This window comes from Trichosurus vulpecula, chromosome 7 (genome assembly GCF_011100635.1).
Source record: "Trichosurus vulpecula isolate mTriVul1 chromosome 7, mTriVul1.pri, whole genome shotgun sequence".
Classification (NCBI taxonomy): domain Eukaryota; kingdom Metazoa; phylum Chordata; class Mammalia; order Diprotodontia; family Phalangeridae; genus Trichosurus; species Trichosurus vulpecula.
Window position 1 is genome coordinate 117924914 of NC_050579.1, and position 72089 is coordinate 117997002.

A 72089-nucleotide genomic window follows, 5' to 3' on the forward strand; every position below is an offset into this window, starting at 1 on the left:
GCTAGGACAAAGCAGGCAGTCAGGCTCTTTCTGGGCTGGGTTGAAATGCACTCTGGGCTTTTTTGGTCTCCTGTTGCTCTTAGCCACATTAATAGAAAAGTTCTCATTTGAGTCAGTTTGGTCTCCTGCTATCTGAGATTCCTCTTCTTCCTGTGGGGTAGGAGTGCCCCCATGTCTTTCACTTAATCTCAATCTTTCGTATACTAGCCGGTAGGCTGATAACACTATCCAGCTTTGCCTAGATAGTGATGCCCCTGACTGAATCCCAACTTCTCGTAAACACTTTTCCAAATCCCTAGGATCTCCTCTCCGTAGCCTTGGTTCCCAGTTTTCACAGGGTCCAGCTTTTTTAGCCAATTCTTTTGCTAGGGAGGAATAAAATGGATCCTCCCATCCTGGGATATTCATCTCTTCCTCTGGAATTGTTCTGCTTCTAAATAGAGATCTTATACCTAGCGATCCCATCCACTTCGTCGCCAAATGTATTAGGAGGGCAGAGTTTATAATCTCAAAGAGGATCATAAACATGTCTGAAACGTTCGGAACCGCCGGATATAAGAAACTCTCAAAGTAGAAGGCAGAAGAATCAAAACATTTATTTAGGCTCCACAGTAACCAACCCATGAACCAGCAACCCCATTTTGATATATTGATCAAAAGCTTCCAGGCCCAATAAGTACGCCTTGAAAGAGTAACCAGGAGGCTACAGAGAAGCATGATTGCGTAAAGCAAAATCATGTTTCCCCCTCTATGGTAATAAGATTACCCACTGGCCTGAAGTCTTTGTTCAGCTTTCTCCCGTAGGTCAGCTCTGCTACTGGCAGCTCCTGCTTCAGCTGTGTCTGTGGCTGTGGCTGTAACTGACGTAATTGTCGTAACTGCCTCTGTAACTGCCTCTGGCTCCAACTGTCGCTGTAACTGTCGCTGTAATGGCCTGAAGTCTTTGTTCAGCTTTCTCCCGTAGGTTAGCTCTGCTACTGGCAGCTCCTGCTTCAGCTGTGTCTGTGGCTGTGGCTGTAACTGACGTAACTGTCGTAACTGCCTCTGTAACTGTCGTTGTAACTGTCGCTGGCTCCAACTGGAAAAGGAAGAGAGAGGATCTTCAAGCTGTCCTCTCCCCTCTTATAGAGTTTTTGACATCATCAAGCACCGCCTGAACGACCAGGGCCGATTGGTTCTTGACTTGGCCCCTCCCCCTAGCATAGCCGTTAACACCTCCCCTCAGCCAGCCCCATGACTCATCACACAGGAAGTTGTCTGGTCCTGCCCCGGAAGAGCAAGCCCCAGCATCCAGGGAAGCTCAACGAAGCGAGCTGAGTCATTCAAAGAAAACAAAGGCCATTCTGGCTACAAGGCCTCACTTCTAAAATATACAGGGAACTGAGCCAAATATATAGGAATACAAGTCATTCCCCAATTGAGTAATGGTCAAAGGATATGACCAGGCAGTTTTCAGAGGAAGAAATTAAAGATATCTGTAGGCATATGAAAAAATGCTCGATATCACTACTGATTAGAGAAATGCAAATCAAAACAAGTCTTAGATACCACATCTCTCCTGTCAGATCAGCTAAAATAACAAAACAGGAAAATGATAAATGCTGGAGAGGATGTGGGAAAATTGGAACATTGTTGCATTGCTGGTGGAGTTGTGAACTGATCCAGCCATTTTGGAGAGCAATTTGGAACTATGCCCAAAGGGCTATAAAAATGTTCATACCCTTTGACCCAGCAACACCACTTCTAGGGTTGTATCCCAAAGAGATCACACAAGTGGGAAAAGGATCCATATGTACAAAAATATTTATAGAGGCTCTTTTTGTGGTAGCTAAGAATTGGAAATCAAAGGGATGCCCATCAATTGGGGAATGGCTGAACAAGCTGTGGTATATGAAGGTAATGGAATACTATTGTGCTATAAGAAATGGGGATTATACAGACCTCATAACAACCTGGAAAAACCTACACAACATAATGCTGAGTGAGCGGAGCAGAGCCAGGAGAACATTATAGGATTCTTTTTATTTAAATGACAATTGAGTGATCAGTTATAAATATGTGGATCGTCTCCAATGTATTAAAATAATCTTTCATCTGAGTTCTTTTCAATAATCTTTTACTGAGTAGTATTAAGGTTTGGTTGTCCAGACCTTTCAACTACTAATCAAACAGAGAATGAGATAGCAGACAGTATTGCCAAGGTGAGATATGCAGGAGCCAACTTATCCATCTTCTATATTTGCTAGTTCCAGCTGGCTACTATAAGAAATCATAGTGTGCTAGAAAAGTGAGGAAAATAGAGACTATGAATGTATTGGTGGCTGCTTGTGCACATAAAAATTAATTGAGCATGCTTTAGGGAGTTGAATCTCTCCTATACATTGGTGCTGCTGATTTTCATTTAATACCACCAATGTTGGGGAAAATACCTTGAAATATTTACCAATTATTTTGGATTGGAAATTCATGTTTATTTTCTTTATAATAGATTACTAACATTAAAATAAGTTGACAGTGCTTAGCACACTTAAGCTTGTTGATGTGACAAGAAAGCAGCCAGAAATTAGACATTTGCCATGGTACTCAAATATGTGTTATAAGCAAGTGGATAATTCAGTTACTGATGATGTGCTTTTTACCCCATATGCAAAAAAGAGGTCACCATCATTCTATTACTACCAGAAGTAAAGAGTCTTATGATGAACTTTGCCAGCATCTGCAGATTTGAGAATAGATGTAAAACATAAATATGATGATAATTTTATTTCCCTCTTTGTCCCCCATTTCTATTTGATCACTCTGTGTTAGTTTCTCAGAGATTTCCCTTTCCTTCATATATCTCATTTGTCTTCTCTTCTTTCTTGCTACTTCTTTCTGCCCTCTTTCTCTTTTTCCCTCAAACACGATAACAGCTGTCCTCTTCTATAAGCCATATGGAATCCCCTGGAGACTAAAGAGAAACTAAAGGACCATAAAGGACCAAGAAGAGGCCTATTTAAGTCTTTCTTTTCACCCCTGAACAACATTTGTCCACTCTGAACAAAAGAATAGTTGTCTTATTTAACAACCTCTCCTAGTAGCCCATCATAAATATTTAACTACACTCAGGAAGTCATTCCTAATAGCTAGTCAAAATCCTAATTTCTTATTTCCTCTTTCTCTGTGTCTGTGAAAAATCAGTCTTCTTTTATTTTTTCTTGCATTTTTAAGGGACTGCCTTTTTTTAATGTTTTGTTTGCCATTGAAGTGGATTTTCCTGTCACCTGTGGAGGCCAAAGAAGTAGTGGAGATTCATCTCAAAATTGTGTACAACTTGGCTGCGTCATAATGTCAACTATCAATAAGCTAGAATGGTATTCAAAACCAAAACCAAACACTAAATAAATATATTATATGAAAAATGAAGCCATATATGCATAAATGTATAATCAAACAATGATCTTTCTATTTTTGTTATAAATTATGCAGATGCATGTATATATTTTTCTTGCCATTCAGTAACCAACAAAGAGGAATTTGAATGCAAACACACACACACACACACACACACACACACACACACACACAGATATAATGGTGTTTTATTTCCTGAGTGGAACACATGTGTTTGAAGAGGTTGTCTTAAATTCATGAGGGATAAAAAGTTCAGTAATTTTCCTAAAGATAACCATTCTTTATATTTAGGGGAAAGCAGAAACCTTGAAGTTGAAAAAAAACATTACTTATAACAAAAAATGCCTCTATACCTAGTTTTACATGACTAATAGTATGAATAATACTTCTCAGGTGGATAAAACAGAACTTCAGTTCATATTACACTATATAAATAGAATTTTAGACATATACTTCTTTATCTCTATGTGCTTAACAACCTAAAGTGAAAAAGAAAAAGAAAAATCTGCCTTGGCCAAACAATGATATTTCAGATTCTTTCTACCACTGTATAAATGTGCTCTAAAGTCTTTAGAAGTTGAAAGATTTTATAGATAATGAAACAAGCAATACTGCATATATATGCATGAGATGAAATAGTATTTAAATAGTGAAAACAGGAAGTCTTAATTAGAGGTCCATGGATTGATTTTTAGGAGGTTTATGATCTTTAATAGGAAAAATACATCTTTATTGCCACTACCAGATAACCAAAATTTATCATTTAATTCAATTATGAATGTAGGCAACAGACAGTCTTAGGATTCCATGGGTTTCACTACATTGCCAAAGGGTTTCGTGAGGAAAATAAAGTCTGAGAACTGCTAATTTAGAAGAAAATCTCATCAAACTATAGCAAAGAATAGGCATATAATTCTGGGAGATTTCAATATACCGCTTTCTTACCTAACTAGATCTACCCAAAAGACAAGCAAGAAAGAAGTTAAGAATCCAAATAGTATTTTATAAGTTAAAAATAATAAATCTCCAATGATTGCTGAATTGGAATCATGAAGATTATACATATAACAGCTTTTCATATAACTTAAAAATTTATATGTTATGGTTTAAATACTCATTTATAATTTAGAAGAAGAGAATTGAATATACACTTCCTTGAGCACAAAATAATAACTATCATCAATATGGGGAATTTGATGAAATAATTAATAGACACTAAATAAGATCAAGCAATCGAGAAGCACAAATTAAATTCTCATTTTTTTGTATTGTTCTAAAGGTGGAAAAGTAAAGGAAAAGCAAAACAAATAAGCAAACCCTAATCTCTTTCCTCAAGGAACTTATAAACTAATAGCAGAGACAATATATACATGAATTGGTACATGTCCTGTACACATGTAGAAGATTGATGATAACTTTAGAGGTGAAGTAACAAACATTTTAGAGGCACTATGAATAAACTCCTTAGAGGATGGAGTTACATTTGAGTCTTGAAGGAAGCCAGGGAGTCTGAAATGTGGAGGTAAGGAAGAAAAGCACAAGGGACAGCCATTGAAAAAACACATATATGAGACATTCAAAGGTGTGTAAGGATGGGCAAGTAGGTTAATGTGGGTGAAGAGTAATTATGTGGAGAGAATAAATAATATGTAAAAAGAACAAAAAGATAAGAAGTCCAGTTGTGAATAGCTTTAAATGCAAAATACAGCAGTTTTTATTTGATCTACAGGTAATAGGGAGTCACTGAAGTTGTGTGTGTGTGTGTACATGTGTACCCATTGCCCACAGGATTTCCACTTCTCTCCTTCTTTTCAAACATGAAATCCACAGACCTCACTCTGCAAAAGATTCCCATATCCCTTCACAGAACACCTATCTTCACCCATAGAAGCATTCATCAGTGGAACCACTTCCCACCAACCAGTCAAAACCTCCTTTCTTTTCTCTCCGCATTTCAATGTATCCTCCACTTCACCTACCACATGAGTCACCTTCCCCTCCTTGCTAGTCTATAATTTGACCAGTGTACATCACACACTTCACATTATCCCCTTCCCTTTTCATGCACCCTCCCATTTTATAATGTATTCTCAGGAATAAATATTGATTCACCTATAGTCAGGGTATTACCAGGTTGAGAACATAATGCCCCAGACCAGCTTTTCAACATTACCTCCACCTGATTCTGACTTTAGAAAGAAGTCTTACTGATCTGTCTGTAGTCACTTGGTTGAGGTTCCTCTCTTTGGAGTTTTATTCATTTATTCCTCCTGTACTTCTATTGTGTGAGGTGTACAAGAAGTACATAATCTCTTCAGGTATGCTTTTCTTTCTAAGAATGTTCAAGTGCCACTTTATTATTTAACTTCCATATATTTGCATGTTTGGTTAAACTCAGATTTGCAGATTAGGTCACTCAGGACTCTATTGTGAGCTCCATCGTTTTTCTGAACACATTATTAAATTTTTCTTTCCATTTTTGTATGGGTAGTGAATAATCTTGTATTATTCAAATCTGCCTTCCTTTGTATTTGAAATCTTTCTCCCTATCACTTGCAGAACCTTTTTCTGAATTGAATTTTAAAATTTATTACTACGGCTCTTGTATTTTTCATCCTTGTTTCTTTCTGTTCTTATCTTTTTGTTTTACTTGTTTTTTCCACCAGAAGCGATCAATGAATTCTTCCAAACAGTATTTAATTTTTTGTGTTTAGAAGTTTGGGGTAGTTTCCTGTTATTATTTCTTGCATTATGTTGCTAAGGTTTTCTATATTATTGTGTTCTTTTGGGAGCCCTATGATCTTTAGTTTGTTTCTATGTATCCCATTTTCAATATCAGTTTGTTTTGCTTGAATAGAGGATATTTTCTTTTATTATTATTGTTTCTTCTTTTTCTTCCAGATTTTTCATTACTTCTGTGTATTTGTATTCCCAGTCTATTGTGTTCCCTTTTGTTTCTTTGGTGACACCATTAAGAAATTCATGTTTATTTGTTTTCTATTTTGTCCATTATTTTTTAAGGCAGGCCATAAGTTAAGCTGTCATAATTCTCATTTCTGTTTTGAAACACTCATAAAAAGCATGTTGTAGTCTCATGCTTTCTTCAAATTCCACAGGGTTCACTGTCTTATAACGTTAGACGATTTTCTTCTTTTTGTGTATTATTTATTCATATATGCCTGAACTCATTTATGAGATCTAGAGGCCACATTTCCTTTTGATATCAACATTTTCCATATAAATTTATCGACTTATATTCAAGGTTATTGAATTCATTCTTCCTGATATTTTTGGGAATGTTGGTCTCTCCCTACCCTCTTTATTTTCCCTATCACTCTTTTTCTGGCTTCTTTTCCTCTGGTTGTAGTTTCCCTGAGGGCTAGGTATCAAAATGTCTCACCTTCTTCCCATGCCAGGCAATTCACAGTTCATCAAGTAACATTTGGGAAGAAATAACTAGTAACGGCTCGATGTTGAACTCTTTCTCTCAGGCTTAATGGAGTACCTCACAGCCACTTCTACCTCCCTCCCCACCCCAGTGTCTAGTCCTGCTCCTTGTGTTTTTCATGTCCCTGGTTCTGTATTTGCAGTTCAGAGAGCTGCCAGGGTGGTGCTACAGGTTCAATTTCTGTAGTTTGAATCTCTGAGGCTCTGGAAAGAGGGAATGGGGTGGGATGGGAGTTTGAGCTCTATTTCAAGCCCAGACATCTGTCCTGTCCCTTTCCCTGTTACTCTGTCTTTCTTCAGATATATTCTGCAGCACTAAATGCTGCCTGTGTACTGCTAGTAGTGTGTTGAGGCCCCAGAAAGCTTTGCCTGCCTGGAGCTAGAATGTCCATAGCACTAGGAAGAGTGTGGAGATGTATTTTATTGTGAGTCTATGTATCAGGTCTCTGGATCTTGTTGCTTGGTGGGCAGTGGGGGAGTGATTCTGGGTGAGCTCAGGGTCAGTGCCAGTTATTTTTGTTTGTTTGCTTGTCTATTTCTCTCTCTCTCTCTCTCTCTCTCTCTCTCTCTCTCTCTCTCTCTCTCTCTCTCTCTCTCTCTTTCTCCCTCCCTTCCTCTCTCCCTCCATCTCTCTTAACCTTCATTTGGATTCTCAGTATCCTAGACCATGGAGACATCTGAAGTTGCATTAATGGTACAAAATTTCTATTTTGGAGAGGTTTGAGTTGTGAAGGTATGAGAAACTGTCTGTTCCTTCACCTTGTCAGTCAAAGTAACTCCTCTGTGATAACAAAGAAAAAATAAGATTTTAAATAAATCTAGGAGCTTTTTTTTGGAAATGACCTCAGATAGACAAAACGTTAGCTGATTTGACATTAAAGAAATGAGGCAATGAAATTTCTGATTTTGTTTAAAAAGAAAGAAAAAGAAAAATTTACTTGATTGTACTACTAGCTCTATACCCAAATGCATAACAAAGAAAGAGGAAAAGATGCTTTGTGTACAAATGTTTATAATTGCTTTTCATGCTTTCCAGGAAAAAAAAAGGAAACTAGGAGGATGGCTATCAATTGAGGAATGGCTGAATATTTTTATTATTATCAATAGGATAGCATATTATCATTATTATTATCATCATCAATATGATGGCATAGTATTGTGTTGTAAGAAATGAAGAAAAACATGATTTAAAGAAAGATAGAAAGACATGAACTGATGCAAAATGAAGAGAGTAAAAGTAAAAAAAATCAATTAATACTATAACATCAATATAAAATGAACAATTTTGTACTTTCAAAAAATGATGAAAAGCAAAATGAGAATAACCAAGAAAACAATTTGTACAATATCAACAACATTGAAAAACAAGCAGCTTTGAAAGCCATAAGAACTATGATCAATACAATGAACATTCATGATGCCAGAAGGATAATTATTAGATTTAGGTTGTAGAAAGAAACATATCTGCATATTTTGTATATGACCATTGAGAGATTTGTTTTGTTTGGCTATGCATATTCATCATAAGAAATCTGCTATTTTATTCTTTTCTTTTTTTCCCCCAATGGGATGGAGTTGGAAGGGAGTGGAAAAAAGTTTTCTGTCAATTTAAACAAAAACAGAGAGGAGGAGGTACTGTAGACATGAAATGTTGACTGCACTTTCAGATGATGTCACTATATTTTTAGTTTTACTTAATTGTTTTACTTTGTTACGAGATATCTCACAAAGTGGTAACCTGTAAATGTACTTAATATAAAAATGAAATATTAATAAAACTGAAAGTGAAAAAATAAATTATTAGAAATTAGTTTATCCATACACCAATATATGAAAAGATAACTCAAATAAAATTGATAAATGCTTAAATACCAAAAATTCCCAGATTTTCAGAGAAAATAAATTTATAAATATATATGTACATATATATCACACACACACACATATATGTATTTATAAAATCAGAGTATTATAAATCTTTTTGTTTATAATACTAACTTCTTATAGGATTATATTTGGGAATTAGAAAGCACCTTAAATACATTTTAGTCTTACCCCTTTATAAATGAGAAAAATGAGGCTCAGAAAGTAAATGACTTCCCTAAGTACACATAAGTAGCACATAAGAAAGCAAGGCATGAAATGCAAGTCTTCTGATTCCAAATCTAATGCTATCACCAACTACATTGCACGAAGTAAAATCCTTATATTCCTTCAGAACATTTCTTCTTCTTGAAATCTGAATATTATAGAGTCAGAGCATCATAGGCTTTTAGAGTAGGAAGGAATACCAGAGGCTACCCAAGCCAATTGCACTCTTTAAAATGGGGTAAGTTAATTCATGTCTTCATATTTGAGTATGCATGCTCTTTTCGTGTAAATTCAGTCTTTGTAACTTATTGTTCACATAGTTTTGTCAGTATTCATACTTAAAAAACAGGAGGAAACATTAATATAAACTACTTAATCTAAGAAACAAATGTGTGTTCATGGGAGAGGAGGACTCATTCCTGAATAAAATATGTGAATTCTACTAATGATGGCCTTCCAGAGGCAATGTTTTATTTTTCTTCATTTGAGCCCTTAGTTCCTTTAATAACGGTGATTTTAATTTGGCAAGAGAGTTAAATTTGGTCCTTTAAGTTGTTATAACTGAAGTTACATTTTTGGGCTTTATTTGCTCTGATAGTTCATATATTTACCTCTGAATATAATATCTCTTCAAAATGAGCAGAATAACCTAATAGATCCTTTTTGTTCACTTAGTTGGCTGTGCAACCCCCAAAGGGATGAAGCTGGAGTATGTCAAGGATAGTGCTGACAACTACTTGTAAGCAGGATTATTTCCTCTGGCTACTTCTTGTTAGGCCACTTGGCAAGAACTATTTTACAGGCTTTGGAAGCTGGGGTCCAAACTTATGGCCAGGAAGCCAGCCTCTTGGGAGTTAGCTCTAGCTGATGATTTTGCTTTGCCCAATGACAAGCAGAATGCCCTGGGGATTTCATAGGTGCCACTCAGTAATGATCTGATGAATAAGACATTAAGTTACATACACTGCTCTGTTTCACTCAGTGATGACAGAGAATGACTAAGAATGTCAGTGATACTAACATTAGGAACTAGAGTATTGCGAAGATCCGATGTTCAAAAGAAATTATATGCTTTCTTACTAATAGAATTAATATTCTTTTTCTCAAGACTTGGCTTCAATTTTTCTTTGGAATTAGGGTTAGAGAAAATTTGATATGCATATATAACTGTGTTCCTGATTTATAATGATTTCCTTACAAGACAAAAATAAATAAATAACTGGAAGCACCTTCCCAGCATTTGTTGGACAATCAAATTCTCATTGACCAGTAGCCTGAAAGCTCCAACAATTATAATATCATTAATTTATAAACATGAGCTGTTTTTAGAACTAGAGCCCATGGTTATTAGTGACTTTTCTTTTCCCACTACTGAAGTGGCCATTTGTTAAAAACAACACAACAAATATACTTAGTAAATATACTTAAATATAGTAAATATGCTTAAAACATTGCATTTGGAATGAAGGTGAAAAAGTAATTAAAATTATATTTGTTTTTGCTCCAGATACAAATTAAGTACAAGATTGATGTGTTTAACATTCAAATATCATCATTTTCTCATGTTGTTAGCATTAAATGTAGCTAGAGAAATGGAGAGTGGAAGCAAAACAATTGTGCTATACACTTGGAAAAGGGCTGGATTTTTATTTGAAGCACCTGAATCTAATTAAATTCTAATCAAATTCAATTTCAATTACAATTTTGAACCAAATTCTGTTCGATCAAATTTTAAATTCAGATCAAATCAAAATAAAATCCTTTCTCTGTCACTATGTGACCTTAGTAAGTCACTTCACATTTCTGGGACTCTGTTTCTTTACCTGTACAATGGCAGAGTGGAGGGTTGGACAAACATCACATCATGTCCCTTTTAGGTTTAAATGATCTATGATCCTATTAGAACTATGAAATATGTATTTAATAGAATAATTATATGATGATTTTCTATTAGAAAAATTATCTCTAAAAAAGTTTGACACTTAGGTATAAGGTGTATCATCTCTGCTGAAGCTTCATCATTATAGTACTGCCCTCAGGTTTTATTTGTGTAATGAGTTAGACTAATTAGACTTAGCTTCTTCTCATTACTATTGGTTATTAAAAAAAGCCAACAACCTCTTGATAGGGTAATAATGGCTCCAAATCTTATCCCAATTCTGTACAACGGTAGGTTCAGTTATAGTGAAACTCTGGCATCTGGATCATTCTGTCTGTATGTCTTAGAAAAAAAAGTAACTTACTTAAATACCTCTATAAGATTGACTCTAGAAGAATTCTATTCTGTTCTAATGTAGGTAGTACAATAGGGATAGGAACTAAATTTGTGATTTCATTGCTATAGGGAGGTTGTTAAGGTAATTAGGGTGGGATTTTTTTTTTACTGTTTTTTTTTTTAAATGCAATTTATTTATTTAACATATTTGGTTTGGCCTAGGTTGAATTGCTCAACTTCTTAGGGAGGGTGGGTGGGAAGGGAAGAGGGAAGAGAATTTGGAACTCAAAGTTTTAAAATCAGATGTTCAAAAACAAAAAAAGTTTTTGTATGCAACTAAAAAATAAGATACACAGGCAATGGGGCGTAGAAATTTATCTTGCCCTACAAGAAAGGAAGGGAAAAGGGGATGAGAGGAGAGGTGGGTGATAGAGGGGAGGGCTGACTGGGGAACAGGGCAACCAGAATATAAGCCATCTTGGAGTGGGGGGGAGGGTAGAAATGGGGAGAAAATTTGTAATTCAAAATGTTGTGAAAATCAATGCTGAAAACCAAATATGTTTTTTACTGTTTTTTCTTTTAGAATGCTAAAGTAATCAAGTGCCTTTGATTAAGTCTGGCTAGGTGCTAAGCCCCAGGCCCACACCCTTTTGCTCACTAGGTGTGAAGCCTTTGGGCAGTAAGAAGAGTATATAAACTCAGAGGTTAGCATTTTGTTTGGAAGGGTGTTGATGTGGAGATGCTGGGTAGCAGCTGGAGCATTCTGGCTTTGAAAAAACCCAGATGTTGGTGCTTCTTTGGTAACTATGTATTGTGATTTGGTCTGTTTATATTGTCTCTGTTTGTATGTGCTCTGAAGTTCAGGCTTTTCCCTCTGAACTAAATGAATAATATATGTATGTTTGATTAAAGTGAGATTGTTAACCCCTTAAAGTTGCTTTCCTTAGAAAAGCAGATCAAAGAACCTGTGCTAGCAGCCCTTCTGTGTGCTCTTGTTGCTGGTCTGGTTGGGTCTTACACCCCTACAGCAGCTGCTAGCAACATTGTTGTTACAGAGGTCCAGTGCAAATGACCTTGTGTTTTACAATTGAAATCACCTTGATAGTATATTCTCTCTTAGATGTCATGGAAATTGCAACTATCTGTTCAATATATGATGAGATCTCAAAAATATGTAAACAGGATTTATAGATTCATTTAGGTTGGACATTTGTTATGAGGTAGTATCACATGGACTCTATGCTGACCTGATTTCAGGGTATTAATAGAACAGGAATTTATTAATCATCTACTCCCTGTATAACACCATGCTAGAATTGGAGGGAGATTTGCTTGGAAGGACTTGGATAAGGTCCAGTTCTTGTCCTTGAGAAGCTTACGCTTTAGTAGGGTGATAGGATATACACTGTTGCATGATAAGAGTATTTTAAGTTGCAAAACAAAGTACAACATATGGTTTGTGGAAGAAAATTATTAGTAATTATGGTGAGTAGGATCAGGGAAGCCTCCCTGGAAGAATTGGCATCTTAATTGGTTTTAAGGAATTAAGGGGAATTCTATAGGTGAAGAGATGGTATGCATTCCTGTCACAGGGAAGAGGCTGAACAAAATAATAAAGGCATGAAACATAGTGCAGAGAAATGAAAGCGCAGAGCATAATGATACCAATAGCAATTTGAATAGTAATTTTATTGACAATGTGAAGTCCCAGGTAAGGAAACTCCTTCCACCAATTCAGATCAACACCTTCTACACAACTTACAGAATTCTGCCTAGAACACCGAGAGATTAAGAGATAAGCACTAAACAACATTTATACATTTCTGAGCTAGGGCATCACCCTAGTTGTTATTGGTTCTGATTCTAGTCCTCAACTGATCCCATACCTCAACTTCTCCAAGACTAACAACAGAAGCAGAAGCAAAAGACAATAATAATGTGTAGAACATGCTTTAAAATTAACAAAGTGCTTTTTACACATTATCTTATTCGTTCTCATGAATACCCCAGAAAGTAGGTGGTAATTTATCCATATTTTACGCCTGAGAGAATTTAAGAGTTTCCAGGGGTCACACAGCTGCTAAGTGTCTGAGGCAGTATTAAAGCTCAAGTATTCCTGACTCAAATTCTTTATCCATTACACAACCCACCTCTAGAAATATTGACTCACAAATGTTGGAGTATACATAGAGCACTCTTAGAACTAATAACTTCCTGAAGAGAAGAATTTGGGGGTGGGGTTTACTGGAGGGGGAAGGCAGGGAAATTGGGGTTAAGTGACTTGCCCAAAGTCACACAGCTAGTAAGTGTGTCAAGTGTCTGAGACTGGATTTGAACTCTGGTCCTCCTGATTCCTGGCCTGGTGCTCTACTCACTGTGCCACCTACCTGCCCCCAAGAACAATTTTTTTTAAAATAGATAATGTTATTGTCTTTATATTCAATTACATTTTTGATTTGATCAAGAGAAAGTAGAAAGTAATGTCAAGATCCCATACCTTTGACCACTGACACAAACTAATTTAAAATTAAAAAAGAATTGCTTATAGTCCTATAAATTTGAAAAAGTTCCTTAAATAACTTAGAAATGATGTCTTCTCAGAGAAATTTGCTTCAAAGATCACCTGCCCCCCATTAACTGTTTTCCATCTAATCTTACATAAATTGGCTTTATTTGTGGAAAAAAAAACCTTTAATTTTGTATAATCAAAATTGTCTGTTTCACCTTCTGTGAACTGCTCTACTTCTTGATTGGTCAACGATTCTTCCTCATCCATATATCCAAAAGGTATTTTTTTTCCTTAATCCTCTCATATTTATGATGTGACTTTTTATATACGCCATACATCCATTTGGAGATTATTATGCTATATGGGTCAATTGATATGAATGGTAGTTCTCAAGGGAAAAATTCAAGCAACCAATAGCAATATAAAAAATAGTGCTCTAAAACCGTAATAATAAGAGAAATGTAAATTGAAGCCAGTCTGAAGTTCTGCCTCATATTCATTAGAGTGGCAAGGTTGACAAAGAGCAAAACTACAAATGTTGGAGGGGCAATGGGCAAACAAATGCACTAATATGCTTTTGTGAAGTTGTGAACTGCTTCAGCCTCTCTGGAATGTAATTTGGAACTGTGCCCCCAAAGTCACTAAACTGTGCATACACTTTGATCCAATGATATCACTATTAGGGCTATAACCACAAATAGTTCATAGAAAATGGAAAAGGACCCACTTGTACAAAAATATTTAGAGTCATTCTTTTTGTAGAGACAGAAACCTAGAAGCTAAGAAAAAAAAAAAAAACAATGAAGACTTGTATGAACTGAACTAGAATGAAATGAGTAAAATCAGGAGGAAAAAAAAGAAAAATGCAATAACAGGATCATAAAGGTAAACAACATCAAAAGAATTGAATTTTCTAATGAACGTTATGAACAACCATATCTTCAGGGAACTAGTGATAATGAATCTATCTAAAATCAAACCAAAATCAATAAACATTTAACAAGTGTCTATTATGTGTAAGGCATTCTCAAGTACTGGGGACTTGAAAAGAGGTAAATTATAGTGTCTGCCTTCAAGGAACTAACAATTTAATGGCAAAGACAGCATGCAAACAAATACATCCATACATCCATACCTACATGCATACATGCATACATACAGACACACAAGGTATATAGGTATATATAGGATAAATAGGAAATTAGTGAGAGACAACACTCAGAAGGGTTTGGAAAAGGCTTCCTATAGAAGGTGGGATTTTATTTAAGACTTAAAAGAATCCAGAGATGCCAGTAAATGGAGTTGAGAAGGGAGAATATTGCAGGAATTGATAGGGTGAGCCAGAGAAAATGCCCAAAGCCAGAAGATAAAGGGTGTCTTGTTTGTGGAACACCACAGAGGCCAGTGGCACTGGATCAAAGGGTATGTGGTAAGGAGTAAGGAATAAGAAGACTAGAAAGAAAGGAGGGAACTAGGTCACGAAGCACTTTGAATGCCAAACAAAAGATTTGTTTGAAAGGAGACAATAGGAAGCCACTGAAGTATATTGAGTTATCAAGTTAAGTTTATTTATTCAATTATTCACCATAGTGCCTAAATATATTGGGAATTGGAGATGATGGATTGGAGTGGAGAGAGACTTGAGGCAAGCAAACCCACCAACAGGCTATTGCCATAGTCTAGGTGTGAGATGATAAGAATTACACCTGAGAGATGACAATGTCAGAGGAAAGAAAGAAATGTATTTGAGAGATGTTATAAAGGTAAAATTGATAGGGCTTAGCAACAGATTGGATATGGTGTATGGGTGGAGGAGATAGTGAGGAGGTGAGGATACTTCCTAGGTTCTGAGCCTACGGGACCTGGAAGATAGTGTTGTCTTCTGTAGTAATAGGAAAGCGATGGGGTGGTGGGTAAAGGGGGCTTAGGGGAAAAGATAATGAGTTCCACTTTAAACATTTTGAGATTAAGATGTCTACTAGGCATCCAGTTAGAGGGGTCTGAAAGGCAGTTTGAGATGTGAGATTTTAAATTAGCAGAGAGATTGGGGCAGGAAAGGTAAATGTGAGAATTATCCACTTAGAGACAGTAATTAAATCCATGAGAACTTATGAAAACATGGAGTAAAATTACTACTTGTATTACTAGAGGGAGAAGAAAAGGTGGTCCAGAACAGAACCCTATAGAACCTCTATAGTTAGAGAGAATCTAGGTGAGAATCCAGCAAAGGAGACTAAGCAGGAACTGTCAGATAGGTAAGAGGAGAACCAGGAGAGAATTGTATCCCAAAAACCTAGAGAGGAGAGGGGTTCAAGGAGGAGAGTGTGATCAAGAGTATCAAAGTCAGCAGAAGGGTTGAAGAGAATGAGGACTGAATAAAGGTCATTGGATTTGACATCTAAGAGATATCCATTGATACCTTTGGAGAGAGCAGTTTTAGTAGAATGATAAAGTCAAAAGGGAGATTATAAGGAGAAAGTAAAGACACCTACTGTAGACAACCTTTTCACGGAGTTTTGCTACAGAGGGCAGAAGGATATAAGATGATGTTGTGGTTAGAAAGATAAAGGTTTTTCAGGATGAGAGTGGCATGGGTATATTTATAGGCAGTAGAGAACAAGTCACTAGACAAGGAGAGATTGAAAATAAGTCATAGAGTGGGGATGATAAAGGGTGCAATCTGTTGGAGGTAACAAGAAGAAATGAGACCACTTTAGGTAGAGGGTTTAGACTTAGTAAAGAGTAAAACCACCTCATCAGGTGAGACAGGGGGTTAAAGGAGGAGATTATGGCAGAAGGCATATGAGTGATATGAGACAAGGAAGAGGGAAGGAGGCACTCACATCCAATGTCCTGAATTTTTTCTGTATAATATGAGACAAGTCTCTCAGTTGAGAGAGTCAGGGGAGGGGAATCCATGAGTGGTTTGAAGAAAGATGAAATGGTTTGCAATAGCCACTGTAGAGAGTAGAATAGCAAATCAATCAGGCAAATAAAGAAAGATTCCCTAGGAGTAGTAAAGGGTCAGTTGAAGTTGTTTATCTTAAATTTTTAGTGGATGCAGTCAGAATGGTTACATGATTTTCTCCACCTCTGTTCAGTAGCATGTCTGTAACAGTGAAGGCAGAAAATGGTGGGAGTGATCAAATCCTGAGGCTTGGCGATGACAAGGGGCCTAGGGTTTCAAGAAAGGACAGTATATAGTTTAATCAGTTCACCAGGAGGTCAAGATGAGGAAAAGAGGAGATGGTGGCTAATGAAGGCAAGATAACCTAGGAGAGAATTGAGAGGGCAAGGGGGTAGAGGTCATGGTGCTAATGAAGCATAGGGTTTTGTAAGGGAAGGCAGAAGAAGAGATGAACAACCATTAGATAATGGACAGATAAGGGGATTTCATGTTCAAGAACATGAAGATGATATATGTTTGTGATTTATAGCAAGCTCAGATATATGACCATTTTTTATGTGGCTGAGGTAGGGTGGAGGGGGAGCACATGTGTAACAATAATCTGGCAAGCAACATATATATATATACTCACTTAGTTCAGGAGGAAAAGCCAGCAACCTGAACTTCAGAGCAAATACAAATTAAAAACATCAACAGACAGACATTGTCTGATTCAAATCTCAATTCTTGGTTACCAGGAAAGCATCAACATCTGGGTTTAGAAGCCAGGGGGCTCTTTGCAGTGAGTGAGAGCCCCAAAAGTCAAAAGCCAATCTTGGATCTTATGTACCCCTCTCAGGGCCCTGGAGCACTTGATTACCTCAGTGCTGAGGAGCACTCAAACAAAGAACAGTAAAAAATCCCATTTTTCTGGCCATTACATTGGAAAGGCAAGACTCATCAAAGGTACTTAATTACCTCAGCATTGTCTTCTCCTTTGGAATGCTGAGGACAAAAAGTCCTGCCCTGATTACCATTACATTGTCTTAGGAAAGGTCCCACTTTACCTGCCCCATTCAAACAAAGGCCATAATCATTAAAGGCACTTAAGAGAAGAATAGCAAGAAGTCCCACCTTAATTACTGATAGAACATGGGAAGTAGATAGGCTGAGGAACTAAGTGGTTAAGGTGTTTGAGGAAGAATCACTATGTATATTGAAGTCCTGAATTAAGAGGGTAGGAGGTGAAAAGGAGATAAAAATTGTGAATCACTTAGCAAACTCATTGAGGAAGATGGTGAATTGAAGGCCCTGCTTCATTACTCCTTAGCAACAACTGTGTGTCTAACACTGTACTAGGTCCTGAGGGTATGAAGACAAAACAAAATAGTCACTGTTTTCAAAGAGATCATGTTTCACTAGGTAGAGGGGCAATGAGAGCAATCCCTAACCATTTCAATGTATTTTGTGCCTAAGGCCTTAAGGATTATTACAGTAGAGCCCAATCAATGTCCTTCACTGTGGTCATGCATAACACAAGGGATCATAAATGCAACCTCTAAAAAAAGCAGCCATTCAAGTAGCTTCCTGAATACACAACATTCTGATATAAAGAAGAGGTCCAATCTTATTCACTTTTCAATACTTTACCTGAACTCTACCTCAGCCATGGTATTAGAGTTTGTTTGTGAATAATAGCCTCCCATAGTAGACTCTGTCTTTATTAGCCTCAGAAAATGAGGAAAAATAAGTTCTCTTATGAAAGCTATTGAAAGTGGTTGCTATCTTCCTGTGCCTACAGCTCAATAGTCTTACCTCCCTGAATGTGATAAGAAAGGCTCAAGAAGAGAAAATATCTCTTATCCTGGGAGTTACTGATACTGATAATTATTGATAGTGGGATGTACTGTGCATTCAGGAGGACTAGTACCTCTGGTGATAACTTGCTGAGCTTTTTTCAGAGCTGCTCATCCACCTTTGGTGTCCACCTGATTTACGCAGTTCTCACCTATGACTCCAGGAAGCTGTAGCACTTGAAGCTACCACACCCTGGTAAACCATCTCCACAGACAGAAGGATTAAACAAGGTTGATGGTAACTGACAGGCCTCAAACCTTTTCATGAGTTAGGGGATGTCTACTCCAAGCATGTGAAGACTTCTCCCTGTTAAAGGGGCTGATGTGAACAATTTGTTCCAACAGCCATGAAGGTGGCTCAAATAGAGCTTGGCTTGGTTAGGCATCAAAGAGGCCAAGGTCAACCACTGCATCATGGATTGTTGTCAGTTGTCTTGACTTACTTTGCTTCTGGACTTCTATGACTCAGCAAGAGAGTGAGGCTGATGTGTCTCACATTAATCCAATTCATATACAAGTCAAGATATCACCCATTATGTTATTTGTCTTCTTTGAAAATGAAGGATATAATACAACTTCTAGGGCTATAATCCAAAGAGATCATACAAGTGGGAAATGGACCCATGTGTACAAAAATATTTATAGCAGCTCTCTTTGTGGTGGCAAAGATTTAGAAATCAAAGGTATGCCCATCAATTGTGGAGTGGCTGAACAAATTGTGGTATATGAATGTAATGGGATACTATTGTGCAATAAGAAATGAGGAACAGACAGACTTTATGACAACCTGTAAAGACATATATGAATTGATGCTGACTGAGGGGAGCAGAACCAGGAAAACATTATACATGGTTACAGACACATGGTCTCTGTAAGGACTAACTTTGATAGACTTGACTCCTCTCATCAAAACAAGGTTTAAAGACAGCTCAAAGACTAATGATGGAAAAAGCTATGCACATCCCGAAAGAATTATGGAGTCTGAATGCAGATTGAGGCAAACTGCTTGCTCCGTCTTTTTTTCTTCTTCTTTTTTGGTTTCCTTTCTCCTCTCTCATGACTCATTCCATTGGTTATAATTCTTCTTTACAACTGGACTATTATGCAAATAACTTCAATGTGAAGGTAAATGTAGAACCTACATTGGATTACATGCCATCTTGAGGGTAAGTGGGAAGGGGAGGGAGAGAGAGAAAATTTGGAACCCCAAAACTTGTGGAACTGAATGTTGTAAACTAAAAATTAAAAAAATAAATAAAAAAAAACAATAAAAAAGAAAATGAAGGATAAACAACAAACTGATAGCAAGCAATGATTCTACCTTTCCTTATATTGTAGGTGAAATTTTTCTAATGCTTTCAGAAAACTAGGAAATATTTGTACTGTTGAATTAATATTTGTCATTATTTTAAAAGGTATCTATTTCTTTAATTGAACTTACACTAAAAAATGTCACAACCCATTTGATAGCCTTAAGAATTACCAGAAAATTAAGAAGGAAGATAATGGTGTGACCATCAATATTCTCTTTTTGTATGGTGTATTTCCTAGAAAACAAGAAGTGATTTTACTTTCCTTATCTTTTGACACAAGCATTCCCTTTCCTAGTTGGCTAACAATGGAACATAATGTTTCTGGAATTTCTTATCTGAATCTACAGACTTAGATAATCAAATGTCTATACTTTTGTTATGCTTTCAATTACATAATGTCAAAAATAAATGAGATGAGTGGATCGTCTATGTACTTCCACTCTATCGCACTTATTCTGCCAAGCAAAGGCATATAACATGGTACGATCTGAAGGTAGCACTTTTTGAACAAAGTATACTTCAACCCATGTGTCTTGCATTATAAGGTGATAGTTCCATTTCCCTAATGACCACTAGTACTTAACTCATGTTGAAAGCATATTCTTTGATGATAGAATCTACTGTGAATAAGTTAATCAACATTCTACTAAACTAGACATCTTAATTCTCAGGAAAAAATGTCAGATCTACTTACCACTTTAGGTATATAAATGAGCAAGGATCATTGTCTCACATCTCTGATTAGATTTCAATATTCCCACTTGGCTACAATATCTAAATTCCAAGCTTGTTTTATTAACACAGTGTTATAGGAAGGGTCACTAGACTTTTTCGAGTGGCATAGGCTAACCCTCGATTCACTCCCTCATGAATAAGGAGAATGGTGATTACCTGTAGGATAGAGAAACCTTCCCTTGGATGTACAGTGAGCCTTTAAGAAGACTTAGGATTCTCATGGGTAATGTGGTTTCCATATTCATCAATATGTTGGGACCGTTTCCAACCAGCCCATCAAGCCTACCAATTTGTGACATTGTGGTGAATGAGTTCAGGAATGGTGTGAGTCAGCCCCAGACACTGGAGCTAAGCTGAACCTGGAAGGGAGCAAATATTTCTAAGAGACAAGTGAAGGAGAACAATCCATGCCTGGGAAACATTCTGTACAGAGGCATGGAAAGGATAAATGGAATGTATTATATGAGCAAAAAGCAAGCTAGATAGCTAGAACACAGAGTATATGAGGAAACAAAATGTGTAATTGGCCTTAAAAATATATTTAAAATATATAAATAGAACAATACTGTATTTTATTCCAGGCATAATCAAGAGCCATTGAAGTTTCTTGAGAAGAGTGGCATAGCTGGAGTTATGCTACAGTAGCATTTCTTTGTAACTGTGTGGTGGATATATTAGTAAAGGGAGTGTCCGGATGCAGGGAGACCAGTTAGAAGGCTGTTGCAAAACAGATGAAAAGTGACGAGATTGAAATCAGTGGTTTTAGAGTGAATGGAGAAAGGGGGATGCGTTTGGAAATTATTTGGAAATGTGGGAAAAAGTTTGAAAGTTGAGAGTCAATGAGTCTAAGGTTTTAAAGCTGGGCAACTAGAAGAGTGGTGATAGCATCATAAACGTAAGGAAGTTAAGAGGAAGGGTAGATGTAGAGGTAAAAATACTGAATAAGTGTTTTGAGACATATTGAGTTTTGGATGACTGAGACATTCAGGTAGAGATATGCAAGCAGTCAGAGATATGCAAATAGAACTCAGGAAAGCAACGAGAGTTATATATGTAGATGTGGGAATCTTCTAGATAGACATGATAATTGAATCCCTGGGAGGTGATGTTATTACTGAGAGCATAGAGGAAAGAGGGCCTAAGCTAGAGTCATGTGTTGGCATATGGGATGATAATTCTACAAAGAAGATGAAGCTTTATCAGAAAGGTAGAAGAGAGGTGACAGAGTAGTTCCATGAATCTGAGAGTAAAGAATATCCTGAGGTAAGGGGTGAACAATGGTTTCAAGTACTATAGATTAGGGCTTCTTAAGCTTTTTCTGCTCACAACCACTTTTAGCCTGAGAAATTTTTACATGACCCCAAGTATACAGGTATATTAAATAGGTATACAAATCAAACATTTACTGATAATAAATCATAAAGAAATTTATTTTAAAATGATTCTTTGATATATATATATATATATATATATAATTTTACCTTTTATTAAAGACAAAAGCAAATTTGCATACTAATGAGATAGATTGCTTATTTATTATTTATACATAAAGAATTAAATCTTGGCAGAATATTTGATAATGCAGGACATAGAGCATCTTCAATGTTTTTCGCAATTGAATGATATTTTGATCTTATAATCATCAATGATGAGAATTCTACTTTGCATAAGTGTGTAGTACAAAATGGCAGAAGTACGTTTAAGGCCATTTCAGAAATTGTTGGAAATTCTGTCCTAATCCCAAGCCAGAATCCATCTAACAATTTTGTATGTACAGTAAAAACACTGCAACTCATAACATGCGATAGTCTTGAATCTTAGCTGTGGTGTTTCTGGCAGTGTTCACTGGTGTTGTGTGGCATGAAATCATGCACAATTCAAAATGTGCATGTTGTGTGTTCAGAACCAAGCCTTTGGTGAAGTTCACAATTCAACAGAGGCAAGTACTGCGAGGAATACCTCAGATTCACTGTATACTTGATTTTGAATTAATTTTTGGTGGCACATTCAGAAACCTTTTCCTGTTGCCAAATTTTTCATGACCCCCACATTCTGTTATGTGACCCTATATGGAATCAAAACTCAGAGTTTAAGAAGTGCTGTTTTGATGAGTTAAGAAAGATGACTTTAAAATGACTTTTGAATTTAGCAATAAAGATATTACTTGTGAACTTTGAGATATGAGTTGATTGATGGTAACAGAAGCCAGATTAAAAGGAATATGAAGTCAAGCAGAAAATATGAAAATACAGGTTACTATTCATTGTTTTTGTTTGTTTTGATTTGCTTTGTTGTTGTTGTTTGTTTGAGCTTTCCGGGGAAAGTTAAAAAGAGATATAGGATTATTGTCTAAGAGAAAGGTCAAGGGTTTTCAAGGTTGGACAAGATTTTTCTATGTATGTAGGGACCAGAGAAATCTGGATAAAGAAAGACAAAAATTAGAAAGACATAGGATGATCAAAAGATCTAGCATTCTTGAATCTGCACTTTATCTTTTCTCATATCATGATAAATATGGGTAATTCTCAAATATGGCCGAAGGTTTGACTCAAAGTAGTTAAACCAAAGAAAGTGGAATTGAGTAAGGATGAATCTGTATTCTAAAAGAATCCCAAACTTGGCTTATTCTGTTTGACTTTAGAAGACAGAACTAGAAAAAAGGAGTACATGTTGAAAAAAAGGAAGACCTAGATTTGCTATAAAGTGAATTTTCACTTTATTTTCCTTCCAGTTAGAGATATCCAAAAATGGAAAGGGACACCTCAGAAAGAAGTGGATTCTTCTTCACTAAGGGTCTTCAAGGTGAGTTTCTACAACCACTATTTGGGCACTTTGTTGGTGACATTCTTGAGCAAATATATTTTGGTCTTTGTAGCTCCTGAGGTGCTTTCTCATCTGAGATTCTATTATTTTAAATTCATATTAGCTGATTCAATCTCCTTCTACTGACCCAATCAACAAACGAATTATCATGACCCGGTTTCAAGGTCAGTCTCCCTTAATACTATTTTGTTTTTTTCCTTCTTTTCCTATCTTTCCCAAATGATTCTTTTAAGTCTCTCAGTAGAAACTTCTCATACATGTTCTTCTTCAACATCATAGCTTAAGAATTTTCTTCTTCAATGAAGTAATGACTGACTTAAGTGAAGACTGGGAGTCTAAAGATGCATATTGCTTCCATCTCACCTCTCTGCTTCCTTCTTATGCTTCACACTTGTAATATGTTTTACCCATTAAAATGTAGTCAAATAGTTTGGAATCTGTTATGTTTTCGAAGCAGTGTGGAGGTGTGTGTATATGTAGAGGGGTGAAAACTAATAATTAAGACATCAAAGGGTCTTTTTTTAATTGACAAATAATGAAAATTGTGAGATCAGTGCAGTTTTGCCCTACTTTCCACCTCCATTCTCCCTAGACATTTGCTTGGGTTTCACTTGAAAAGTTCATAAAAACATTAGAGGAACAATTGGTGAGATAGAATAGCAGGATACAAAGGGGGAAAATGAAATATTGAAATGAAGAATAATTACTCAGAATTACATTAGGAGAAGATGCCAAGTGAATCTAATGCCACCTATTATGGGTCCTATATTATTTAATATTTTAATCAACTGATTGGAATGTAGAGTGAAACATATTCTGATTACCTTAGCAGGTGAGAAAAATTTGAAAGAAATTATAAATTCTTGGGTGGATAGGATTATGATACTGTACAGTCTTGATAAATTAGGGAAATATTTTTATGCATAAAATGAAATTCAGGAAAGGAAAAAAAAACACTATTTAAAGATAACCTTTCTTGTGACTTTGGAGTAACTGGTACCTCCTTTGTCCTGTTCATTTAATCATGAACGACCATACAAAATGAAAGGCATAATCTCGTACAAAGAAGCAAAAGGTCATCTTGTTTGGATGAAATTAAGTCATCTAGATTCCAAGGATAATTCTAATGTTGAAAAGGAAATATCTATAATAAAAGGCTTTCCTAAATCCAAAGTGAGCATGATATACAGTATTATAAAATAACTAATAAACTTAAAAAGACCTCAGAAATAATATAATTCAACCATTTCATATAAGAAGAAATTGAGGGCTCCAAGGGATCAAGTGATTCTCTAAGATAATGCAAAAATGAACTAGGACCCAGGGCTTCTTACTGTCAGTATGATATCCTTGTGATTCAACTTTGTTCTCTGTCTAATGGGTCAAAAGTAGAGGTAGAATACATTTTCATGAGGAAGTCTTGTGAGGGATGGATTGATTTTGCTCTTCTTATGACAAAAGTAACAAATATATTCAATTCTCCTTCCTATAACAAAAATAACACTGGGTGTGTTACTGTGCTCCATTAAATTATAGCATAGGAAAACTGAAGTAATGTGCTCATTCTAAAGGAAATTTATCAATTTTTCAATGGCCAATGATTTTGTCAATTATTTCCTTCTTAATGTTTGTAGTCCACACACTTTAGCAGATTGATTGTCTTCACTTAAAATGTTTTACCTTCTGCAAAACCTTGTCTGAATCCTTCTGGAATTAGGCTCATGCATGATCCTGGAATCCAGATTCTCACATGAAGTCTTTCAGATGGGCATAACCTTCTGGAACTTAGATTCCACTTGCATAATTTTGGGAAATCCAGAGTCAGCTCCTTCATATGGTAGGAGTTTAATTAGAATTTCAGTGGATTTATGATGTGGGTAGGGACAAACTCTTTAGTGGAATAATCATTCAATAAGCATTTATTAAACATGTGGTGTATGTCAGATATAGGTGTCAAGGTAGGGCTGCAAAATAAAAAGCAAATAGTTCCTTTCCATAAGAACCTTGCATTCTAGCGTGGTAATAAACATGCTTTTTACTCTGATAGTCTTGGGCTATATTTTGGGAAAAATAATAATAAATGAAAGTTGCCTTCGATTTTAGATGAGCAAGACAGTGTTTTACACATCATCTAGGATCCAAATAAAATTAAAAGGAGGTCTAGGGTTCACCACATGGGTTACAGTGTTTAATGTTTCATGAGTAAGGTACTTGCTAGTGTTAATAGTATGTGATTTCCTTTTATCTTCTCTGCATTGAATCTGATCCTTGCTAGAAATATTTTTTATTAATATTTATCATATAAAATACTTGGGAGGGTCAAGTAAACACTTTGAAAATGGCAGTCTAATTCTTCTTCAATCTCTCTGCTCAAGCTTATCTCTTCCTCTTTTCACCATGGAAAATATCTCCAATTTTGAAGGGACCTGAACACTCTAGCTATAGGGCACCAAGTGCACAGAGGCATAGATGTGGAAAAGACCAAAATAAGTTTAGAGAATGGTAAATAATACAGCTTACTGAGAACACAGAATTCAGGAAGGGGAATGGCATGAAATAAGGCTAGGAAATCTGGGGCCAAATCATATAACTGCCAGGCTAAGGACCTTATATTTTGCTGATTTAACAATGAGGTGCCACCTGAGGATTCTTTTTTTTATTTAATTTATTTAATATATTTAGTTTTCAGCATTTATTTTCACAAGAGTTTGAATTACAAATTTTCTCCCCATTTCTACCCTCCTGCCCACTCCAAGATGGCATATATTCTGGTTGCCCCATTCCGCAGTCAGCCCTCCCTTCTGTCACCCCACTCCCCTCCCATCCCCTTTTCCCTTCCTTTCTTGTAGGGCAAGATAAATTTCTACACCCCATTGCCTGTGTATCTTATTTCCTAGTTGCATGCAAAAACTTTTTTGTTGTTGTTTTTGAAAGTCTGTTTTTAAAACTTTGAGTTTCAAATTCTCTCCCTTCTTCCCTTCCTGCCCACCCTCCCTAAGAAGGAAAGCAATTCAACATAGGCCACATGCGTATCATTATGTAAAACCCTTCCACAATATTCATGTTGTGAAAGATTAACTATGTTTTGCTCCTTCCTAACCTATTCCCCATTATTGAGTTTTCTCGCTTGACCCTGTCTCTTTTCAAAAGTGTTTGTTTTTGATTACCTCCTCCCCTTGTCTACCCTCCCTTCTATCATCCCGCCTTTTTTATCTTCTTCCTCCTTTTTTCCTGTGGGGTAAGATACCTAATTGAGCCTCCTCAGGTCAAGTCCAATGAAAGCAAGATTTACTCATTCCTCCTCACCTGCCCCCTCTTCCCTTCCTAGAGAACCACTTTTTCTTGCCACTTTTATGTGAGATAATTTACCCCATTCTATCTCTCCCTTTCTCCCTCTCTCAATATGTTTCCCTCTTATCCCTTAATTTGATTTTATTTTTTTAGATATCCCTTCATATTCAACTCACCCTGTGCCCTCTGTCTATATATATACATATACATATATACATACATAGACCCACACATATGTGTGTGTATATATATATATATATATATATATATATATATATATATACATATATGCATATTCCTTTCAGCTACTATGATACTGAGATCTCATGAATCATACACATCATCTTTCCATATAGGAATGTAAACAAAACAGTTCAACTTTAGTAAGTCCCTTGTGATTTCTTTTTCTTGTTTACCTTTTCATGCTTCTCTTGATTCTTGTGTCTGAAAGTCAAATTTTCTATTCAGCTCTGGTCTTTTCACTGAGAAAGCTTGAAAGTCCTCTATTTTATTGAAAATCCATATTTTGCCTTGGAGCATGATACTCAGTTTTGCTGGGTAGGTGATTATTGGTTTCAATCCCAACTCCTTTGACCTCCAGAATATCATATTCCAAGCCCTACAATCCCTTAATGTAGAAGCTGCTAGATCTTGTGTTATTGTGTTTCCACAATATTCAAATTGTTTCTTTCTGGCTGCTTGCAGTATTTTCTCCTTGTCCTGGGAGCTCTGGAATTTGGCGACAATGTTCCTAGGAGTTTTCTTTTTGGGATCTATTTGAGGAGGCGATCAGTGGATTCTTTCAATTTGTATTTTACCCTCTGGCGCTAGAATATCAGGGCAGTTCTCCTTGATAATTTCTTGAAGGATGATATCTAGGCTCTTTTTTTGATAATGGCTTTCAGGTAGTATAATAATTTTTAAATTAAATTATCTCTCCTGGATCTATTTTCCCGGTCAGTGGTTTTTCCAATGAAATATTTCACATTGTCTTCCACTTTTTCATTCTTTGGTTCTGTTTGATAATATCTTGATTTCACTAGCTTCCACTTGCTCCAGTCTAATTTTTAAGGTAGTATTTTCTTCAGTGGTCTTTTGGACCTCCTTTTCCATTTGGGTAATTCTGCCTTTCATGACATTCTTCTCCTCATTGGCTTTTTGGAGCTCTTTTGCCATTTAAGTTAGTCTATTTTTTAGTGTTGTTTCTTCAATATTTTTTTCAGTATTTTTTTGGGTCTCCTTTAGCAAGTCATTGAGTTGTTTTTTGTGGTTTTCTTGCATCATTCTCATTTCTCTTCCCAATTTTTCCTCTACTTCTCTAACTTGCTTTTCCAACTCCTTTTTGAGCTCTTCTATGGCCTGAGATCAGTTCATGTTTTTCTTGAAGGCTTTTGTTGTAGGCTCTATGACTTTGTTGACTTCTTCAGGCTGTATATTTTGGTCTTCTTTGTCACCGAAGAAAGATTCCAAAGTCTGAGACTGAATCTGAGTGCATTTTTGCTGCCTGGCCATGTTCCCAGGCAACTTACTTGACCCTTGAATTTTTTGTTGGGGTATGACTGCTTGTACAGCAAAGAGTACTTTGTTCAAAGCTTGAGGGGATGCACTGTTGACTTCAGAGCTACTTCTATACAGCCAGCTCTGCCACACCAGCACTCCTCCTTCCTTAAGAACCACCAACCCGGACCTGACACAAATCTTCGGCAGGCTCTGCACTCCTGCTCTGATTCGCCACTTAATTCCTCCCACCAGGTGGGCCTGGGGCCAGAAGTAACTGCAGCTGTAGTTCTGTAGCTGCACCTCCCCTGCTGCCCCTGGGGCAGTGACCCGAACCACAAACTCTGTCCCCCACAGCTTTTCCCACTCCCCTTCTCTGTTATCTTTGGTGTTTGTGGGTTGAGAAGTCTGGTAACTGCCACAGGTCACTGATTCAGGGCACTAGGGCCTGTTCTGCCCGGCTCCCTGTCTGGTTGGTCCTGCCACTGCCCATGCTGAGCTCTTCTCCCTTCCACTCCATGCACCATAGACCTCATCCAGTGATCATCCTGGCTGTCCTGGACTGGATCCCTGCTTCCCTTTGCTATTTTGTGGGTTCTGCAGTTCTAGAATTTGTTCAGAGCCATTTTTTATAGGTTTTTGGAGGGAACTGGCAGGGAACTCACACAAGTCCCTGCTTTCCAGCTGCCATCTTGGCCCCCCCTGAAGATTCTTGAACAGGAGTATTATCTGATTAGACTTAGACAAACTCTTTAAGGAAATGACTCTAAAAGCTGTGTGAAGGATAAATTGGAGCAAGTAGTGTCTGGAGGCAGGGAAACAGATTAGGGCATTAGTTAAAAACAGGGGTAGTCTGGAAAATGTCCAACAATAGACTCTTTAAAAATATAAGTATGACACATGTTTAGGTTTAATTTACATTATTAACATTTTGTCCAGTGCATACCTATGTCTAGACAATCAACAAAACAATAAACTAAGCCTTGATTTGTAGCCTTTACCAATTTCCAAACTGTAAATGTTCATATAAGAAATTTAACAATATACTCTAGAGATCCAATTCTAGCTGGCTCCATTACATCCCTGGTTAAAATAGTCCAAATAACTTACATCAATCTGAACTAAAGTATGGTTGTGGTATTAGAAAAAGGAAGAGAAGATGTGAGAGATATTTTAGAAATAGAATTAAAAGGGAATGGCAGTAGATTTAATGTGAAGAGTGGTGGATGGATGGAGATGAGTCCAAGTTGACCTCAAGATTACAACTGTGAGTGAGTTGAAGAATATAGGCACCTAAATGGAGAAGTAGTTATAGTATTAGACTTGGAATCAGGAAGACATGAGTTTGAATCCTGCCTCAGATACTTGCTAACTCTGTGACCTTGATTAAGTCTTATAATATCTTTGAGCATGACATTCCTCATATCTAAAATGACACTAGCAATAGCATCTGCCTTCCAAGGTTGTTAGGAATATTCAAGAAACAACATGCAAACCACTCTGCAATTAATAAAGTCACACACACACATATTAGCTATAAGTAGTAGTAGTAGTAGTAGTGGTAGTAGTAGTAGTAGTAGTAGCAGTAGTAGCAGTAGCAGTAGCAGTTAGTAGTAATTTTAACAAACATTGTATATTAAAAATAGAAGATTTTGGTGTGGAAGTGAATTCTTTTGGAAAGGTTGGATGTAAAAATTTGACAAGACATCCAGATAGAAATGATTAGCTAAATGCAATATGAGAATGGAGCTCAGAGTGGAGATCAGAATTAAGTATATGGCTTTGAGAGTCATCTACTTACAGATCACAAGTGAAGAAATGGGTTTGTGACCTTAAAGGAAAGAGATATAAATAGAGCCTTGGGAATACCCACATTGTCAGGCAGGAGGAAGAATATTCAAATAAACCGTATATAATAGTAGTTAAAATTTGCATAGTGCTTTACAATTGACAAAGTCAAAGAGCTTTATATCATCTGATCTTCACAACAATATACTGTGGTAACAAATTTGAATTGTATTCACTCCATTTTACAGATAAAGAAACGAGGTTCAAAATGGTGGCTGAGTGAATTACCCAAGATTTCATAAGTCAGCTAACATATGGCAGAACAGACACTCAAATATAGTTCTGACTCCAGAGATAACACTTTTAACTATAAAGTAGTTTCCACTATTCTAAAAAATAGCCGTGGATTGTTTTTATATCATATTGTAGTAACATTTTGAAAAGATCAAATGTCATCTCCTTTACACTTTTCCCCTCCATATGCTAATCCCTAGCCTCATCAAATGGGTTGGAGTGATCTGTAATGCCCTATTTCTCTAATTGAATTATTCACAAAGTTACTGGTGCAAATTAAAAACGATTCTGCTTAAACTGAAAGTGTGAGTGAAGAGGAAGTATTGGGAAAAGTTATGGATTTCCATCCTAATCACATTAATGGTAGCATAAGCATGGGAACAGTTGTGGTTTGTTGTTTAAGTGAGGGAAATGATTTGTCTCATCATAAAAACCCGATGTGTTAAATAATGATGAAATTTATATTTACTTTAATACTTTAAAGCAATGAGCTATATTTTTGATGATGCACATTTTTGCATTTATTTAATATTTTACTTTTCCCCAGTACATGTAAAAACAATTTTTAACATTTAAAAAAAATGAGTTCCAAATTCTCTCCCTCCCTTCCTGCTCTCTGTATTGAGAAGGCAAGTAATTCGATGTACACTATACATGTGTAGTCATGCAGAACATACTCATTATAGTCATCTTGTGAAAGAAAACAGAGACAAAAAACTCAAGAAAAATAAAGAAAAAATATGCTTCAATCTGTATTCTGACACTGTCAGTTATTTCTCTGGGGATGGATAGCATTTTTCATCATAAGTCCTTCAGAGCTGACTTGGATCATTGTGTTGCTGAGAATAGCTAAATCATTCATTGCTAATCATCTTACAATATTGCTGCTACTTTGGACATAGTACATTTCACTTTGCATCAGCCCATGAAAGTCTTTCCAGATATTTCTGAGAGCATCCTGCCCATCATTTCTTATAGTACAATAGTATTCCGTAATAATCAAATACTATAACTTTTTTAGCCATTCTCCCATTTATGGGCATCCCCTCAATTTCTAATTCTTTACTCCCAGAAAGGAGGTACTATTAATAAATTTGTACATATAGGTTCTTTTCCTTTTTTGTTTTTTATATCATTTGGGAATACAGACCTAGTAGTGGTATTGCTAGGTCAAAGGTGCACCCTTTTGGCATAGTTCCAAATTGCTCTACAGAAAGGTTGAATCAGTTCACGACTCCACCAACAGGGATTAATGTCTCATTTTCCCCACATCCCCTCCAATATTTGTCATTTAATTTCTATCCTATTAGATAATCTAACAGGTATGAGGTAGCATCTCAGAATTGTTTTAATTTGTATTTCTCCAGTCAGTAGTGAGTTAGAAATTTTTTTCATATGGTTATAGATAGTTTTGATTACTTCATCAGAAAACATATTTAGATCATATATCAATTGGGGAATGTTCTTATTTTTGTAAATTTTACTGAGTTCTCTATATGTTTGAGAAATAAGGCCTTTATTAGAGATACTTTCTTCAATGTTTTTTCACTGTTACTATTTCTAACTGTATTTCCCTCTATCCTATCCCCCATTTATTGTATTCTTTTTTCTTTTACCCTGCTCCTCTTTAAAAGTGCTTTTGCTTCTGACTGCCCCATCATCCAATCTGCTCTCTATTCTATCACCCTCCTTCTCTTATACCCCTCACCTCCTACTTCCCCATAGAGTAAGATAGATTTGTATCCCAATTGCATTTGTATGTTTTTCCCTCTTTGAGGCAGTTCTGATGAGAGTAAGGTTCACTCCCTTGCCCTCACTTCCCCCTTCTTCCCCTCCACTATAACAGCTTTTTTCTTGCCTCTTTTATATGACATAATTTACCCTATTCTTCCTCTCTTTTTGTCTTTCTCCCAGTACACTCCTCTCTTGCCCCTTAATATTAATTTTTTTAGATATCATCCCTTCAAATTCAACCCACACCTGTGTACTCTGTCTATATATCCTTCTAGCTACCCTGATATTGAGAAAGGTGTTATGAGCTACAAATATAATTTAGGAATGTAAACAGTTTAACCTTATTACTCTTATGATTTCCCTTTTCTATTTACCTTTTTATGCTTCTCTTGAGTATTATATTCGAAAGTGAAATTTTCTATTTAGCACTTGTCTTTTCATCAAGAATGTTTGAAAATCTTCTATCTCATTGAATATCCATTTCCCCTCTAAAGGATTAAACTCAGTTTTGCTAGGTAGATGATTCTTGGTTGTAATCCTAGCTCCTTTGCTGTTTGGAATATTATATTCCAAGTACTCTAATGCTTTAATGAAGAAGCTGCTAAATCTTGTGTTATTTTTGCTGTGACTCCACAATACTTGAATTGTTTCTTTCTGATTGCTTGCAATATTTCCTCCTTGACCTGTGAACTCTGAAATTTGGCTATACTATTCCTGGGAGTTTTCATTTTGTGATCTCTTTCAGGAGGTGATCGGCAGATTCTTTCAATTTCTATTTTACCCTTTGGTTCTAGATTATCAAGACAGGCTTCGTTGATAATTTCTTGAAAGATGATGTCTAGGCTCTTGTTTTGATCATGGTTTTCAGGAACTCTAATAATTTTTTTTAAATTATCTCTCCTGGATCTATTTTCCAGGTCAGTGTTTGTTTTTTTTTTCCCCAATGAGATATTTCACTCTGTTTTCTACAGGTTAGCCTAGGGGCTTCTGTGGTCTTTCCCACTTCTTAACTTCAGCATTTCTCAGCAGCTGCATAATGCTTGCCCTGAATGATTTTTTCAATGGGACTTGCAGCCAAAATGAGATACAATGTCTCACTATGGTCCTGCTATTTAGGCACTTGGGAAACTTTCAATCCTTGCATTTAATTATCCCCTTATTTTCATGATTAGGACTTTCCAAAAAGACATATCAGGTATGGTCATGGATATGGATATAGGATAGGCTGAGTGTACTGTCATACTCTGGGAGAATATTCCCTCAGAGTCCTTGCTCTGAGGTGAAGGGGAAAGGACAATGGGAGATCACCTTGAAGTTGTGCTAACTGATGCTCTATGTATACATATACATATGCCAAGGGTATATACTTTTGGTGGATTCATCTCTGTCTCCACAACTATAAGGGAGAAGAATTAGTGTCTTCCTAGTTCTGAAATTGTTAATAGACTAGATTAAGTTTTGGGGCAAAGTTTATCACACAAGGAAGAGGTCTTTTCATACACATGGGCATTTTTCATAGAAAAATTAGGAGGAGAAGGTGGAAGAATAACAAAAAGAACTTATGCTTCAGGTTAAAGTTGGAATACATCAGAGATCCCTTTCAGTTCATGTGTCTTTGCTTTTAAGAAATGGAGGGTCAAATAATTTAGCAGTATTAATAGATATCAATGAAGATGAAGGAAATGAATTTCACTTTTCACAGTTTCAAAGTTAGTAGACTAATGAACCAAATGCAAAATAGATGAAGTAAAGGATTGGTCTGTGCCATTCCAAAATCTGAGTTTCCCACACTGTGCTCTATTTCTTTGTATGAAAGGAAATGCATGGGAGTTGATTTCTGTTATGACAAAAATCTGTTAAGCTATCTCTTCTCAGAAGTAAAGGCATAGTAAGAATCATAACAGCAATCTGTCATCATGTGTTACAGTGAATGTTCTCCTTTTCTTCAACAGAACTAAATTACTTTATTTCATACTTATGCAAATTTAAGTTCCTACTATGAAAGCAGATACAGAATGCTCTTCTTAAAACTTTTGGACTGGCATTCCTGAATGAAATATAAAAAAAAATCATATCACCTGAAAACAAGAAAAACAATATACAGGACACTAAAGCATTTCTACTATTACCAAAACAATGAAACTTCTGGAAGAGACTTGGTTTAAAAGAATCTTAGAAATAAAAAGAACCTTAGAATTCTTCCAAAGGACAGAGTCATCTGGGAGTGAGGCAATAAGAGTTAGACATAGAGTCAATAGGCTGGAATTCAAATCCTGCTACCAACACTTGCTTATTTGTTTGATTTTATGAAAAGCAATTCTTCTCTCTGAAATTGTTTCCTTAACCATAATTCAGGAGTAAAAATACATGTGCTACCTATATTCCAGTGATATCAGGAGGTATACATAAACCTTAAGCACTATAGAACTGTCAGCTACACAAAAATCATTAAATCTAGTACAAATTTGTAACTGGGGTATGAATTCTATCTTCAATATCCCTGACAGATGGCAAACCCCAGTTGCAAATGACCATCACTTAATGCCAGATTCCTGTTATAGAAAGAAAAGAAAAGGAGAGAAAAATCCATTATGATTTGGATAGAAAATCAGTACATGCGAATGCTTAATTATCTACTAGCATGTGGGTTACAAATGCAAGGAAGACAATAAGGAATCACAGATGCCAGTGGATCTAAATGATCTATCTATGCTTTTAGATAAAGAAAAGGCAAATAAATATTTTCCAGGACCATATAGCATGTTTATAGGTTAGTGGTATATTTGAACCATTCACATTGTTTTCAAATGTAAAACTAAGCATTGTAATACACTATTAAGGTAAAAATCTTATATAGAACTTTAAAATCACAGAATTTTAAAGTGGAGATGATCTTAGGATGAATTAAATAAAGTGTGTTTTTTTGTCATGAGCATGAATGGGAAGGTACTGTAGCAAAGATAGCATGCCATACTAGAGAAGAATCTGGATCTGGAGTCAGAAAGACCCATCTTTGACATTGATTGTTTCCTCATCATCCCTTTCCCATTTCTTTACTACAAAAAAAAAAAAAAACAACCAAACAAAAAACATTTAAGCAAAGCAAACTGAGTGACCCCATCTGACCATACATACTCTATTCCAAAGCTTACTTATTTATCAAAAACATATCAGAAATAATCTACAAAACCATAGCTATCATAAGCAAAATTGGGATTGCCTCCTACCTCAGGTCTTTTGATTCCAAAACAAAAATTCTTTCTTCTAGGTTATATTCTTTACTCCCAATGTACTTTTGTGATTTATTAATTGTAGAAATTCCAGAGCAAAACGTATCTTAAATGGCAAAGTTTTCCTACTTGTACATAAGTTTACATAAACTTAAACGTGAAAAAGAAAATGCTGGCATATTATTTGGCTTCCTTAGATTCAATTTATACTGACCAAATACTTTATTGAATTTTTAATGGATAGGGTAAAGTGTTAGGGTAGTGTTGCTCATTAAAAAGGTATACATCTGTCGAGAAATATAAGAAAGAGGGGAGGGGAACTTGATGAAATGCATTTGAGTAAGGATCAAATGAGATTCAGAAATTATTATGCCATCAGATTATGGTACCAAAAAAAGGATAGAAAGAAGAAGTGGATGGACAACTAAGGATATAGGTCACAGGACATGACATAGTAGCTTCAATTATCCAGACATCTACAGCCTTCTCTTTCTGTCAGTTGCAGAGTAGCTCATCATTATTGATTTGGCTTAATGAACATTTCATCCTTCAGATCATTGCAGAACCAGAAAAGAAGAATAAATTACAGATCTTATTTTGACCAAAGGGTAGGCACTGCTTTTTGAAGGAAAATTATGGCAGTCTTGGGAGAAAGTGACCACTCTTTTCTAGAGTATTTTTATTTTTTCATTTAAACATTTTTTCTCTCCCTCTGACCTCTCTTCCCTTAAGGATAAAAAAGAAGAAAAACATAATGTTGCATAAAGATAAACAGCCAAAGAAAAATATCAAATTAACCATTTCCAAAAAAAGTATGTCTTAGTGGAATAGTCAACGGGTCAGGGAAGAGGAAGCAACCCAGCTGAACTCTTTCAGTAGTCTCTTCTAAATAGCATTAAAATCACACATCAAATTGAATTCTAGAGCAGCAGAACCAAAACAAGTCAAAGTGAGACATTTTTCCAGTCCAAGACAACTTAGGAAGTCATCAGTCTGTGATATGGGTCAAAGACTGACCTACAGTGCAGTGATGGCAACACCAGCAGTGTGCCTTGGAGACAGCTGTGATACTGGCAGCAGCAGTTTCAGGAGCTCTCTGACCATGGATGGTAAGGTGGTCAGACAAATGGTCAGAAAAAGATTACAAAGGACCCTGAACTGGCACTGGCATATGGTTCTTAGTCTCAGTCCCAGAGCAGAGGAGAGCACATGTGGTCAGGCACAAGAGAGCAGGGGCCCTGGACACAGTTCTAAGGCATGGAGGAGCACTAACTCTTGTGGCTACAGGAGAGAAGGGAAGGTGTTCTGTCCTTTGTTAGTGTCTCCCATGTCACATAATCAATTCCAAAGTTTTTCAGAGAGACCTTAAGAGTGTCCATGTATTACTTCTTCTGACTACCATGTAGGTGCTTGCCTTGTGTGATTCCTCTGTAAATTAGTCTTTTAGGCAAGTGTACATTTGGCATTTGAACAACATAGCCAGTCCATTGAAGTTATGACCTCTGCAGTAGTGTTTGAATGCTTGGCAGTTTAGTTCAAGAAAGAATCTCTGTGTCCTATACCCTATCCTGCTAGGTGATCTTAAGAATCTTCCTAAGACAATTCAAATGCAAGTGATTCAGTTTCCTGGCAAGGCAGTGGTGTATTGTCCAGGGTTCACAACAGTGAGGTCACTACAATGACTCTGTAGATCTTCAGTTTGGTAGACAGTCTAATACCTCTTCTCTCCCACACTTTCCTTTGGAGTTAACTCTGGCAATGTGTGTGTCAACATCATTGCAATATGTACATCTCTGCAAAGCATACTGCCAAGGTAAATGAACTTATCTACAGTATCAAAATTTCTCTGTTTGCCATAACTGATGGTTCCACGTATGGATGGCATGGTACTGGCTGGTGGGGCACCTGTGTTTTCTTGATGTTAATTGTTAGGCCAAAATTAGCAAAAGCAGCAGAGTTATTCTATAATTTGTTGCATCTCAGCTTCAAAGGCTGTGCTGAGTGCACAATCATCTGCAAACAAAAAAATCATGTACTAACATTCCCTCTACTTTAGTGTTGGCTTGTAGCTTTTTCAAGTTGTCCATAAGTGTGCATACATTCCATGTACCGATGGTGAGTGGAATCATTTTTGCTGAAGTTGTACATTTGTTTCGTCTATGTTTCAAACACAGGGTGGGATCCCCACCTGTCAGTTTTGGGTAAGCAGACAATTTTTAGGCTACTTTTTCTAGCCCCTTCCTCACTCCAGGAGGTGAGTAGTGCAGTTCTTAAAAGGCTGCTCTGACACCTAGGGGGCTGCCGAATCCCACTGTGGCTTCCAGTGAGAAGATGGCCCTGTGGCATGGGCCACCTGTGTGTAGGGTTGTGACTACAGCTCTCAGTGTATCCACACCTGCTGCTTCAGCACTTGCTTGTAGACACAGGACTTTGAGATAGGTAAAAATGGTAAAGTGGTGTGGCTCATGTCCTTTCATTCATGCATAAATTGGATTTAAGTAAGGTGGAGTTGTGTGCAGTCATGATCCACACTCTCTTCCAGAGTCATCACAGTCCAGTGTCAGGACAGAGTCAAGATGCCTGGTGATAGCTCAAGATGCAGTGGATGACTTTGGCATCTCTCATGTCTGCCCAAGCTCTAAGTGCTCCACAGCAACTGTTTCATCTGTCTTCATGGCCATTGGAACAAATTGTTCTTGTGTGCCCATTCCACCAAGGGAAGCCTTCACATGTTTAGTGTAGACAACCCTCTAACTCATAGATGTGTTTGAGAGTTCTCATTATCTTCAATATGGCTTAGCCTATATGCTGAAATGGTTTACTATGGTGTGGACACGGAGCACAGTTTATCAGACCCACAGGTGAAACTTAAGTGAATCAGGCAGACACCAAAAGGGCTCAACAACCCTTATACCTAAGGTACTAGTCTTACCTGAACACACCCTACTCCCCATGTATGTCACAGATACAGACACTCAGTTGGGCATAGAAATCTGTCTTACATAACAGGGACATAGGAAATAAAGGGGAAAAGAAAAAGAAGGTGTTAAATTGGCGGAGAAGATTAAGGGAGGTCATGGTCAGACATTTGAAGAGGAACAGGGTAAAAAAGGAGAGAGAAATAACAAGAAATTGGGATGGGGTGAAATAAACAGTAATCACAAATGGAAGGGTTAGCAGTAAGGATTAGAAATCAGAATCCACCAATATGTTGTTATGAGACACACTTGAGACGGAAAGACACACAGAGAGAATTAAAATACTGGGCTAATGCAAAATTTTGTATGCTTCAGCTGAAGTAAAAAAGGTAAGAGGAGCAATCATCTCACAGCTAAAGCAAAAGCAAAATAGACCTAATTAAAAGTGATAATCAGGATAAACCAAATTTTGCTAAAAGATATCAACAAAATGAAGTAATAGAAAATTTACACCAAGTGTCTCTGATAAAGGCCTCAGTTCTCAAATATATAGAGAACTGAGTCAAGTTTATTTAAAAAGAACCATTCTCTAATTAATAAATGGTCAAAGGATATAAACACGAAGCTTTCACAACAAAGAGCTATCTATAGTCACATTACAAATAAATGCTCTAAACCACTGTTGATTAGAGAAATATAAACTAAAATAACTCTAAGGTACCACCTCACATGTATGAGAAGTAACAAATGATAGCAGTGATGTGGGAAAATACATACACTAGTGAACTATTGGTAGGGATGTGAACTGATGCAATTATTTCGAAGAGTAATGTGGAACTATGCCCAAAGAGCTAAAAAACTATGCATTCCCTTCACTTAGCAGTATCACTACTGAGTCTATATCCCAAAGAGATCAATGAAAAAGGAGAAAGGACTTATATGTGCAAAAATATTTACAGCAGCTCTTTTTGTTGTGGTGGCAAAGAATTAGAAATCAAGGGGGATGCCAATCAATTAGGGAATGGCTGAATAAGCTATGACATATGATTGGGGTTGGGTTACTACTGTGCTATAAGAAATGATGAGGGGGATGGCTTCAGAGTAATCTGGGAAGACCTAGGTGAGCTCATTCCAAATGAAGTGAATAGAACCAAAATTTAGAGACTTTTTGTACATATTCTAAACTTCTTTCTAGAATAATTGTATTAAATAACATTTCCACTATCAGAACATTAATGTGTGTTTGTTTTCCTTTTGCTCCTTGAATAATTTTAATTTGCCTTTTGTGTCATCATGGTCAATCTGAGGAACATGAGATGGAACCCCAAAGTTGTTTTTATTTGCATTTTTCTAATTTTTATCTATCTGGAGTATTTTTTCAGATTGTTGATGCCTCGAATTGCTTCCTTTGATGACTACCTGATAACATATTTTATATATTGGGGATTGGCTTTTATTCTCATAAACTTGAATCACTTTCATACACATCTTGGTTGTGAGACAAATTTATTAGGAAAGTTTTCACTTTTTCTCTATTAAAAATAAAAATAGTCTTTGATTTTATGTAAATATTCTCAATTATTTTAAGAAAAATGTCCTTATATTACTATGCTTTTTAACATTGTTAACAAAAGCATGTCTAGGCTTTTATTGAAGTTTTGGGTTTCTTTGATACAATCAAGTGCTTTACATTTTTTTATTATTTATATGATTATTTGTGATAATTATTTTGCTAATTTCTATTCTTCCTTAATTTCTAAATAAAAATCTAATTGGATATATAATACATAATTTTATTTATTTTTCCAATGCTAAAATGTATCTGGAATGTTTGCATTAATATTCATTAGCAATCTTACATAATGTCTGACTCCAATGTGTCATCATGGTTTAAAGGTGAACTCAGTATCTTGAAAATCATGACAAAAGTCGAAAGCTTGGAAACTATATACAAGTCTCATGCATAAACATCTTCAATATTTTCAAGAAAAGTATCAGAATAAGTGAATTTAAAAAACCCTATATATTAATAGCTTACTATGTGCAGAGCACCTGTGTCCTGAGGATGCAAGTAGAAAAGTAAGGCAGTTTCTACTCTCAAGTAGTTTACATTCTAGTACAAGATAACACCTATAGAAAATTTTAACTGCAAATCAAATTTGAAGGTCCCATGGTTACTAGGGTATAGTGGCAAAGAAGATGGTAATACATCACAAGTAATATCATTTCCACTAACAAAATCATACTGCTTTCTGATCTTGGCTCATTTGACACTGTCCAAGGACTTTGGTGATAACCTTTTCTAATTTCTAATTAATTCTTTAATCAATTGTGCTTACAGGACCCAGAGAAGCAATAAACAGTCTACTTCCACACAAAAGTTGTTCCCCAAGGGTTGAGGTTAGAATGAGACTCTTGATCTGAGTGGTGGTTCTACTTCAAGATCTCTTGGCTTTGCCTTTTCATTTGTAGCAACTGCTCAACAGTTGTTGGTAGTTGTGTAAGGAAGGGGGCCCTTCTCCGTATTGATTTTTCCACTCAGTGTTGGCTGCAGGTTCCAGAAGGATAGCAATAATGGTGTCTAGAGGGAATTACCATTCTAAAGACTCAGCTTCAATGTACCTGGCTATCTCCAGGATTTCTTCTGGGTGGGGGGAAGGGGAGGGAGGGAACATGTTAGTTTTATTAGTGGTGGAAGTTTGACTTCTCTGGCATATGCCACATCCTTTCTTTCCCTCAGGGTGATTTATTGCTTCAGGTTGTGATGCCTGACATGTAGGTGGCAATTTGGATGGCAGTTGGGGGAGATATCTAGTATAGAGTAATCCCTGAGAAACATCAGAAGTGAAACTGATTATATTTTAATAGATAAGAAATGACTCATTTTATGGTATGAATCATTCCTGAATCATCTCTCTGTGTATAGTCAGACAATAAGTGTATTAAAATGAAGATCAGAATTATGACAAAGTTAAAAGAAAATATAAAAATGAGAAAAATATATGGCATTCATTAAAGCAATTCCAACTTGAACTTTTAAATATTTTGATTATTAAAATAAGAAATGAGTGAAGGAAAGGAGAAAGATACAGATCCAACTTCATTCAGAGGTTAGATTTATATCCATGCCTATTATTTAGATTAAGATCAGACAGAATTTATACATTGGGCTTTGAAAATGAACAATAAGTTGAGATCAGCTCTGTACAGGAGAACAATGGGATGGATTACTTTTGGGAAACAGGAAAGATCTAGCTCCTCCTTGCAGCTGAAATTAATTTTTCTAATATGAACATTTTTATGCTGCTGATATATGGCTCAGTATCATGGAATACCACACTCTGTGAAGAATTGAAACTGAAGATTATACAAAGGGCAATGGAGATTCATATGGTTGGCACAAAAAAGCATCCAAGATATCACAAACAAGCAATAAAAATTTATTTTTTGTTATCAAAATATGTTTCCATAAAAGAAAAAGCTGTTTCTGTGGCACAAGTAAGAAATAACTAAATGATAGCCTGTGTAGAAGGACAGAAGTAAGTACTTATCAAGTGTCATATATTACAGACACTGTGCTAAGTGTTTTACAAGTATAATCTCATTTGAAACAACAATCATGGGAGATAGGTGCTATTATTGTTTGCATTTTACAGTTGAGGACATTGAGGCAGACAGAGATTGGATGATTTTCTCACTGTCATAAAGGTAGTTAGTGTCTGAGGCAGGATTTGAATCCAGATTTTTCTGACTTCAAGCCCAGGACATTCTCCACTAAGCTACCTAACTGCCTCTAAGTGGATCCTTATTATACTTAAAACTTGAGCAGAAAGGAAGGAAGGCCTCTAGTGCAATGGGTGAACCTCTTGGTTTTATGAGTATGGGAGCACAAGGACAAAAATTATCCTGTTTAATAAGCACAGATGAATGAAAATTGGCATTGTTGGAGGCAATACCCACATCAATTAGATCACAGATTCATTTGAGCAAATTTGCTTTGGAGTAATAATATTGTTCAATGGCTCTCTTTCTCTGTATAATTTTACTTCAGGTTAGATATCAAGAATAAGTTTAGCTCATAGAATCATTTGGTAAAACATTTTGGGAGTATTTTATGTATGATTGGAATAAATTTCTATGTAAACATCTGGTAGAATTTATTTGCAATTCCACATAATGCAGGCTTTATATCTCCATTTGCAGTCCATATGAATTTTTCTTGATTGGCTTTGTTTCAAGATTGGCTTGTTTGTGATCCCTATTTTCTAGTATTGTGTTTCTCAATGTTCACTTAAATATTCCCGTATTTATTTTTCTAAATATTTACCCATTTCCTTTAAATGTTCAGTTTTATTCTGACAAATAATTGAACATAGTATTTTTCCTCTGAAATAATCCGATTTTTTTTCTTTGGGAAAATTGTTTTTTATGTTGTAAGAATAACTAACAATCTATAACTTTTGTTGATTCTTTGAAAGATTTTATCCTTCAATTCAAAAGTCCATTTTCAATTTTATTTCTTCTCACTTGATTTTCAAAATTTCTTCTTTCATGCTTGTTTTGGGATTTTAAAGTGTTTTAGCACATAATTCATTCATCCTTTCTTCTATTTTGCTAATATATGTTTCCAGACATATGGATTTCTCTTTTTTACATACTTCTTTAGCTGGATACTGCATGTCTTATCACATTACCTTCATGTCATTTCTTTAAAATAATCACTTTTTATGATATGTCCTTTGACTCTGATAATCTTTGGTTTTAGGTCCTTATTCTCCATTTAGGGTTATATCTTTTTTCTTATTTATTTTTTATTTCTATTTTTTATCATTTAGAACTTTCTTCAAAGTAGCTTTCAAACTATAACAAGAAATTTCATTATAGGCCATGGCAAATTTGTCAAGAATATCAAGTGTTATTTAGGCTAGAATTTAGTATGGAGAAAACCATGATTTTTTTTTGTTTGGATGTATAAACAGTCATTTTTTTCCCCTTAGAAAATGGTCTGTCTCCTTTAATTACATTTTCTCTAAGGCTCTCATTTTCACATGAGATGCTAACAGAGAAATACATTTCTGTGTTCCATCTACAAGTTGTAGTCAGCAGTGATATTTTGACAGCAATAATAATAAGAGCAGAATGTAAAAATCTGTTTCTTCATATAATGTTTGGATATGAAAATGAATTTATGATGATTATTTTATGAATTGTTGAGGGCATGAGGGGAACACAGGCTGAGTGTATCACAGAGGTGACACATTTAATCCTCAGGGATAGAGAAATGGAAAGAATTGGACTGCATCACTAGATAGTAGTCCCTGCCACTCAACTGATGAAGCAGCACTGATGGCAGTCCTAAAGGGATCTCTTTCCCACCTTCCTTGTTGGAGGTGAAGTACCAGGAGACAGGGACAAGACAGAAGGCTTGTTTTCAAGAGGGGAAGGTGGCAGTCAAGAATATTTTGAGTATCTAGGGAGACATGGAGTTAACAGAGCTAGCTTACTGTAAGGCCAGAAAGAAAAGCAAAAAGGATGTAAAGTGTATGGTGACAATGAAAAAAATTCTAGGATGGAAAAATGTTAGCACTTTTCAAATATCATCACTACCTGGCAGTACGCATCTAAATATTGGAAACCTTTGCCAAGACATAATTTATTATTATACAGACAAACTTTCATGTAATAAACATCACAACATAGAAGTGAAAAGAAAAACTATGATGTAAAATAACAAAACTATGTTAGCCCTGGCCAGTAGCACTAGTTCTCTAGAGAATAGCAAGCAAGGAAAAAGTAGTCCTTGGGGATTTCAGAGCCTTATGAACATGAAAAACTGCTGGACTTTACCTCCAAATTCAGAAAATTAAAAGGCCCAAAACAGTAAGGCATGAATTTGATTATTACTTTTTCCTACCATGACCAGAAAATAAATGTATAACATAAATTCACTAAAATATAGAAATAGGATGAAATTAAAATAAAGGTACATTTCAAGTACTAATATAGATACTGAAGGAGAATATTCTCACCTAATGGCTACCCTAAGCAAAATAGAAAATTAGATTATGTTTCTTTTGAACATCTTACCTATCTTTTCCTTCTATCTGATCTTGTGTGGGTATATTCATAAATTTCTTTTCATATACAAAAAGTGTATATTAAATTTCTGTATTGTGCAGAACACTGTCCTAGATGCTAAAGTGACAAAGAATTTAGATAGAACATATCCTTTTGCCTCAATGAGTTTAACAGAAAGATGAAACATCAACGAAACTGACATTAATGCACATTATTTCATGAAAAGTTAATTTGAGAGTTAGAAAAAGATGTAACTTTTGTTTGGAGGTAGAGGTAAGTGTAAGTGGTTAGAAATCATTAAAAACTGCACAAAATATGGAAGGGACTATGGTACAATAAGAGTTTGGGTACCCACCCATAGCCCGGGTTCTTAGAACCCACATATGGCTATCTGAAGATTTGTACCACTTGAATTACAACCAGGCCAACCCTTCCTTCTTCTAATAATATCTCATGTTTCTCTAGATGCTTCCTTCACATATCTATTAAGTGACTTATTCATTCCATATACAACTCTCTCTGAACCACATACCTGGTGGAGTGATAGCTAATTTGATAACCTAATAATAAGAAGGTCTCTAAGACAAGTGATTTATGTTACAGGTATCCTCCTGGAGCTAATATTTGAAGCCAAGGAAATTATTAACTGTAGAAATTTCAATGACTACAGAAACCAAATAATATTTTATGCAAATAAGACTGTATTTTAAAATCCTTCAAATTATATCATATAGCTGACTAACCTGTATTTGTCTAATTCATTTCAGAGTTTTAAAATATTATGCCTAGGTCTGTGCACACTAACCAAATAATATGTTCCCTTTCATATAATTACAGAATCATATTTTTTTTAAACTTGAAGGATCCTCTGTATCCATTTTGTCAAAAAAATTGCCTCATAGGAAAGCCCCCTATAAGAAACCCGACAAGATTTGGAGGATGGAAGAGAATGAGTATGGTTTTGGATATGTTAAGTGTAAACTATCTACGGGAAAGACAATTGGAGATGTGAAACTGGAAGTCAGCAGAGAAGTTTAGTACTGGATAAGTAGTTTTGAGAATCATTAACATTAAGATGAAAACTAAATCCATGAGAACTGATGAGATCACTTGGAAAAATAGAGTATTAGAAGAAGAGAAGAGAGCCAAGGACAGAGCCCTGATGGTCAATCATGGTTAATGATCTAGACAAAGATCCAGTAAAGGAGAGAGAGGAGTGGTCAGACAGGAAGCAGGTGAACCAAAAAAGATTAGCACCATGAAAACCTAAAGAGGAAAAAAAGTACCAAGGACAAGAGAGTGTTTGAGATTGTCAAAGGCTGCAGAGATGCCTCACCATCTCTTCCAGAAGCAAGCAGAATCAGCTTTCAATACATAGTCACATTTCAAGAAATAAATTTGGAGAAATAAGTAAGCAGAAGAAAGCACTGATGATAAGAAAAAAAAATACTATAGAGTCAGGAGTGCTCAAGAAACAAAACCAAAAGAAAGCAATGATTCAACATTATATTCAATGAAACCCTCAAAGAAGTGGGTAGATATTCCACGAACTTTATTGAAATTCTTGAAAGAAATGATGGAAATATTTGGAATGAGAATAACCAACTTAGTGTAGTAGATATAAAAGCTTACTCAAGTAACAGACACTTGAAAAAACATTGGAGTAGATATGATTAGTGACTTCATAGGAAAACAAGAAATACTAGAACAAACTCAAAAGACTGGAAACAAATTTAAAAATAAATTCATTAGAAATTTAGATTTCTTATCAAAAACAACTAACCAGAAAATGTGGTCAAGGAGAGAAAATCCATAAATGATCTGATTACCTGAAAACTTGGAAAACCCAGGAATCAGATTTGAACAAATCATGAATAAAACATGTTGAGACTTATTAAAACCAGAAAGAAAAGTCAAAATAGAATGAACTATGAGTCACCTGGAAGAAATTATTTCAAAATGAAACCTCCAAAGAATCACAGAGCAATAATCTAGGACTTCCAGGTTAAAAAAAAGTCTTTGATAATGATGAAGGAAGGAACAAAAGAAGGCAGGCAGGAAGGAAGGAAGGAAGGAGAGGAGAGAAGGAGAGATGGGAGAGAAGAAAGACAGGAGAGAAAGAAGCAAGAAAACAAGCACTTATTAAGTGCCTACTATAAAGTAAGCACTTTTCTAGAAGCATTACAAATATTATCTCATTTGATCTTGACAAGAACTCTGGAAGGTAAGTGGTATTATTTTTGCCTATTTCACATTTGAGGAAATGGCAGCAAATAGTGGCTAAGTAACTTAACCTAGTATTAGACACCTAATAAGAGTCTTTTTTTTATTTTTTATTTTTTTTAAATTTATTTATTTAACATATTTGGTTTTCAGCATTGATTTTCACAACAGTTTGAATTACAAATTTTCTCCCCATTTCCACCCTCCCCCCCAATCCAAGATGGCATATATTCTGGTTGCCCTGTTCCCCAGTCAACCCTCCCCTCTATCAACCCCCTCCCCTCTCATCCCCTTTTCCCTTCCTTTCTTGTAGAGCAAGATAAATTTCTACGCCCCATTGCCTGTGTATCTTATTTTCAGTTGCATGCAAAAACTTTTTTTTTGTTTTAGAACATCTGTTTTTAAAACTTTGAGTTCCAAATTCTCTCCCCTCTTCCCTTCCCACCCACCCTCCCCAAGAAGTTGAGCAATTCAACCTAGGCCACACATGTATCATTATGTATAACCCTTCCACAATACTCATGCTGTGAAAGGCTAACTACATTTTGCTCCCTCCCAACCCATCTCGCTTTATTGAATTTTCTCCCTTGACCCTTTCCCCCTTCCAAAGTGTTTGTTTTGATTACCTCCCCTCCATCATCCCCCCCTTTTATTTTTTTTTATCTTCCTCCCTCTTCTTTCCTGTGGGGTAAGACACCCAACTGAGTATGTATGGTATTCCCTCCTCAGGCCAAATCCGATGAGAGCAAGGTTCACTCTTTCCCCCCTCACCTGCCCTCTCCCCTCCTCCCACAGAACTGCTTCCTCTTGCCACCTTTATGCGAGATAATCCACCCCATTCTATCTCTCCCTATCTCCCTCTCTCAGTATGTTGCTCTCTCATCCCTTAATTTCATTTTATTTCTTTTAGATAGCTTCCCTTCATCTTCAACTCACCTTGTGTCTGCTCTCTCTCTTTTACATATATATAAACATATATATATATATATATATATATATATATACATACATACACATACATACATATATACATAGATATATACATACACACACATTCACTTATATATATACCTAAACATATATATATATATGCGTATTCCCTTCAACTACCTCTCATGGATCATACACATCATCTTTCCATGTAGGAATGTAAACAAAACAGTTGAACCGTAGTAAGTCCCTTGCAATTTCCATTTCTTGATTACCTTTTCATGCTTCTCTTGATTCTTGTATTTGAAAGTCAAATTTTCTATTCAGTTCTGGTCTTTTCGCTGAGAAAGCTTGAAAGTCCTCTATTTTATTGAAAATCCATATTTTGCCTTGGAACATGATACTCAGTTTTGCTGGGTAGATGATTCTAGGTTTTAATCCTAGCTCCATTGACCTCTGGAATATCGTATTCCAAGCCCTTAATGTAGAAGCTGCCAGATCTTGGATCATTCTGATTGGGTTTCCACAATACTCAAATTGTTTCTTTCTGGCTGCTTGCAGTATTTTCTCCTTGATCTGGGAGCTCTGGAATTTGGTGACAATATTCCTAGGAGATTTATTTTTGGGATCTATTTGAGGAGGGGATCGATGGATTCTTTCAATTTCTATTTTACCCTGTGGCTCTAGAATATCAGGGCAGTTCTCCTTGATAATTTCTTGAAAGATGATATCTAGGCTCTTTTTTTGATCATGGCTTTCAGGTAGTCCAATAATTTTTAAATTGTCTCTCCTGGATCTATTTTCCAGGTCAGTGGTTTTTCCAAGGAGATATTTCACATTGTCTTCCATTTTTTCATTCCTTTGGTTCTGTTTTATAATATCCTGATTTCTCATAAAGTCACTAGTTTCCACTTGCTCCAATCTAATTTTTAAAGTAGTATTTTCTTCAGTGGTCTTTTGGACCTCCTTTTCCATTTGGCTAATTCTGCCTTTCAAGGCATTCTTCTCCTCATTGGCTTTTTGGAGCTCTTTTGCCATTTGAGTTAGTCTGTTTTTTAAGGTGTTGTTTTCTTCAGTGTATTTTTCAGTATTTTTTTGGGGTCTCCTTTAGCAAGTCATTGACTTGTTTTTCATGGTTTTCTCGCATCCTTCTCATTTCTCTTCCCAATTTTTCCTCTACTTCTCTAACTTGCTTTTCCAACTCCTTTTTGAGTTCTTCTATGGCCTGGGGCCAGTTCGTGTTTTTCTTGGAGGTTTTGTTGTAGGCTCTATGACTTTGTTGTCTTCTTTAGGCTGTATGTTTTGGTCTTCTTTGTCACCAAAGAAAAAATGCAAAGTCTGAGACTGAATCTGGGTGTGCTTTTGCTGCCTGGCCATATTCCCAACCAACTAACTTGACCCTTGAGTTTTTCAGTGGGGTATGACTGCTTGTAGACTAACGAGTTCTATGTTCCACGTTTGGGGGGGAGGTGCCAGCTCTGCCACACCAGCACTGCTCCTTCCCCAACCCCCAACCCAAACTGGGCTTAGATCTTCAGCAGGCCGTGTGCTCCTGCTCTGATCTGCCACTTAATTCCTCCCACCAGGTGGGCATGGAGCCGGAAGTAACAACAGCTGTAGCTGCCCCACCTCCACTGCCCCCAGGGCTGGAAGCTGAACCAAACTCCTTCCACTCCCACAGCTTTTCCCACTAACCTTCTCTGCAGTCTTTGGTGTTTGTGGGTCGAGGGGTCTGGTAACTGCTGCAGCTCACCTATTCAGGGCGCTAGGGGCCCCATCCCCCCGACTCCAAGTTTGGTTGTTCCACGCCGCTCAGGCTGGGCTCTGCTCTACTCCATTCCCAGCTCCCAGCTCCATGTGGAATAGACCTCACCCAGAGACCATCCAGGCTGTCCTGGGCTGGAGCCCTGCTTCTCTCTGCTGCTCTGTGGGTTCTGCTGTTCTAGAATTGGTTCAGAGTCATTTTTTTATAGGTTTTTGGAGGGACTCAATACGGAGCTCACTGTAGTCCCTGCTTACCTGCCGCCATCTTGGCTCCGCCCCCCCTAATAAGAGTCTGAAGTTAGTTTAGCACTCAACTTCAGGGCCAGCATTCTATCTACCATGTGACCTGAGTGACATGACACAAGTACTCAGATGGCTAGTAAAATAAAAGAAAGGAAAGATTGGAATCTGATGTTCTCAGGGAAAATGATGCAAACTTATAACCAAGTATATTTTTCTTGTGAAAGTTGAATAAAATCTTATATAATAAGTGAAAACAGATCATTAATTAAATGGAGGAATTCTAAATATTACTGTTGAGATGAGCTGAGTAGATTTTATGAATGCTGATACAATAGCTAAAATGTATAGAAAAGTAAACTAATTTGAACAAATTGAAAGAAATATAGAATGATGAAGTGTTGACATCATAGTAGGGAGAGAAGAAAAAGTATCCCCCCCCAGAACCCTATGGTCTTTAAGAGTCTCTAAGAAAGTTGCTACAGGAAATGATTTGGAGGCAGCATCACATTTTAAGGATGCTAAAAGAAAACAAAAGAGAAGAAAGTGGAACATACTAGGAAATACAAAGGGCAGTAGTCTGGAGGACTTACTCTTTCACATAATTGGGGTAAAAAAAAGTAGCACAGAAGAATGGGTGGAGGAAATAAGGGATGTACTATCCTCACTTTCAAAAGAGTCTAAGGCTTGAATACATACACAAATATAGAAATATTTTGATATGGATATGTATCAAACAAGAGAATCAGATGTGGCTGGGAAAGGAGAGGTAAGATAAACAAGAAAGATTCATTTTAAGAAGGTTTAGTAAAAACAAAGAAATTAGAATGATTAAGTTTGAAGGGAGGAATAAGAGGAAATAAAGAATAGATGGAAACTTGTAATCAAAGACTGGCTGAAGGAAAGAGAAGAAGAAAAGTGGAACAGAAGTAGATTTAATTAAATATACCTCACCAGATTTTAGTAAACTTCTTTCTTAGGCCTCTACTTCTTGGTAAACAAGGCTATAGTGTGCAAAAGAAAATAATAATCATTATGATATTTAGAAAATAAGTGACACAAAACAGAAAATTCACACAGTTAAAAAAGAGGCTAAGAAAAATCTATTATTCTTCAGGTAGAGTAAAAATTAGGGATGGCAATAATGGTCAAGAGCAAGGCAGTGTTAAAAAGTCTTGACCAAAAGAGACAAAAGAGAAGCAAATTATTCTTAAACATGTTGGAGGTAATGCATTAATATTGGTAGATATGTACTGAATTGAATGACATCTGCATATTTTAAGAAAAAATTTAGAAGATGGCAGAGAAAAGCCAAGAAGTTGCTTGAGTTCTCCCAATGCTCCCTCAGAAACAAAGTTAAATCAAGCTTCTAAACAGATTCTGGAGCAACAGAACCTACAAAAAGAAGATGAAACCAATTTCCAGCTTAAGAAAACTTGGAGAGTTTTCTGGGAAGGTATGTCTTACTTGGGTAGAAAGGGAGCAAAGCCCAGCATAGTTGGTGTCTGTACAAGTCAGTGGGAGGCTCTTACCCACAACACAGATCAGCACCTGAGGCCCCATGGTTCTGGCTCAACAGGCCAGAGGCACTGCAGGCCGGTGGAAGGCATCCAGCCCCAGTACAGAAGGCAAATTGCCAGCCAGGGAACCCCAGCACAACGGGCTTGACTAGACTGGGCCACTCCAGGGCAGTAGGCAAGCCACCAATACCTGAGGCCTGAGTGCATAAAGCCAGTGATCAGGCCCCTGGACCCCAACATAAGCTTAGGACAGTGCCCACTGTGTCTCAGGAGCACTTTAAAGGCCACAAACTAGGCTAAAATGAGCAAGAAACAGAAAAGATCCCTGACCATGGAAAGCTACTAGGGCATAGGGAAAATCAAAACACAAACACAGAAAAGAACTGTGATGTCTAAATGCCTACATGACAAACCTACAGGGATCTCAAGCCCAAAAATCCTTCTTCAAAGATCTCAAAAAAGATTTTAAAAATCAAATGAGAGAGGTAGAAAAATTGGGTAAAGAAATGAGAAATATGAAAGAAAGAGTCAAGAACTTGGAAAAAGAAGGAAAAATATTGACTGAAGAAAACAGTTCCTTAAAAAATACAATTGGCCAAATGGAAGAAAAAACAAAACAAAATCTCTTGAATGAAACAACACCATAGGAACTATAATTGGCCAAATGAAAAAATACAAAAGCTAACTGAAAAAAAATAATTCCTTAAAAATTAGAAACGGGCAACATTATTCAGCAACCTGAATGCCATGATAAAAAAAAGAACCTGGACAGCATCTTTCAAGAAATTGTTAAGGAAAACTGCCCTGATATCCTGGAACCAGAGGGTAAAATAGTCCTTGAAAGAACCTGGATATGAACAATTTTTGGATGAAGAAATTAAAGCTATCTATAGTTATGTGAAAAAATGTTCTAAATCACATTGGATTAGAGAAATGCAAATTAAAACAATTCCAAGGTACCACCTCACACCTATCGAATTGGTTAATATGACAGAAAAAAAAATGATAAATGTTGCAGATGTGGGAAAATTGGAACATCGACATAGTCTTAGTGGAGTTGTGAACTGATGCAACCATTGCAGGGAGCAATTTGGAATTATGCCCAAAGGGCAATAAAACTGTGCATACCCTTTGATACAACTACTAAGAATGTACAGAAAGAGATCATTTAAAAGGGAAAAGGATCCACAAGTACAAAATTATTTATAGCAGATCTTTTTTTAAATTAGATTTTTATTTTTAGTTTACAACACTTAGTTCTACATGTTGTTCAGCTTCAAATTTTCTTCCCTTCCCTCCCCCCTTTCCCCCCAAGACAGCATGCAGTCTGATATAGATAGTATATAAACCTTTGCATTAAACTTATTTACCCAATAGTCAAGTTGCAAAGAAGAATTATGACCAATGGAATGAATCATGAGGCCAAAAAGAAGAGAAAAAAAGAGCAAATAATTTGCCTCAATCTGCATTCAGACTCCACAGTTTTTTTTCTGGATGTAGATAGCTCTCTCCATCATGAGTCCTTTGGAGCTGTCTTTGAACCTTGTATTGCTGAGGACAGCCAAGTCTATCAAAGTTAATCATCACAGAATCAATATGTCTGTGGTTGTGCACAACGTTCTCCTGGTTCTGCTCCTCTCACTCAGCATCAAATCATGTAGGTCTTTCTAGGCTATTATGAAGTCCATATCTTTTCTACATTTCTTATAGCACAGTAGTATTCCATTACATTCATATACCACAACTTGTTCAGTGATTCCCCAATTGATGGGCAAAGGATTGGAAGGTGAGGGGATTCTCATCAATTGTGAAATGGCTGAACAAGTTATGGTATATGAATGTACTTGTATGTGTGTGAGAACATTGTAAACAGTAACAACAATATTGTGTGATGATCTACTATGATAGACTTCATTCTTCTCAGCAATACAATGATCCAAGACAATCCTAAAAGACTTATGATGGAAAAAGATATCCATATCCAGAGAAAGAAATATGGAGTCTGAATGCATATCAAAGCATACTATTTTCACTTTCTTTTTGTTGTTGTTTTTCTTTCTTGTATTTTTTCCCTTTTGTTCTGATTCTTCTTTCACATTATGACTAATGTGGAAATATATTTAATCATACTTAATATGATTATACATATATAAGCTATATCATAGTGCTTGTTTTCTTGGGCAGGGGGGTGAGCATGGTGGGGAGAGAAAAATGTGGATATCAAAATTTTAAAAATGAATGTTGAAAACTGTCTTTACATGTTATTGGAAAAAATAAAATAATATTGTCAGAAAAAGAAAAAAAGAAAATTTAATTGCTTTGCAGAAAGAAATATATAATAAAATAGGAATAGTGGAGGTCATCAATGCATTGAGCACATAATTAGACACATTTAACTTAAAGATAATCAAGAAAGGAATTAAATGTCTACATATAATTTTAGGGAAAATGATATAATAAATTTCAGGTGATTATCAAATATATACCAGAAAGGAACTTACCAATGTCTCAACTGCACCTGGTACTTTCAAGTTAAACTTTTAGTAGAGCATTAAAAACCTCACAAATAAATTTTGAGAAGTAGAAATATTGGATTTTTTTCCTGAATACAATCAAATTATATTTAACAAAAGATCATTCAACAAAGAATCAAAAGACAATTTGTAACCAAATTATTTAATTCTCAAGAATTTGAGGCAAAAACATAAATCATAGAATCAGCAGAATATTTGATCAAGAAAAATGAAAACAATAACATACATATTTTTTGGGATGGGGCCAAAGCCACAATGAGAAGAAATGCCAATTTTTTTTTCAACTAAATAGAGAAAGAACAAATAAAAGTTGGAAAAGGAAGGACAAATATTGACTGAAGTAAACTATTCCTTAAAAAATACAATTGGCCAAATGGAAAAACAAAATCCCCTGAATGAAGCAACACCATAGAAAGTAGAATTGGCCAAATAAAAATAATTTTAAAATAGAAAAGAATTTAAAAAATAGAAAAGAACAATACATAAAAAACTTACCACCAAAATAGAAATACTAAAAATTAAGATTTTTAAAAAATTAAAATAAAAGCAAAAAAAAATAACCTCCTTGATAAGCAGAAGTATTGGCTGATTTTTGAACTAATACAATAACTATCATCTTTTTAAAAATTAAAAACAAATTGTTTTTAAAATGAAATAAAAATTCACAGCAATTGAAGAATAATGAAAATATCAGAAATTATTGTATCCAGTTGGAAGATAGGGAATTACAGAACAGAGATTTTTCTGTAATGCTCAGTTTTACTGAAAAAGAAATGAAGAATGTAATTTAAAAAAAGAAATGCAACAAGTCTTATATGATCTTTCAAAGAAAAATAAAACTGAGATAAGAAAAAAAATATTGTTTTTCAATTGTTTCTGTCATCTCTCTGATTCTCTTTGACCCCATTTGGAGTTTTCTTTGCAAAGATACTGAAGTGGTTAGCCATTTCCTTCTCCAGCCCATTTTACAGATGAGGAAACTGAGGCAAACAGGTTTTTCACTTGCCCTGGATCACACAGCTAGTGAGGGACTGAGAAAAGATTTGAAATCAGGTCTTCCTGAATCCAGGCCTGGCACTCTCTCCACTGTACCACCAAGCAGCCCATTTTTATCAAATAATTTTTAAAAAATTCAACACAACAGAAAGTGTTTGCAAAAATAGGAAAAAGAAGGGATCCTAGCAATTTCAATTATAAATATGGTCTTAATAAAATGAAACAGGTAGAGAAAAATCAATGAAAGAAAATTATAAACCAATATATCTATTGAATATTGAAAGACAATTTTTAAGTAAAATGTTAGGAAAGAGACTATAGCAAAACATAAAAAGTATGCTATTGTCGGTTAGAATTTATGCCATAAATTAACAATGATCATTCTTTAACATGATAAGTATTATTTATCTAAAATGAAGGTCAACTATTTTATATAATAAGGGTAACTAGAAACCTTTTACAATAAGAAAAGGGGAAATTAAAGATATATGCTATCGCTACTATTATTCACCAGAGTGCTAAAAATGCTAGCTATAACAATGAGAGGAAATTAAATTGAGGAAATAAGCATAGGATGAATAAACATTACTGCTTTTTGGAGATTATTTGAGGATCAAGAAAATGAGTTCTACAGAGTCCATTAAATTAGGGGAAATTATTAGTAACCATTGAATTGCAAGATATAAAATGGACACACACAAATCGTTAGAATTTCTATATATTGCTAACCAAACTCAGTAAGAAAAGACAGAAAAATTTCATTCAAAATAACAGCTATTAACATATGAATTAATTAAGACATTGAAAAACTATATGAAAATACTTTTTTGCTGACAAAGATCTAAAATTATTTGGTCATGGCTAGGCTATGCCAATATAATAACAATAACAATACCTGAATTAATATATTTAGTACTATACTAATCAAACTACCAAAGAAAAACTTTAGAGAATTAGCAAAAAAAAAAAAAAAATTCATTTTGAATAGCAAAATCTCACTAGTAAGAGAATAAGCATTTAATTGCTTGCTATGTGCCAGATGCTGTTCTAAATGTTTTCTGCAAACATTATCTCACTTCATCCTTGTAATAATTGAGGCAAATGCAGGTTAAATGATTTACCCCAGGCTCACACAGTAAGTGTTTGAGGCCACATTTGAAGTCAGATCCTTTGGACTCTAGAACTAGTACTCTATCCACTGCATCCCTTAGATGCCCATTATTTTCTCTTAATGAAAATAATAAAAAAATGGTGAGAAGGAAGGTGATACAGTACTATCCAATTTCAAACTACACTACAAGGGAATAAGCAAAATAATTTTTATTGGCAAAAGCAAAGTCAATCAGTAGAAAATAATATATTTAAGATATAAAGAAGCTAATGGATAAAGCAAAATGGTATTTAATAAATTCAAATATGCCCAAATACTGAGGCAAGGACTCATTTTCCCATAAAACCTCCTGTAGTAATTGGAAAACAATCTGATAAAAATCTGGATGAAAACAAGACTTGACTCCGTATACCATATTGAGCTTCTGATGCACACATGAAGCAAATATAAAAACTCCTTCTGTAAACAAATTAGAGGTGTAAAGAAGAGATTTTTTTATAGATATAGATATTGGAAGGTGGTAGCCATATAGACAATTTTTATTATGTGGAAATGAATTTTTTTGCACAAAATCAATCACTAAAAGAAGGGAAATGGTTAACTGGGAAACTCTAGCAATTTTCTTTGATGAAGTTCTGATACTCAAGGTATAGGAAAAAATGATTCAAATTTTTAAGAAAAATAGCTGCTCCTTAGTTAATACATGGTCAGAGAACACACACACACACACACACACACACACACACACACACACACACACACATGCTATCAATAAGCATAGAGAAGTATTTCTCTAAGTCACTGATAATTTTAGAAACACAAATTTAAACAACTTTGAAATTCCACTTCCCATTCATCATATTGGAAAATATGACAAAAAAAGGAAAAATGACAATTTCTGAAACATCAGAGAAATAAAGCACAGTGTTGTTTCTTGATAAAACTACAAACTGGTTTACCTCTTCAGGAAAATAAAATCTAAGTATTCTGCCAAAGTAAGTAAACCATGCATTTCTTTTGACACAGCCTGTTTAGGTCTTATAATTCCAAGTTTATAGATGAGGAAGCTGAAAAATAGAGAGGTTTAGTGACTTGCTTAGGGTCACACAACTAGCAAATATCTATGTTTAGATTCAAAATAAGGTCTTTCTTATTTGAAGTCCAGCACTTTAAGCTTTGTGCCATCGATCTGCCTTACTGTGCTCCCCAACCCCCAATGTATATTTAGCTCTTATAGCAAACAACAGGGAAGGGGGGTGGGGTGGGTAGAAAATATTTATCACCCAAGGGATGTCCAAAGAAAGTATGTTATGTGATCATGAGCATCTACTTTTGGGAGATACCATGTGCCTCAGCTAATTCCCTTTTCTAAATAAGCTAATTGTTTTCTTGGTTAATTGCTATAAAATTATAATGGGGGTGGGGACTCATAAGTAATTGCATGAGAAAGATTCCCCCATCCTATTAAGGTTACCTCTAGAACCCTGAGGGGAGAACTAGCCTTGATCTCAATTAACCAGTATAAAAAAAAGCTAGAAAGCATGTGTACAGTATGTATGTTACAAAATAAAAAACCTCTGTAGCCCTTGAGACATTCAGTATTTGTGACTGGAGCACACCAATATATTTAGCATGATAATAGTGCCTGACTAAATCTACATAGGTATTCATTTGCCAATTAAATTGCCAAGGGAAAACATGATAGAACTAGTAAAAACAAATAAAAACAAACAAACAAGCAAACAAAAAGTTAAGAATTTCAAGAGAAATATATATTTTTTTAAAATAGAAGTGCAGGGATCTAGCTTTGTCTATTCTCTAATTTTATTATAAAGTAATTATTAATAGAATTTTCTGAAACTCACTACACTGAAACAAAATGACAAGGAGTATAGACATGAAAATCAAGACATAAAAAAAATGTGTATAGCAGCCAATGTTTTCTTTTTAGTCCCAAGAATACATATAAAAAATAGAAGGTGGACAAAAGAATTTGTTGAAATCTTGGACAACAATCTGGCAAAATATATGTTTAGATCTGCATTATATATCATATGCTGGGGTTCTCCTAATGTTAGAGAAACCAAGTGAAAGAGACAGAGACATAGAGAGAGAGAGAAAGACAGAGAGAAGTAATAGAAGGTTACATTTTTCACAAATATAGTAATATGATTAGGGAAATAATTTATAAACATCATATCAGAGAAGATGGTAAAAGAAAAATACAGTTTCTGTCATGTAGATGACAATTTTACTCTAGAAAATGCAATGTAGCTAGAATAGAAAGAAAATATATATATATTGGGACAAAAACTGCATCAAACGTCTTTGAAAATTTTTCATTTTCTAGTTTCTTAGACAATTGACATAAATCTATAGGACTACATACCTATATGTAGAAGTAGTCATACAATATGAACATTTTTGCAGAAGAAAAGCCAACTATCAATAGTCAAAAGAAAATGTATCACTAATCATTAAAAGTAAGAGAAAATTAAAATTAAAATTACTTTGTGATATCAAATCTATTAAATTAGCAAATTTGATAAAACATGGAAATACTCAATCCTCAAGGGGCTTTGAGAAGACATGAATACTTATTTGTTGTTAGTTGTAGCCTAAGCATGCCAATGACAACAAAATGAAGATCACATATATATAAAAATATTCATAGTAGTGACACCCAAGTACAATAGCAAAAAGCAAGAAAATATAATCACCAGCAATTCATAAATAATTGCTCAAATTGCCACATATGTAAATAATAGAATCTTGTCACACTACTGGGAAGAAGGAATATGAAAAATTCTGAGAAATAGGCAAAACATTTCAACTGATGCGGAATGAATAAATTAATGCTAACATAATAATAGAAAAATCACTCATAAAATACAATTGATGACAACATTCAAAGGCAACACTGTCAGGTCAAATACAATGGACACTGTTAGTTTCAATTGACAGGTTACAAAAGGTTACAATTTGGTAATAAATGCTAAACTATAAGTATGGAAAGTTATGAGTTGTTAGTAGCAATTAGGTGATTTTACATAACTTTGTTTTAATGAGAAATTGCTATTACTAAATCGTTTTCTGGAAAATGATTTTTGTGTCCAAACAAAATTTATCAATATAAAGAAAAACACAAAAGATACAAATATAAATGATTCCCTTTGCTACCACTTGTAGGTCCCATTTCTCCATCAATACAATACTTGTAACTTGTTTTCAAAATTCTAAATAGTATATAAATTCAAAGTATTTTTAGTAATTGATAAACTTGGTTCAATTACAAATTGTCCATGGGGTTTTGATTTAAATAATTAATAATCAATTAAATTAATAAATTAATTAAATGAAAAAGGTGAAAAATATTAAATCAATTAAATAGGTAAATCACGTCTTAATTTAGTTTACTTAAACCCTACCCTACCCCTTTCCCCACATAGCAGGTAGTCCCCTGTGGGGGACTTATGGTAGAATATGAATAACGGTCACAGAAAGTTAGTAAACATGAATGGGCAGTCATCTGCATCTTAGAGGCTATCCCACTATTGATGAGATCACAGATCCATTTGAACATTTGAATAAACACACAACACACACATCTATGTGTTTATGCATGTATACATATACACATATACATTTACATATAAAGATATGCATGCATACATATTACAGTCATACAGAAATACATACATATACTAAGCATATACATACATATATACACATACATACAAACACACACATATATAGATATAGAAATATATAGATATATAGTTCTTCCTCTACATGATTTTAAATAAAGGCATAACTTTCAGTCCATCAAGTTTAATAAGGGATGGTTGACTTTCCAGATTGGATTTCTCTTAGTAACAAAATTCTTATAGGTCATGTTTGATTCTCAGCTCTGCAAACTTAGGAACTTGATTGTCATGTGCCCATCTATAATGGATTGGGTTTTAGAGGACCAAGTGATGGTAAATGACATCATAAGACTGACTGATGAGGCAGAATGTCAATTTAATTAAAAACAATGATTTTCTTTTTATTTTTAAGCTCAGCTTACTAGATACACTATGATATTGACCTTTCAGCTAATTCTCTACACTGTAGGAAATCCTACTAAGAAAGATGGGTTAATAATGTGCATTTGTTTGCTCAGTCTCGATTCAGAGCAAAAAAAAATTAAATGACCCTAAGGGGAACTAGGTCCAAGTGATCAACATATTGATATTTTCCTTTTCTCCAAAAGGATATACCTTCCATGCTAAATGGAAAACCAGGTCTGCTTATAAGAAGGCCTTCTCCCTGAAGCAGCACTAATGACCTAATATTAATTGTTCTATCTTTTGCCAGACTGCATGAAAACCTTTGTGTTATGATACTATTGGACACTTTGACAACACAATTAATGGAATTTTAGTTAATTTTATCTTAATAATAATAGTTATTTAAAGCTCTTCATAATCTGGTCTTCCCAAAAATGTTACATTCTACTCCTCTCCACATGATCTATGACCTAGCTACATTGGCTTATTTACTATTCCTAGAAAAGATCATTCCATCTCCCATCTCTTTGCCATTGAACTGGCTATGTCCCATATCTAGAACACTCTCCCTCCATATACTGCCTTTTAGTTGCCCTAGCTTCTTTCAAGAGACAATTCAAAGATTATTTTCTTCAGAAGGCCTTTCTGCATTCACTCAATTTTTATCATGCTCCCTTCTGAGAGTGACTTCTATTTATTCGGCATATTTTTGTTATGTACCTTCTTATTGATGATGTTGCCTCTCAAAATAGAATATAAACTCCATGAAGGAGGGATGGTACTTTTGCCCTTTTTGTAACCTCAGCACTTACTAAAATACCTCACATACAGAAAGCACTTAATTTCTTTTTAATTAACTAATGCAATGATTCATGATTTGCAAATACCTTCTGTTAATTTATTTCTTTTATCCCCACAATGACCTTGTGATGTGGGCAATATTATTATCACAATTTTATCCAATCTAATAGGCAATTATTAAATGCTTACTTAATTTATTAAATGTTTACCATAGCCAGGCATTGTGCTAGGCATTTTGATTACAAGGACAAAATGAAAAATCATCCCTTCCCTCAACGAACTGATGTTCTACTTGGAGTACAGGGATACAAAAGGTTGAGAGGTTAACATATAAGTGGCAATTGTGTAGCAGAGAGAGAACATCAACAAAAGAGGATCAGCAAGTCTTCCCAGGCCATGACATCCAGACAGAAGCTGGGGATTGTAAAAGGCTGAAATGGAGGCAAAAAGAGGTGAAGTGACTTTTTCCACCCTCCCCCAAATCCTTGCTTTGGAGTCCCATAGATGCTAAGCGACAGAGCCAGGATTCCAAAGCAGGTCTTCAACCTTCAACTCCCGAGCTCTTTCTCAACAAGACTACTCCTTAAATAACAATACCTTACTTGCTTGTTAGATTTGTGTTTTCCTAAATTAAATTCAACATAACCATCCAGTATCTCATCAATAATGACTTTATGCTTCATCTCTTAGGATACGTTACTCCTGCTACCCATTAATTTCATCTATTTTATGATTCTAAATTGTCTTCAATCTTAAGGAGTAACTATTTTATCCTTTCCGCAAATTCCCTGAACTTTTAAAATCTTTTTGAAATATGTTATTTTTCAGTAATTTTCAGTTGTGTTCCACTCTTAATGACTCCATTTGCCATTTTCTTTTCAGAGACACTGGCGTGGTTTGCCATTTCCTCCTCCAGCTCATTTTACAGATGGGGAAACTGAAGCAAACAGGGTTAAGTGACTTGCCCAGGATCATAATTAAGTATATGAGACCAGATTTAAACTCAGAGGATGAATTTTCCTGATTCCAGGCCTGGCACTCTATCCACTGTATCATCAAGCTTCTTCATAGAGTAGAGAGCATAACGTCCTTTTCATTGATGAAAAACTTCTATATATATCCTGCTTGCGGGTGTTTGTCCTTTACTACAAAATGTACAATAGTTTATAGAGTCTTGCCAAGCTCCTTTAATATTTATGAAACTCATGCGAACTTAGCATGTGCTTGTGAGCTTCTCATTAAATTTTGCAACTTGAAACTTGGGAAATTGATGCTTCTTAGAAACCATGCCAGACAACATCAGGGTTCGTTAGTTTCACATAGACTATTAATTCAGATGATGGATAAAAATATGTAATTGGAATCCTTTCCAACTGGAAAGGAAAAGTGTTGTTCAAAAGTTTTCACAGTTTAAAGGGGAAAATTCAATGGGAGATTATAATTTAACACAAGATATAAATAATACACAGCAGTAGTATGATATAGCAGACAAACTGCTAAACTCTATATGGTCTATGGATATCATTTGATGTCTTGGAATCAGGATGATCTAGGTTTAAATTTAGTCTGTAACACGTGAGCTGTACCTTGGGTAAGTCACATAGTCTGATTGTGCCTCAGTAGACCACTTAACACTGACCTGCTAAGCCATGGTACAGTTGAAAGAGTACAAGGTTTGCAGTCAGAGTTTAAATACAGGTCCTTTAAGTTACCATTTGTGTTCGAATACTGGTCAATTCATCTCACATCTTTGGGCCTCAGTTTCCTTATCAGTGAAATGAAGAAGTTGTATTATATGGTCATTCAGGGGTCCTATGACAATAGGTGGTTTGTTATATAGATCTGCATTAAGGGAGGGAGTTCCACATTGCAGGTACATTATACCTGCAAAATTTCAAATCTTTTCCTTATCTGAGTATCATCTCTGAGGAATAAAAATGAGACCAAAGCCACAGATTTTACAACCCTGCTTAATAGGCTTCATTCTTTTTCTTTGTTCGAAGATGCTGCCCTAAGCCTAGAAAGATATTTTATCACAAGAGGGATCAAATGAGAAAGGGCATATTATTTACTCTGAACTCATCCCTAGTAACATGAAAAACATTCTCAAATTTTATATTTTCATGGTAGTGGGTCTATAACCTTATCTCTGTATATAAGAGACAGCAACCAATCTTCAGGCTACTCAAGAAAACAAATAACACCCTTTGCTGAAAGATTTAATATTGTTTCTACAGTTGGTTAGTTTAGTAGTTAAAGGTACCTAGAGAATCTAGCATAAAGCCTACTTAATAGTGAGTTAACAATCATTTATAAGAAACGTAAGATCTAGTCATTGTGACATTTAATCATTGCTTAATATGTCATGAAGTTATTTCATAACATCAAGTATAAATTTGCCAGTTTCACTAATTCTACCCCTTAGTCCTAGTTTAGCCCTCTAGAAACCAAGCAGAACAAGTCAAATCCTTCTTATAACTTACAACCTTTCAAATATTTGAAGGCAGCTATAATGCTCTTCCCCTAACTTTTCTCCAAAGTAAACAATCCTAATTATTTTTCAACCAATTTAATCAATCAACAATCAGTTATTAAGCTCCTTCTATGTGCAAGACAGTCCCTGCTCTCAAGGAGCTCACAATCTAATGGGGAAGGCAATAAACAAATATAGATAGATGATAGATAGATAGAAACACACAAATAAGATATAGACAGGATAAATAGGAAACAGAGGATAAAAGACCCTAGAATTAAGAGGATTAGGAAAGGCTTCTTATAGAAGATAAGATGGGGGACATAAAGGAAGCTAAGGACACCAATAGGTGCAGATGACATGGGATAGCATTTTGGGCATGGAGGACAGTCAGACAAAATGCCCAGAGTCTAGAGATATAATGTCTGGTTTGTGGAACAAGTAAGCTAATGTGACTAGATTGAAGACTATGTGGTGCCAGGGAGTAAAGGACTTGAAAGGTAGGAAGGAGGTGGGTTATGAAGGGCTTGGAATTCCAGACCAAAAAAAATACATGATCCTAGAGGTAATATGGAGTCTGTGGAGTTTATTGAGTAGATGGAGTAACATGGGCAGACTTGCTTATACTTTAGGAACATAACTTTACTGGCTGAATGGATAATGTATTGGAGTGGGGAGAGACTTGAGGTAGGCAGACTCAGCAGCACACAATTGCAATAGTCCCAGTGTGAGGTAATAAGAGCTTGCAGCAGAGTAGTGGCAGTGTCAGAGAAGAAAAGGGAGTGTACTAAAAATGTTTCAAAGGTGAAAACAATAGGCTTTAGCAACAGATTGGATTTGGGGGGTGAAAGATAGTGAAGAACCAAGGATGACCCTTAGGTTACAAGCCTGAATGATTGGGAAGATGGTATTGCCATCTGAAGTAATAGGGAAGGTAAAAGAGTGGGAATATTTAGGGGAAAAGATAATGAGTTCCATTGTGAACATGTTGAGTTTAAAATGTCTACTGGACATCCAGTTTGAGGTGTTTCAAAGGTAGTTGGAGATTCAAGACTGGAGGTCAAAAGAGAGTTTGGGACATGGTTAGGTAGTTGTGAGAGCCATCAACAAGAGATGGAATCCATGGGAGACCACCAAGTGAAATAGTATAGAGGGAGAATAGAAGAAAAAACTGTATTAGACACATGGTTAGAAGACAGGATACACATGAGGATCCAGCAAAAGAGACTGAGAGGGAATGGTCAGATACAACAGAAGAGAAACAGGAGAGAGTGGTCTTCCAAAAAACTACAAGAGAATATTAAGGAGAGAATGATCAATAGTGTTGAAAGCTGCAGATAAGTCAAGAAGAACGAAGACTGAGAAAAGACCGTCAGATTTGGCAATTATGATATCTTTGTTAACCTTGTAGTTAACAGTTTTGGTGAAATTTAATCAGCCAATCAGTAGTTAAATAGAAGTATTTATTTATCAAAGAGATATGAAAGCATTTGTATGGTGCTTTTAAGGTTTGTAAAGCACTTTACCCATGTTATCTCATGTGATCTTCACAACAGTCCAATGAATAAGTAGTATTATACTTATTTAACAGAAAGAACTGGAGCCTAGAACAGAGCAAGTATATGATCACACAACTAGTATTTGTTTAAGGCAAGATTTGACCTCAGGTCTTGACTACAAATCCTAGTGGACTTAGTAAATTTCATTAAATTCTTTCACATTTTTGACAAAATATTGTGATGAGGGCACTTTGACACAAGTATCCACATACATCATACATCCGCATACATCTAAGATATATCCAGAGATACAGAATATAAGAGAATATAGTTACAAGTACTCTGGTTTAAAATGATCCACATATCCTAAATTGTGGCCAACAAGATTTTTATTTTCAGATTTTTCTCTCCATCATATGTAGTAAAATGAGGTTCACCAATATACAGGGAATAGAAAATTTGGAATGATTATTTAAAAAGTGTAGGAAGGCATTTTATTAAGTGTCAGATGGATAAAGCTGGCTTACAAACTAGGATTGGCATTACAATCATAAGCCTATTGTAGAATATTTCCTCTTTATGAAATATTCTCCATTCTAACATAACTTTGAATAGCATTTTATAAATAAAATGAAAAAAGGAAAGGAACAGCATTTTACATGAACAGAGTGGTTTTGGCTGAAACACTCTTCAGTAAGTTTTAGGAAGTCAGTCCTTTCAAAACAATTTTGGGTAGATAAATTCTATAAATTACTTTTCTGTGCGTGTATGTGTGTGTGGGGTAGGGGGGGGGGGTGGGCTCCTTTCATAATTTTCCCCAAAGGTAAGGCCATGATTACCTTTAAAGACTCAAAATCCTTTAAAATATGTCCCGCTTGATGGACATTTATGTAATCAGCAAGTAAATGTATTGACATATGAGTTTCAAAAGGTTTTGTTTAAAAAAAAATGCTGCCTAAGACCAAAGGAAAGGCCTAAAATTCAGCCAAATATGCTGTAAAATATACCCAATGCTTTTCTTCAGCTCATTAAAAATTGTAATGTAATTGGAAAACAAATGCAATAAAATGTTTTTCTTTTGTTTTGTTTTTTATTGCCATGGTCAGGAAGTGTCTTTTTTTGGTACTTCAGTATTTTCTTGTCTTGCATTTTCTGAAATGATGCCCTCATTATATGACAGCTATGGTTTGAATTTGATTGACTGTTCTTGTTGTCATTTGTCAATCTTTCCCACATGTTACAATTTCGGAGGGTAATTCAGCAATAGGTGTCATGAACAGTAACTCCCTTTTTTATGATTTTGATATTAAATAAGCAGAAGTGGTTAGTGAGCTTAAAACATTTATATTAAATATTTAAATATAGTAGCCTTGAATTGATTGGTCTATATTCCTACCATTCCCATCTGGGACTTAAAATATGCTGATGAACTAATGCCATCCTTTACCTCAAGAAAGACTTTTTCTCTCCCTTGATCCCTCAACTCTGTGAGTTTGAATAGACTTAACCAAGACCTTCACTAAAATATTATTATTTATAGGGTAATACTTGGCATAAGGCAGGCCTATTTTGGACCTCTTCCTTAGGGATTGGTTTCTGAGTGCCAACAGGACTTTTTTCTAAGACTATTTGACCTAGAGGATTATTCCACAGTCAGGATCCCAAGGGCTACACTGACAGAAACTCTAATATATTTGAAATCCTTGACAAACAACTGTTTGCAGAGAAAAGGAGGAAGGCTTGTCTCTAAACCTTAAAAGACATTTTACTAATATTTTTCTATATTCAAAAGAGTATGGCCTTATCTTTTGATATTTAATTCCTGAGTCCTGGTCTGTTAAAATTAAAACGTATTTCATTTCCTATTTCATCTTTCTCCCTGTGCCCTACCACTCATCATTTACAATCATCAATATTTATTATGGAATACAAGAAAACCTATGCTACCATCCTTACTTTCTTGTTCATGTAACAGCATCTCATTAAGAAAGGCTTTGCAGCACTCAGAATATTTTTTCCATTACAATGTTTTCTTCCAATGTCACCATAGCAGCAGGCAATGTCACTGCCACGGCACTTGTCCTACATAAGCAGCAGGGCTTCATGTTTTCTTTTTTTTTATTTAACAAATCATAGAGTACATTTTAATACTACATTTAGATATAAAGGAAATGGTTATATGAAATTGTGTAAACATTCATAGAATGAAAAGAGGTCAACAAAATTGTCAGAGCAGCACTCCTGGATTAAAGAGAATTGTATTCTACTGCCATTAGTCACTAATGGAATAAGGTTGACCAATTCTCAGATCCCTCTGTGCCTTAACTTCTCCACCCATAAAATGAAAATAGAACAATTATGTATTTATATAGTTTTTTCAAAATGTTATCTAGAGAACCATCTCTGAAGATGGCGGCTGGTAAGCACGGACTAGAGTGAGCTTCGTACCCAAGTCCCTCCAAAAACCTATAAAAATGGCTCTGAACCAATTCTAGAACGGCAGAACCCACAGAACAGCAGAGGGAAGCAGGGCTCCAGCCCAGGACAGCCCGGATGGTCTCTGGGTGAGCTCTATTCCACACGGAGCTGGGAGCTGGGAGCTGGGAACGGAGTGGAGCAGAGCCCAGCCTGAGCGGCGTGGACGATCCAGACCAGAAGCCGGGCGGAGGGGGCCCTAGCGCCCTGAATATGTGAGCTGCGGCAGTTACCAGACCCCTCGACCCACAAACACCAAAGACTGCGGAGAAGGTTAGTGGGAAAAGCTGCGGGAGTGGAAGGAGTTCGCGGTTCGGCTTCCAGCCCCGGGGGCAGCGGAGGTGGGGCAGCTACAGCTGTTGTTACTTCCAGCTCCAGGCCCACCTGGTGGGGGGAATTAAGTGGCGGATCACAGCAGGGGTGCACAGCCTGCCGAAGATCTGAGCCCAGTCTGGACTGGGGGTGCTTGGGGAAGGAGGAGTGCGGCTCTGACAGAGCTGGCACCTCCCCCCCAAACGTAGAACATAGAACTCTGTAATCTACAAGCAGTCATACCCCACTGAAAAGCTCAAGGGTCAAGTTAGTTGGTTGGGAATATGGCCAGGATGCGAAAACGCGCCCAGATTCAGTCTCAGACTTTGGATTCTTTCTTTGGTGACAAAGAAGACCAAAACATACAGCCTAAAGAAGACAGCAAAGTCATAGAGCCTACAACCAAAGCCTCCAAGAAAAACATGAACTGGCCCCAGACCATAGAAGAACTCAAAAAGGATTTGGAAAAGCAAGTTAGAGAAGTAGAGGAAAAATTGGGAAGAGAAATAAGAAGGATGCGAGAAAACCATGAAAAACAAGTCAATGACTTGCTAAAGGAGACCCAAAAAAATACTGAAAAATACACTGAAGAAAACAACACCTTTAAAAATAGACTAACTCAAATGGCAAAAGAGCTCCAAAAAGCCAATGAGGAGAAGAATGCCTTGAAAGGCAGAATTAGCCAAATGGAAAAGGAGGTCCAAAAGACCACTGAAGAAAATACTACTTTAAAAATTAGATTGGAGCAAGTGGAAGCTAGTGACTTTATGAGAAATCAGGATATTATAAAACAGAACCAGAGGAATGAAAAAATGGAAGACAATATGAAATATCTCCTTGGAAAAACCACTGACCTGGAAAATAGATCCAGGAGAGACAATTTAAAAATTATTGGACTACCTGAAAGCCATGATCAAAAAAAGAGCCTAGATACCATCTTTCAGGAAATTATCAAGGAGAACTGCCCTGATATTCTAGAGCCACAGGGCAAAATAGAAATTGAAAGAATCCATCGATCGCCTCCGCAAATAGATCCCAAAAAGAAATCTCCTAGGAATATTGTTGCCAAATTCCAGAGCTCCCAGATCAAGGAGAAAATACTGCAAGCAGCCAGAAAGAAACAATTTGAGTATTGTGGAAACCAAATCAGAATAACCCCAGATCTGGCAGCTTCTACATTAAGAGATCGAAGGGCTTGGAATGCGATATTCCGGAGGTCAATGGAGCTAGGATTAAAACCTAGAATCACCTACCCAGCAAAACTGAGTATCATGTTCCAAGGCAAAATATGGAGTTTCAATAAAATAGAGGACTTTCAAGCTTTCTCAGTGAAAAGACCAGAACTGAATAGAAAATTTGACTTTCAAACACAAGAATCAAGAGAAGCATGAAAAGGTAATCAAGAAACGGAAATTGCAAGGGACTTACTAAAGTTGAACTGTTTTGTTTACATTCCTACATGGAAAGATGATGAGTATGATTCATGAGACCTCAGTATTAGGGTAGTTGAAGGGAATATGCATATATATATATATGCATATATATATATATGTTTAAGTATATATATAAGTGAATGTGTATGTATGTATGTATCTATGTGTATATGTATGTATGTGTATGTATGTGTATATATATATATATATATGTAAAAGAGAGAGAGCAGACACAGGGTGAGTTGAGGATGAAGGGAAGATATCTAAAAGAAATAAAATGAAATTAAGGGATGAGAGAGTAACATACTGAGAGAGGGAGATAGGGAGAGATAGAATGGGGTGGATTATCTCGCATAAAGGTGGCAAGAGGAAGCAGTTCTATGGGAGGAGGGGAGAGGGCAGGTGAGGGGGGAATGAGTGAACCTTGCTCTCATCAGATTTGGCCTGAAGGGGAATACCATACATACTCAGTTGGGTATCTTACCCCACAGGAAAGAAGAGGGAGGAAGATAAAAAAAAATAAAAGGCAGGGGGATGATGGAGTGGAGGGCAGATGGGGGTGGAGGTAATCAAAACAAACACTTTGGAAAGGGGACAGGGTCAAGGGAGAAAATTCAATAAAGCGGGATGGGTTGGGAAGGAGCAAAATGTAGTTAGCCTTTCACAACATGAGTATTGTGGAAGGGTTATACATAATAATACATGTGTGGCCTAGGTTGAATTGCTCAACTTCTTAGGGAGGGTGGGTGGGAAGGGAAGAGGGAAGGGAATTTGGAACTCAAAGTTTTAAAATCAGATGTTCAAAAACAAAAAAACTTTTTGTATGCAACTAAAAAATAAGATACACAGGCAATGGGGCGTAGAAATTTATCTTGCCCTACAAGAAAGGAAGGGAAAAGGGGATGAGAGGGGAGGGGGGTGATAGAGGGGAGGGCTGACTGGGGAACAGGGCAACCAGAATATACGCCATCTTGGAGTGGGGGGGAGGGCAAAAATGGGGAGAAAATTTGTAATTCAAACTGTTGTGAAAACCAATGCTGAAAACCAAATATGTTAAATAAATAAATTGCATTTAAAAAAAAATGTTATCTAGAATGTCTAACAATGAAAGCTACTATTAGCCTTAAACCCTAAAAATAAATAAATAGCAGAAATCAGAGATGAGAGAATAGAATGTAGTCTAGGTAAGTTTAGGTGTGAATTTGGTTGGTGATATTCTCAAGTTGGGCAATGACTGGAAGAGTGGAATTTTTGGAGTATTATATTTGGGAGATTCAAATAAAACTATTAGTGGACAATTGGTCAGAAAGAGGAATATAATGTAGAAATAAGGAGAGAATGAAGATGAAATTAGACTTTATCTATTTCTTTGTTAAATCTAGAACTTGGTCTGTCTATAGCAAAAGCTGAAACTCCTGGTTTTCTTGACTCTAAGTCTAGCACTCTATCTACTAGGCAACCCGACTGGGTATTATGTCCATCACAACTGCTTTGTAGGTCACACAAGTTTATTCTGGACAATGTATTTTATTTCATGTTTTATTTGCAAATTATTGGCAAAATTTTATAATTTGTTTACTATTGGTGTCTGTGTGTGTGTTATTTCCCTTTATGTATTTGTATACTTTAATTCTTTTAAGACTAGAGTTGATCTTTCCTTTTCAGAGCTAGACAAATCTAAGCATAAAATAAACACGAAATAAGTTAAGGAGGTGAATAGAATTTTAGAAAGACTGGATTTGACTCAGCAATACTACTTCTAAGACTGTATTCCAAAGAGATCATAAAAATGGGAAAAGGACCCATATGTACAAAATATTTATAGCAGCTCTTTTTGTGGTGGTGAAGAATTGGAAATCGAGGAGATGCCCATCAATTGGGGAATGCCTGAACAAGTTCTGGTATGTGAATCTAATGGAATACTATTGTGCTATAAGAAATGATGAGCAGGGGAACTTTAGAAAAAACTGGAAAGACTTATATGAACTGATGCTGAGTGAGGTGAGCAGAACCAGGAGGACATTGTATACAGTTACAGCCACATTGTGCAATGACTTTGATATACTTAGCTCTTCTCAGCAATGCATGATAGACACATACACATGTATATATGTATGTAGATGCACATATATATGCATGTACATATATGTGTATATGTATACATACATGCATATATATGCATGCAAACCCATATACATACACACATGTATGTATACATAGATATATGTGTACAAGTAATATATGTATATATACACATACATAGATATCCATAAACACATACTTATATACACATATATACTCAAAAATATATATGAAAGAATGTTTTTGTGCATATTTCCACTTGTCATCTATTTCTCTGAAGGTGGATAACATCTTCCTTCATAATTCCAAGTCTTTCTATGTTTTTCTGAATCTACCAGCTCATCATTTCCTACTCTACAACTGTAGCCTGACCCAATCACATTCTATCTGAGAGACTGTCTATCAGAGTTTCCCCCCAGTTTTCTGTATTCCTTCTATTCTTGGCTATGTATGTTTTATTTATACAGGAAAATTTTAATTTAAAATCATCAAAATAATACATTTTATACTTCAACATTGCTGTCACCTTATAATATGATACTATAATATCATACTATTGATTCTAGTTCCTTCACATCTTTTCCCTGTGGTTTCCTTGAAGTTCTTGACTCTCTGCTCTTCCAAATGAAGCCTGTTATTATTTTTTTTTCTGATTCAGTAAAATAATTTTTACTAATTTACTTGGGATGGCATTACATACATCAATTAATTAGGTAAAATTTTCATTTTAGTTATATTAGCTTTACCTTCCTATGCACAATAAAAATTACTTCAATTATTTAGATCTAACTTTGTATGAAAGGCGATGTTTATATTCACATAGTTCCTGTGTCTATTTTAGCAGTTGTATTCTCATATTTTTATACCATCTAGTTATTTTATATGATCCAATACTATTGATTAATATGACTGACACATAGTGTATTCAAATCTGATTTTAACTTTAACTTTGTCTGAGATCATGATTACTATGCTTGCCTTTTTGCGTAATAAATTCTACTCCTGACCTTTATTCAATATTTGTGCATTATCTCTCATTTTTAAAGCATATACTGAAAGTAACATCTTTTGAATTCAAATTTTTGATCTGCTATCAGTTTCTATTGATAGCTTTAATTTCTTCATCTGAAAACTGCCTGTTCATATCCTTTGACCATTTACCAATTGAGGAATGACTTGTATTCTTATAAATTTGAATCAGTTCTTTCTATATTTGAGAAATAAGGCCTTTATCAGAAATGCTGGCTATAAAAATTATTTCCCAGCTTTCTGCTTTTATTGTAATCAGAATTGCATTTGTTTTGTTTGTGCTAAAACTTTCTAATTTAATGTAATCAAAATCATCTGTTTTGCATTTCATGTTCTCTATCTCTTGTTTAGTCATAAACTCTCTCCTTCTCTATAAATCTGATATGTAAACTATTCCTTGCTCTGTTAATATGCTTAAGGTATTACCCATTATGCCTAAATCATGCATCCATTTCAACCTTATCTTGTTATAAGGTATGAGATGTTGATCTATGCCTAGTTTCTGCCATACTATTT